The 72,089-nt window shown below is 35.0% G+C and overlaps 1 long non-coding RNA gene across 1 annotated transcript; it reads right to left on the reverse strand.

Moving 5' to 3' along the window:
* Positions 1-16,304: 16,304 nt before the first annotated feature.
* On the reverse strand, positions 16,305-47,190 carry LOC113926357. The gene is made up of 4 exons (XR_003521291.2): positions 47,137-47,190; positions 32,244-32,305; positions 29,441-29,562; positions 16,305-16,426 (listed from the first exon to the last, which is right to left on the reverse strand). It is a non-coding gene; the product is annotated as an uncharacterized LOC113926357 (long non-coding RNA).
* Between the last annotated feature and the right edge of the window lie 24,899 nt (positions 47,191-72,089).

A 72,089-nucleotide genomic window follows, 5' to 3' on the forward strand; every position in this document is an offset into this window, starting at 1 on the left:
TCTGTTTCCTCGAAGGAGCACCTTTTAATTAATTGTGTTTTCTTAACACAAAGAAACTAGAGCCAAATTCAAGCCACAGTTTGACTGAAAATAAACAGGCTCTAGGAAAATCCTTCTAAGCCCCAGTTCCCCCCGTCACAATGTCATGAACCCAATGGGAAGCACATCTTTCAGAATCTTGGAGTTCCTTAGGTTTTGCTGTGGACAAAATTGACCTTTTTTTTTTTAAGAAATAAATACTCCCTTTTTCAGATAAAATATTACAAAGGATATCTTATGATATTGCTTCATTTTCTATTTGGATCTCCAAATATGTTTGGGAATTCAGGTCAATTCCACGCCTCTCCTACATTTGGGACATAGCCAGTCGCTGGAGTCTATGAGACTCCTGGACAAAGTCAGGGACTAACACTACTCACAAAGAATGCTTCCTTTTTTTCCAAATGTAACTGAAGTTTTACAATCTTATTGGAAAAACTAATATTACTTTTGTTAGCATTTCATGTCAGAGTGCACATCCTCAGGTGAGTGGCTTTGCCTTGGAGGATACTTTAGGAAGTGTCCTTTCTAGATAGTTCAGGACTCTAAAAGCAAAAAGCAGCCAAGCACCATGCGATCTTGGCTAAGAATTTGAGGTTTCTTGTTCATATAGCTTTATTCACATGACTAGCATCTCTAAATTGAATAATCCTTGGCTTTCCACGTGATGACAGTTTCGTTATTGAAATGTTTTTTGGTTTTACTTCAGCTCCTCAGATGTTCGAAATCTTCCATAGGCCCAAACAAATTTTAGTTCCTCAGTGAGAAAGCCTGGATAAGCTCAATATAAAAAGACATAAGAAAGGAAATCTTTCTCAGTTTGGGAGAATTTAAAGAGATGACTTAAGAAGAGTTTGCAAGAAGCATTTTGGCAGCCAACTGGAGATAATTGGACATGGAATGAGGATAGTACAGAATTGGGGGAAAAGAAAAAGTTAAAAGCAAATCCACATTGGGGGGGTATGGTGAGCATTGGGAATTGTGCAAGAATGTTGAATCACAGATCTGTACCTCTGAAACAAATAATGCAATATATGTTAAGAAAAAAAAAGAAGAAGATAGCAGGAGGGGAAGAATGAAGGGGGGGAAATTGGAGGGGGAGATGAACCATGAGAGACTTTGGACTCTGAAAAACAAACTGAGGGTTCTAGAGGGGAAGGGGGTGGGGGGATGGGTTAGCCTGGTGATGGGTATTAAGGAGGGCACGTTCTACATGGAGCACTGGGTGTTATACACAAACAACGAATCATGGAACACTACATCAAAAACTAATGATGTGATGTATGGTGATTAACATAACAATAAAAAATTAAAAATAAAAGCAAATCCAAAGGGTTTAGTGTGGGGACACTTTAATTCAAGGGAGAGAGAAGATAGAGAGTTCTAAAAGGAAGTTTTAAAAACTACCGTAGAACCATATGAAAGAGAGAATGTATTTGAATATTGACAAAATACAATTTGAATATGACATCTATTCCTGCCAGCTGGTGCATTTATATATGAAACCCCATAAAACAGTAATCTTAATTTATGTAACATCAAATTAAAAGAATTCCTTGACCGATTTGTGTGAAAATTACCAGGGCATCTTCTTCATTTGTAACAAATTTTAACAATAAAAGTAGTTAAAACGTTCTGGAATCACTAATTGATATAAAAACCTACATTTGTCACAAGTTAAAAGCGGGTGATATGGAATATAGTTCAATCACGTTGGTTTATATAACTGCAACTCTCATCTGTGATTTTGAATCCCCCCCAAAAAAGTAAGTGAAAATTATTGTTTTTTCTTTTTTTTTTCCTCAGATAATTTGGCAGAAAATCTGGCTTCATTCATTTGGTACCAAAAGTTGAACCTAAATTATCCTAAAGCTACTTTTTAGAATCTATTGCATTTAGTGTAAATATTCATACATTTGGCCACAGAAATATTAATGTGTTTGATTATGTAGCATTCTTTTTGGTCATGTCAGGGTTATTACATAATGAATAGTATATGTGCCATATTGCCTTTTTAAAATACAAAAAAATGTTTTTTGAATTCTAAAATATATCTGGCTACAGAAGTAGATAAAAGATTGCATAAATGTGACACTTCTTCCTGCATATATTTTTTTGTCTTTACTTATTTTAACTTAATCATTACTAAGCCGAGTTTTTATTACATGCTATTTTAATGTATTTTCATTTTTAGTAAAACACATGTTCGTAAATGAGTAAGATCAAACAGTACTATAGGACTTATAAACAAAACAAGTAGCAATTCTCTACATTCCCCAGTTCTGACATCTGCTCTTTAGATGCAACCATTTTTATTATATTTTTCTCTTTTTAAAAAACATTTTTGAGCTATAATTCACATACCATTCAATAAGCCCATTTAAAACACATAATTCAATAGTTTATTATATTCACAGTTATGTGCAACCATCATCACCATCAATTCTAGAACATTTTTGTGACATCAGACAACAAACCTTATCACCCTCAGGTCATAACCAAATGGAATCTACTGTTTCCCACAGCAGCTGTACTATTTTGCATTCCCACCAACAGTCCTCAAGGGTTTCAATTTCCCCACATTCCACCAAGACTTGTTTTTTTTTTTTTTTGTTGTTGTTGTTCTTTTGTTTTATTGATAGTAGCTATGTTAATGGAAATGAAGTCATATCTTAATGTAGTTGTGATTTTCATTTCCCTAATGATTGGTAATTTTGAGCATCTTTTCATGTGTTTATTGGCCATTTGTATATCTTCCTTAGAAAATTATTCAGATCCTTGGCTCATATTATATAATTACATAATTACCTTTCCTGTGCTTTTTTTTTTTTCTTTTTTCCCAATGTGGATTCAAATTACCATATGTGGTCATTTGCTTTCAGTCTAAAGGACTTTATTATTATTATTATGGCTCTGCTAGCAACAAATTTCTTCAGTTTTTAATTTAACTGGGAAAGTCTCTCATTTTCATTTTTGAAAGTAGTTTTGCTGGATTTAGGGTTAATGGTTGACAGTTTTTTCTTTTGAATACTTTGAATATATTATTGCACTGCCTCTGGCCTCCATTGTTTCTGATAAAAGTCAGTTTCAGATCCTATAAAGGTTCCCTTGTAAGTGACTAGGTATTTTTCTCTTGATACTTTCAAGGTTTTCTACTTGTCTTCAGCTTCAGACTTTTCCTATGATAATTCTGGGTATTAGTATCTTTTTACTTACCCCACTTCAAGTTTGCTGAGTTTCCTGGATGTGTAAGTTAATTTTTTTAAAATAAATTTTGAGTTTTCAGTTTTATTTCTTCTAAATTTGTTTTGCTTTTTCCCCTTTCCTTTTGGTTCTCCTATTACATGCATGCTGGTGCATTTCATGGTGCCCCACATTTCTCTAAGGATCTCTCTTCATTTTTCTTCATTCATCTGTCCTTGTATTCTGCGGATTGGGTATCTGGTAATCTCTCTTCAAGTTTATTAATTCTTTGTTTTGCCAGTCTCAAATCTACTTTCAAATTCCTCTAGTGAATTTTACATTCAATTGTTGTTCTATTCAACTTCAGCATTTCCATTTGGCACTTTAAAAAATTATTTCTATCTCTTTATTATATTGTCTATTTCATTGAGTATTGTCATTATACCTTCTTTTGCTTTGTTAATCATGGTTGAATTTCATTCTTAGAATATATTTACAATGGATACTTTGAAGTTTTCCTGTTATAGCTGACTTCTGGCCACTCTCAGAGGCAGTTTTCTGTTGCTTTCTTTGTCTCTGGTGTATGGGTCATACTTTCCAGGGCTTGTTCTTTGTTTTTGGTTTGATTTATTTCGTTTTGTTTTGCATGTTTCATAATTTTTTTTTTGGAAACTGGACACTTTAGATAATACCTTGAAGCAAATCTGGGTACTATCTTTCTTAGGGCCTGTTATTTTTATTTGATTGTACATTTCAGACTATTACCCGCTATGTACCCTGACACCTGCAGCATTTAGTTTTTGATGTTGCTCCTTAGTGGCACACAGCCTTGAGAAAGCTCACAGTCACTGTGGGGAGACCATCACTTTGGCAGGCCTCCCTTTGACTGTTTCCTTGACATTAGAGCTGTTAAGTAAGCTCCACTAATTACCACCTGATCAATTTATTGTTTTTACCAATGCATTGGGGCATACATTGCTTTGCAGAATAATCAGTCAAATTGGAGTTCTGAAGCAAAAATGCCTAGGTAGGTGTTTTGAGACTTGTTCTGCCTCCAGGAGGACTTCTTCCAACTGCCTCCCTCCCCAGCTCTCACAGTTGAGCTAATTAGCCTACAGTTTAGCTTATATGACCAGTGAGTCCACCAGTTTTCTCCCAATTGCCTTTCACCAAAATTTCCATTGTTTTTGAGAGCAGCTACAGGCTTAAACTTTTCCACACACTGTTACAAATAAGTCAGTTACCCTGGGAAGAAATTTTTATGCTTCATAGCCTGCTTCTCCCTCAAGGGAAAAACTCCAAGCCAGGGCTCTGGAGTTGAGGATGACAACAATGAGTTTTCCCCGCTGAGCAGGGAGTCTGATGCGGGGCTCAATCTCAGGACCCTGGGATCACGACCCGAGCTGAAGGCAGACTTAACCAACTGAGCCACCCAGGTGCCCTCTGAATAGTATTTCTACCTCAGGAACTGAGCCCTCAGTGCAGGTGGTGAAGGGATGGGGTGTGGTAGCTTCATGTCTTCTCAGCTTGCCTTTCCAGTATAAAATCGTCACCTTCCATGCTGGGACAACAGTGATATGGTCCCAGTATTCTCAACCATGTCATGCTGTAGTTAAAACCTCCACACCACCAAAGATGGCTGGGTAAAAGAAGGAAGCCTCACCTCTTGGCCATACTCACCCAGAACTTTCAGCAACAAATAACTGGGGGCAGAATTAAAAAATGCTGATATCTTGATTTTCCTAAGAAGATAGCCTTCCAACTGGGAGTTGAGGGGGGAACCCTGCATTCTTAGCTGCAACAGTCTGAAGTGGAGTTTCCATCTTGTTGAGTTGGGAGAGGGGAAGGAGGGAATGGGGCCTGATTCAACAGAGACTGCCCCCCCGACTCTTACAGAGCTCTCTTTGTTGAGTAATGTGTGAGTTTGTATGACCTGACCATTTACAAAGAGTTTAAGTGGTTGTCCCTTTATACTTTGTACCAGTTTCAGAAGAGTGGGTCCATAGAGTTCCTCCTGCTGTCATGCCAAAAGTGGAATTTTCTACTTTCATTGCTTTTTTTTTTAAAGTTTCTGACATATAACTCCAAACTTCAAAATAATTAATTAACTTACCAGAGTGTCCCTTGATATATTAGTCTCAAATCTTACTTATTTAATTCCTATTATGAATGACAAGGACTTGGTAAAATTAAACAAATATTTTTTTCCCTATTTACCCCTTCATTCCTCTCAATATTGTTATATCAAAATATTTGGTCAGAGGCTTCTGATTCTGGTTTTAATGAAGTTGCTTGATTTAAATTAACTGATTTGTGGAGAATAACTATAAAAACAGATATTGGCATGAAGAAATAGACAAATGAAATGGAATAGAGACCTCAAAGAAATCACACATGCCTGTTTAACTTATGTATGACTGTATTAATCAGGGCTCTCCAGAGAAACAGAACCAATAGGATATGTATATAGAGAGAAAGATTTATTATTAGGAACTAGTTCATGCAACTATGAAGCCTGACAAGCCCAAATCTGCAATGTGAGCCAACAGACTCAAGATCCTGGAGACGAACCAGGAGAGATGATGGACTCTGAAAAACAAACTGAGGTTTCTGGAGGGGAGGAGGGTGGGGGGATGGGTTAGCCTGGTGATGGGTATTGAGGAGGGCACATTCTGCATGGAGCACTGGGTGTTATGAACAAACAATGAACCATGGAACACTACACCAAAACAAATCATGTAATATATGGTGATTAACATAACAATAAAAAAATTAAAAAAAAAAGAAAAAAAAAGATCCTGGAGAGCCAATGATGCAGACGATGTCTAAAGGCAGTGTACTGGAGAACTCCCTTTTGTTCAGGAAGCTGCTCTTTTTGTTTTATTCAGGCTTTCAACTGATTTGATGAGGCCCACCTACTCATGGAGGACAATCTGCTCACTCAGAGTTTGCTGATTTAAATGTTAATGTCATCCAAAGGCACCCTCCAATTTAACACATGAAATTAACATCACAATGGCAAAGAAGACACCACAGTATAGTCCCCACTACACTGGTCTTTTCAAAAGAATGGTCTTTTCAAAATATGATGCTATGTTGATTGCATATTCAAATGGAAAGTGTTTTCTGATCCTTAATTCACATGATACACACACACACACATTCCAGATCGATTGCAGATCAAAATGTGAAGAAAAAAATTTATAAAGGTTTTAGAAGGACACTTTAGTATCCTTGGAATAGGCAAAGATTTTTTTAAACATACAAAATATGGGGCGCCTGGGTGGCTCAGTTGTTAAGCATCTGCCTTCAGTTCAGGTCATGATCCCAGGGTCCTGGGATTGAGCCTCACATCGGGCTCCCTGCTCCACGGGGAAGCCTGCTTCTCCCTCTCTTACTTCCCCTGCTTGTGTTCCCTCTCTCGCTATGTCTCTCTCTGTCAAATAAATAAATAAAATCTTTAAAAAAAATTTAAAAAAACATACAAAATATTTAACCATAAAAGGAAAATTGAGAAAATGGACCAAATTAAAATCAAGGACTTCTATTTATTAGAAAAACAAAACAAAACACTAAAAGAGTAGAAAGGCAACCCATAGCACAGGGGATGATACTCAAATAGAAATGCCCAATGAAGGACTTGTATGGATATAAAATGATTTATACAAATTGAAAAGGGGAAAGTCAAATAACTTGAAAGGTCATTTCACAAAACAGAATGGCCAAATGGCCCATAAGTATATGAAATGATGCTTAACATCATTACTCATAAGGGAAATGTAAATTAAAAGCACAGCATAATACCATTTTTATACCTACTAGAATGGTTAGGGTTTAGAAGCCTGACAAAACCAAGGGGACAAAATTATGTAGGAAACATAACTTTCATATATTGTTGATCGGGGTATAAGCTGGGGAAAAACCATTTGGGAATATTTGATAAAGCTAAATATATGCTTTTTATAAGGTTCAGAAATACTATTCATAGATATATACCCAAGAGAAAGGAGAGCTTATAACCAACAAAGATATTGTGGAACAATGTTTAACCAATTTTATTCACAGTAGAAAAAAACTGGAAATCCCAAATGCATGTCAGTGGTATAATGAAAAATTGTGGATGAAGAATGATAACAAATTACACATTGACATAACATGTACAAATCTCACATCCATAGTGACATCCAAAAGAAACTAGACATGGGAAAGTACAGAGTATCTGAGTTCATTTCCATGAAGTTCAATAACAAGCAAAACTAATCTGTGGTGGTAGAATTGAGAACACTGATTACCTCTGGGGAGAGCAATATTGACTTGAAAGAGGCATGAAGAAATCTCTATGAATACACTGTATCTTGATCTCAATCCTGTTTACATGAATATGTGTATATTACATATACATTTCTATTTGTACATACATGCACATACAAGTAATCATCAATTCGTACACCTAAGATTTGTGCACTTTAGTGTGTGTTTTATGCCTCAGAAAAAAATTTTGATACTAGCAATATGTTGGCTATTTTAATAGACTCAATAGGAAGGAAAAATTTCTAAAGAAGAGAAAAATACTCACTGAAAGCAAAGTACTTATTGAAATACTCACAAAGAAGTAACAAAAGCATACTTCATAATTGTCAACATAATTGTCAAGTCCTGAAACCTGCAGGTATTTAATGACAAAAATGATGCTATGTTTATGAAACTCCATCATCATGGAAATCACTACATAGCCAACTGCTTCCTAGGCAGCCACTTTGTCTCAACATGACTTTTTCCTTAAATGTCAAGATCTTTTGTCACTTTCTTAAATGTCACAAGATATTTGTACAGAACATTATAGATGGCCTAAGTTTCTTTCCTTTTTCTGGGGGCAGAAGCCAAACCTAAATTACACTTGTGCAGGTGTGGAAAGGAAAAAAAGATGTTGTTTACTGGTGATGTAGAGTTGTGGCAGGCCCAGGCAATAGGACTGAAATGTTTCCCCTATGCCATATTACAGGCTGTATGGGGCACCTAGAGTACTTTTATTGGACCTCCCTAGTTTAACCATTAGCTCCGTTGAATACAATCTTAAGCATGTGAAAGACTCATTTTTGAATACTAGCTTCAAATATAGTGTGACAGAAAGATAAAATATCTTCTTTCTTAATTTTAACTTGATTCTCTGGACTTCCTCTAGTTTACAGCAGGTGTGATTGATAGTGTGTAGGCTTCTTAGGATTGTAGACAAATTGAGATATTTCACATTGAGCTGCCCCATTCAATTTTCAGATCTTTAGTTTAATCTTGTTCTGGGGAATAGACACACATTTTTATCACCATCATATCATTTCCTGGTCCTATACTTTGGTTGGCTTTCCCCTGTAAACTTTAAACTGCTTCAATTTAATCCCCTTTAGGCTTTCATAAAGAATCTGTCCTTTTTGAAATGCTAACTTCAGATTCTGACAGCTACTTCCCATAGTGATTTTTTTTTCTACCCAGGGAATGTTATTGGAGTGGAGGTAGAGCCTTCTTCTTATACTAATTATAGTTCTTATGGTGTTATAAGTAACTGAAAGTTTAATGCAAAATATATTGATTTCCGTTAACATATCCTTGTCGAGGACTATGGGAAAGTGAGCTCTCACAGGACAAATGTCATCGTGAATGAAGGTGCCCTGGGAATGGGATAAAGGAGCATGACTGCTGTTTGTCCCATTACTAATATGCAGGGTTTTGTGGAGTTGTATGAAATATGAGCCAAGTAGAAGATTGCACATTTAACTACAACTAGTAGTCTTGGTGAGCTTTATTCAAGTGTCAGAAGTTAAATCAGTACTCTTGTAAAACAATAACAAAAACAAACAAACAAAAAATCCTACCTCTCTTAAACTTCTCATTTTCTCTCTCTATTATATTGGTCATCTTTTTTATTTGCTGTTACTCTAAAGCTACTTAAATTTCTCATCCCCGTGACTGCCCACTTCTTGCTGTTTTTCTACTTGTGCATTTTGTCCTTCTGTAATCTCATCTGTCCTCAAAGTTTTATGTAGTGTCTATATTCTAATAACTCAAATATATATATTCACTTCTCCTACATTTTTAATAGGAATATCCTGATTTCTTCTGACACTTGGGGTTTTTCACTGAAACCACAAAAAAATATGGTTGTAATTTATTTATCTCTGTGATAAGCACATGCTTTATTTATATATTTACAATTATTCTGTGAGCTGTTATTGTCTTTTTTTTTAGAAGAGAAAACAGAAGCAGAAAAGGGAACTAAATTGTCTCAGTCATGAAGCTAGTAAGTGGCATATCTGGTCTGTATAACTTCACAAATAATTCAGTCTGTACCATATTATTATGTGGGCTTCCTAAAAAATGTCCCAAAAAACACATCATTGTCCATTCAAGGTCTGTTCCTGATTTTGTACACATTACCTCATTAACAGAGTTGCTGTCCTCTCAGATACCAAAACAAAAACAAAAACAAAAACAAAAAAAACAACTGATAGTTATTTTAGACTGTTTTCTCTCCCTTATTCCTTATATTTAATCAAACAACATGTCTTACTGTAATGGCTAGCCATGTATAATGTTTTAAATTTGCCTCATCTCTCCATTTCCATTTCCCTAAGTCAGGCCCTTATCATCTCTAAAATAGTTTTTGTAATGACCTTGAGACCACTCTTGATTTCCTCAAATCTCTCTCCAAGCAGAAACCAGAAGGATTTATATGAAGTGTAAATCAGACCATGCACTCCCTTTTTAAAAATATTTTAGCCGACCTTCCATTACCTGTAAGGTAAAAACCACACTCTAGAGCATGGCATCTCTCATATACCATGACACAGCCTTTTCCTACTTTTCTTTACCTCCATTTCTGTTCCCATTATATTTGTTCACACAATATTTAGTTCCTGTACTACTCATTATATAAACATTGCAGAAATTTCTTCATATTTTACTCCTTTTATTCAATAAATATTTACTGTGCATCTACCAAATGCTAGGCATATCTCAGTGCTTGAAATATATCAGCAGATATTACTAACTAAGATTCTTGCCTTCATGGACCTTATAGTGTAGAAGAGAGATGTAGACAAGAAACCTCTAAGACATATCTTAATGTTTTACAATCCTAGGACAAACCATGTCCTGTGTGATTAATACTGTTCCTTGGGAACCATTCCTGGAGTCTTAGATCTTTCTGATATTTGTTTGTGTTTTCTTTTTCTACCTTTTTTTAAGATTTATTTCTTTATTTGAGAGAAGGTGGAAGGGTCAGAGGGAAAGGGAAAGAGAGTCTGAAGCAGACTCCATGCTGAGCATGGAGTCCAATGCCAGGCTCAGTCTCACAACCCTGAGATCACTACCTGAGGCAAAATCAAGACAGAAACTCAACTGACTGCACCACCCAGGCACCCCTGTCTGTGTTTTCTTTTTCTGTGACTCTTTTCAATTATATGGCCCTGCAGAGTTCCTGCATGGAGTACAAAAGAGACAGGAGTCAAGCACCGCTACAGGATTTTGATCTGAGCAATTGGAAGATGGAGTTGCCATAAACCTAGCAGAGAAGGTTCCGTAAAGATTTGATGGTAAGGGGTCAGTTCAGGAGCTTCATTTTGGGCATGTTGAATTTGAGACATTTATTAGACATCAAAGTAGATATACTGAGTATATCCATAGTAAGATAAACATATCTGAAGTTTGCAAAAAGGATCTGGACTGGAAATATAAATCTGGAATTTTATCAGAATACAGAGGGCAGGTATTTAAATCCATGTTGCTTATATTTTTATGGAAAATTCTTTTTTTCTCATTTTCATCTGGCAACCCTTATGTTACATAAAGACCCAGGTCAGGAACAAACTTCCCTGGAAATTTTTCCTGAAATTTCCCAGGTTGGGCTAAGTGCCCTTTTTTTTATGTTCCTATGTAATACACTGTATATAAGTATTATTGAATTTAGCATTAGGAGAAAATTCTTATCTATATATTCATCTCCCCAACTAGAGGCAAAACTTTATTTTAGGGCAGAACTGTGCATTGTTCATCTTCATATTTCCAGTCCTTAAAAGAGTGCTTTGAACTGAAAACTATGCCTGATAACAGTTCTGCAGCTCAGGCCTCAGTGCTTCCTTGTGGACTTCAGAATTATGAAGACTGGGGGCAGGGAGATAATCTCTTGGAAAAGTAGAAATGGTAAGACTGTCATCACCAAAGCCTAGTTTGTGACCCCATTTGTTCACCTACTCAGAAGATAAGCAACCATGTATACCTAAGCTCTGGGAACTGAGGTCTTGAGATTTGATCACTAGCCTAAATCAGGTTAGCATCTGACTTCTCTGGTTAGGAGGCCACATGAGGTTGGTGTATCTTCTAATTGTATCTGGGCTAGATGGGATGTCCTTAAAATCCAGCCAACCTCCTGAAGCATGGAAAAAGGAAGCAGTTCTTATTCAAATGAAAGAGTTTCTTGACCTAGAACTGTGTTCCATGGGGCTTATCCCAGTGACACTAGAGACATGGAGCAGTCTCAAACTAGACCTAGGTACCTAGAATCCTGGGCCATCTACTGGGGAAAAGTCTTTTGAAACCTCCTATCTATTTTATGCTCCTCTTTCTCTTCCCAACTGCCATATTAATGCATTGTCATATTTATTCCACAAAGGAATACATGTAAGAAAATTACCACTTATGCTGGTTCTAGGCTTGGGTACCACCTGTCCCTTGTATGAAAATCAAAGACCATGAAGAGCCATCTGACTTGTGAAGAGCTTTTAATTTATTTGACACATTTTTGAAAAACAATAGAGGGGAGTTAAGAAATGTTAAATAATTAAAACATTAGGGAAAAAAGTGTAATGAACTCCCATGTCCTTGTGACCCAGGTTCAGCAATTGGCAGACTCATGACATCTACAACTCAGTGCATTTCCTCTCCTTCCACTATACAATTTTGAAGTCAGTCTTTGATTCCATATCATTTTATCCTTAAATATTTCAGTATTTACTGTCTATCAATAAAAGGATTATTTTTTTCAAATCTAAACACAAAAGTCGTCTTTAAACCTTGAGATATAAAATAATTTGTAATAGTGTTAATACAAGCAATTATCAAGATGAAATCAGAATTCCCTCAGTTACCTCATAATTGTACTTTTAAAGTTGATTTGTTTGAACAATATTGCTTGGAGAATATCCAAACTAGGGTCATTTTATTTGGAGTTTTATTGATATGTTTCAAAACTCTTCCTTTACCATATATATTTTTTTTCTTCTTCTCCTTCTAGTTACTTAAGAAACCTGGTTGTCCCACAGCCTGGATTTTCCTGCTTGCATCTGTAGGGTCTTGTTTAAATCTGTTTCTCTCTCATCTTGTATTTTTTTTTTACAAAAAATAGATCTAGGGGGTTAGATCTAGAGGCTGGATTTGGTTCAGGCTTGACTTTTTGGCTAAAAAAAATATATCATAATTTGCTCCGTGTACTTTTTTTTTAAATATGATCTTATTTTTTTTAAAGATTTTATTTATTTATTTGAGAGAGAGAATGAGGGTGAGAGAGAGCATGAGAGGGGTAGGGTCAGAGGGAGAAGCAGACTCCCCGCCGAGCAGGGAGCCCGATGTGGGACACGATCCCAGGACTCCAGGATCATGACCTGAGCTGAAGGCAGTCTCTTAACCAACTGAGCCACCCAGGTGCCCTCCGTGTACTTTTATCAAGCAAAATAAAATGTGTCTTCTTTTTGTTCGTGTGTGTGTGTGTGTGTGTGTGTGTGTGATAACTGCTGTCTTACAATGTTAGCTATTGCCTAGATCCATTCTACTGGGGATATACAATGTGTCAATATTTTAATTCTACCACTCTTTCTCCATTTATTAGCTGAAATGATTCTATGAAAAGAAACACAAAAATTTGTTTATCCTAAGGTATTGTTAGTATGGGAAAAGCAAAATAGATGAATTATTATTTCTCTTCATTTAATAATTTCAAAAATTATGTGTTCATTGCTTAGCAGTTTTTGAAGGTGTTTCTTTTTCCTCTTGCAGATTATTAGGGAGACCTAGATATTAATATCTTGAATGTGTTTTGATTCATTATAATTATTAGTCATGTTAATGCTCAAATTGTCTTATTTTGTTAGTGGCAACCATTTCAATTTGGTCCCTGATTCCTTTTTACATTACTTCATACTTTTAATTGTTTGTTCATTTTTGCTTTCTGGCTTGATAATATAGTCTAGGTTCATTGTACTACCTCCTGCAGATCAGGAATCAGTCACATTTCCAAGTTATTTTGATTCTCTTTATGGAAAATGATGTCTAGAGGCTATATTCTGGGCTCCATGATTATTTGTTGCTACTGAGTCAGTCATTGTTTTCAGGTGTTTACATTTACAGAGCTGGGAAATAGGCTTATTTTTAAGAGGAAAGGCCAATATGTTAGAAGTATAAAGTTTTGCTCAACTTTTTAAATTTTCTATTTGTATCTTTGTTCTCTAGCACTGACAATCTTGGATCTTAATTCCATTACAGTCTGCTGTAAACAGACACTACCATATGGGTATGTCTGTGTAAGTGTATATAAAATATATAATTAATAGAATATGATTACCATAAGGAGATAACTGGGACTTGTTTTATCCTTCCTCTTCAAACAATTTTTAAAAATAAGGTAATATATTTGAAACAATTTTTAAATATCAGATAAGATATGTAACTATCCGATGGTGCAGGGCAGTAATCCTTGGGAGAAGGAACACACAAAAACGAAATGAGCCAAAATGATTTTCCTAGTTTACCGCATGGACTGCAGAACAGAGAGAGTGAACCCAAAGAGCCCGGCAGTGTTGCTGAGAAGAGGAAGTAGCATGCAGAATTTGATGAACAAAGATGGCTAGAAATACAGGATACCAGAGAGAAGAGTAATACCAAAGAACTGAAGAGGGTTCTTCTCAAGTCTAGTATTGATCCACATATGTGTTTAAGGAATCTATCAAAGCCAAAGAAAAAAATGACCAGTAAGCAAAAGGCTCTCATTAGGCCAGAGTGCAAAGAACTCCTAGTACATGAGTAGAGTAAAGGGGGAATTTATTCTACAGTAAAGGCCGTTTTTGATTTGGTAAAATAGCTTAAAAGCAAGAATTAGGAAGATATTTTTTTCCAAATAACTTTATTGCTTCTCAGAAATAAGCCAAAAAGAAAAGAAAATAATAGTAACAATAATAGTAAGTAGTGGATCTAATGATCTAAAGTTCACAATGTATGGAATCCAATAAAAAATTACCAGGATATAGGAATGTATGATCCAGAACAAAGAGAAAAAAAATTGATCAATTTGTGCCAGGGATGGCACAAAATAATCAAATTACTAGAAAAGGATACTTATAACAGCTATTATAAATATACTTTGTTTTAGAAAGTAGAGGAAAGTAGGGTCATGATAAAGAGAGTTGAAATATATAAAAAACACTCAGGTGGAACTTCCAGAGACAAAACCTAAAATGTCTGAGGGTAAAAATACTCCATCTAGGATTAACAGCAGAATAGACAATGCATAAGAAAAGATTAGTAAACTAAGTCCATACAATAGAAGTGATCCAAAATAAAACAAGAAAAAGACTGAAAAAAAAAAAAAAGAACAGAGCATCAGTGAATTTTGAAACTATACCAAGTAGTCTAACATATGCATAATTGTAGTCTTCAGAGGTAATAGAGTTGGGGGGACAACTTTTGAAGGTATATGCGTGCCCCATTTCCAATTTGATTAAATTGGAAATAATTTTCTTGTGTGATATTTGCTGCTAACTGTATACCAAGTTTGATTTGCTTTTGATTTTAAAAACTTTATTTTAAATTTGATATAATTCTATTTTAAGATTTTGTATAAAAGTTTCATAATTCCAATGTTAAATCTTAGAAGCAAGGTGTATTCTGAGAAATCTATCCTCTATCCCTGTTTCTTCCAACGAGGTCCCTCAATTCCTAACAACAACTTTAAAAAATTTTATAATTTATGGTTTCAGTTGTTACAAGTAAATACATGTGGGTGTGTGTATGTGGGTGTGTGTATCTTTGGAGAGGCATATAGATATATAGATTTATTTGTATTAATTCTTTATAAATAATACTATACACTTTTTCCATCTTGCTTTTTCACTTAACAATTTATCCTGGAGAACATTCTATTTTAATTTATGGACAGAGTCTTTATCCCTTTTTATAGCTGCTCAACTGCATGGTATCCTGTTGTTTATCCTTAAACCAGTCATCTGTGGACAGGAATGTGGGTGATTTCTGTCTTTAGTTATTATAACAGTGCTGCTACAATGAATAGCTTGTACATATATCTTTTTATATTTTTCTGATCACTCTTATTACTTGTTTCCTTCATTTTACTATGTCTTAAAATGGCAAGAGTTAGTTAAATCAAGTAGCTATATAGGGGACCTACTATACATCCCTGTGTGATATGCTTATAACTGATGAAATTTGTACTATAAATGAAGAGTATATGAGCATCTATCCTCATACACCTGTCAAAATTTTTTGTTATTGATTTTGGATACTTGCTGATTCATTTGTAATCATTTTAGGTAGTAGATGATTTATTTGTTGGGAAAAACTCAAGGACTCAATGATTATGTTGATTCTATATTTTCACTTTGGTGAGCTACTGTTGCTTCCCACATGAGAAAGTTAACTAACGGGAGAGAGGACAAAAATAAAAAGTATTTCTCTGTACTATAAATCAAATAATGTGTGTAAAGTGCTTTATAATATCCAAAATACTTCCACATTTATTATTAATTTATTTGATTTATATAAAAATGTTTTTTCTATTTTAATTCCACTATAGTTAACATAACAGTGATTTCATTTCATTACATCCCACTTTGGGGAATTAATATTGGAAAAAATACTAGCAGAAATAAAAATTAAAATTCATGGTAATATTTCTTACTTACTTCTGTGCTTATGATGATAAAAGCAACACAAATGGAAAAAAGCCTAAATGCCATTCCAGATAGTTTATTGTTACATACCAACATGATGTAATATGCACAGGTAATGATAACTACCTGGTTTTTTACACAGCCTGCTCCGCGCCCTCGCTGGGAGAGTCTTCAAAGAACAGTGTCATGTTTGATACAAATATTCCAGACTTCTCCTCTTCTTTTTAGGAGTGATGATGATGGGCAGAAGGGGAAAACTGTGAAATAAAATGACATGTGTTACTGCCTACACTGATTTTTCCAGAATGAGAAGGAAACACAAGTCAGAAGGACCCAGAGATGCCCTGGTGATTGTCAGCGCTCAAGTGAATCCCTTTATATATTCCTAAAATTTTGCCCTTCTAGATATTCTATCTTGTGTGAAACAACTGCCCCCCTCCCCTCAGATTACTTTCCAGTCCTTTTCTATTAAACTCCTCCTCTATTACTTCATTTAAATGTGTCTCTTTCTCATCATCATAAAAATAACCATAACTAGAAGGTGGCATTCTTTTTACCAAGACAATTCAGGATGAAGTGGGCCTGGTTTTGCCTTGATTCTGATTTTCTAATCTGTTGGGTCTGAGTGTTCTTGGCTTCCTTCACTTTTGAAGTTAAAAGCATGACAACCATTTCACACTTCTGTGTGTATTCTCGTCTTGTTCTCTTTCTTTCTAAGTTTGTTTGACTGATCTGGAAGAGTTTGTTCTGAATTCACTGTAATTCCATTTATATGTACTATCTAAACTTAATCCATGGTCTTTCTTCTGAGCAATTGAGTCCCTTGTTTAAATTCTTCCTCCAATTAATAAAGTCTATTCAAAATTTAAAATAATGAAGAAAACTTTACATTTTGAAAATAATATATTAATTGAAATAGAAGTTAACCAAGTGAATGGAACCCATAATTTCAATTCCATAAACTACTTCTACTTATGAAAAAAGGCTAGAAGACATCTGTAAAGTTAAAATTGTTTTTGTATGTGGAATATGGGATTTTGTGTGTGTTTTAAAATATATACATCAATATTATTTATAATTATTGTTTCAATTTTTAGAAACCCTTAAATCTACAGCTAAAATAAAAATGAAAGGCACAGATAATGATAACTACCTTTTTTTTGCACTCCCAATGAAATGGGAGTGTGACACAAATTTATTCTAAAAAAATATAAATATGTGATGGATTTAAAAAAAGCATAGATTTTTGAAATTAGTAAATAGTATTTGAATAGAGTATATGCCTTTTAAAAGGCAATTTTTAAAAAGACAATCTAATTGTTCTACAGTCTGGCAATCCATAAACCTGATTTTTAAAACAGAACAGCAATTAAAACAGATAACAAGAATTTTTAAGTTGAAGATAACCACAGGGAAGAAGATGGATTTCACATTCTCTCATCTCTTCATGTTTTTTCCTTGGACCCCACATAGAAACTCCCTACAACATGTCTGGAAATTTCTCATTGGAGTGCTGGGAAAGGAACATACGCCCACCTTTTCACTTCCAAATCCTTCTTCCTTTTCCTTGCATGGAGAGCAAGGTACTTTTCTGTAAGTTGGGAATAGTGCTAGTCTGACATGTACTAAAATGTTCTTTCCTTTTAAAGACATTTATTAAAATTTCTTTCCTGTTTTGTGCTGTATGTTAAGCCTATCCTTCCTACTGTGTTTTTTCTTGCCTTTCAGCAAGTCTTGTAATGTTTGTTGAAAGTGAAAAAGCAAATATTGGGAAATAGAACTGAGGAAAATAGGCCTTTAATGTGACAATTTATGTTGTTGAACTGGGCTGTATTTTAATGTTTTTTGTAGCTGTAGGTAGAGACTTAAAATTCTTCTAGTGTTCTTATTTTTTTTCTGCCATCTTGCCTTTAGGGCTTCTTTCCCCTGGCACTGCTGCTTAGAGAAGGCCTGCCCCTTACAGCTTTCACAGTCTTGCAGCTGTAGTCCATGATTGTTATACCGGGGCTTCCTTAGTGTACTGGTGGATGGAAGAGGCATTCTGTGATCTTGCATTTAAGTCTGTAAAATGGCCTGTGTTTTGGAGCTGCGGTCTTTACATGTCTCTCAGACTCTCTGTCTTTGGTATAACATTTTTCTCCCTGCTTCCTACACTGGTTTCAGCCTTCCCAATCAATTTCCTCCAAGCCCTGTCCCCTGTTGACTATTTCTCCCTTCTTAAGTGAGAAAGGAAGCTTGGAGGAGCTGGAGGGAAGGAATTCTTTTCTCCCTGCTGGATAAGGTTTCTGAATAGCGCTCTGGCAAAGAGGTCTTTTGTTAAGGAGAAAACTATAGGGCTGGTTCACAAAGCGTCCAAGAAAAGTCATTATGTTTTAATTTGTCTAGCTGTTTTTTATTGTAGGGATGGGAGTGATGATTTCCAAGGTCTTCACATGTAAGAAATTTAAGCCCCCACATACTATATATTTTTAAATATTTTTATTTATTTGACAGAGAGACACAACGAGAGAGGGAACACAAACAGGGGGAGTGGAAGAGAGAGAAGCAGGCTTCCTGTGGAGCAGGGAGCCCCACGCGGGGCTCGATCCCAGGAGCTGGGATCATGACCTGAGCCAAAGGCAGACTGAGCCACCCAGGTGCCCCCCACATACTATTTTTAACCAAGATCATTAATATTAATTTACTTAAATTTAACAGTGTAAAAATAAAAGTTGAATTAAGAAATCCATTAGTTTTATAAAGGTAGGAAAAATATTGTGAAATACATTTTAATGTAAGCATGATTATTTTATACCACAGAGACCCACTTCATCTCGTATTATCAAATACTTATTTGAGAAACTTAGGAAGTTAATACATTTATATTTCATCTCACTTGTCAACTGGGCCCCAATATTTTTTGTTTCTTTTAATGTGCTTTTCATTTTGACAGTGGTCTTAATATTTTTTCTCTATTTTTTTCCTAATTTCTGCCATTGTGCTCTTCATCTCCTATAACTTATAACTTCTTCTTTGGATCTGGTTCTGGAAATATTATATTGTTGCCAACTTCTTTGATTCTATGACAAAATACCTATTTTCTTCCATAGTACTCTTAGATAATTCCTCTTGTGATGTATGTACTTCATGTACCTTTATTCATCTGTCTCATCTTTTTTTGGGGGAAAAAAGCCAACTGCTATGCATAGCTTCTCTCTTGATTTCTTTCAGATTATCTTTCATCTTTGGTGCTAGGTATATGTTTGAGATAAGTGGGGAAGAGAGGGAAGTAAAGATCTAGTAATCCACACTGTTGACTTCGGCTCAATGCATCTTGCCTAATCTATCATTTCTTCACCCAGGGAGAGAGTGTCTTCCAAAGCTTATGGCATTCAGGGTGTCAGCATGGCTCACGGCAAAAATGCTTTAGTTCATATCTTCTCTTCATCATGTTCACTACCTCCCTGGCCTTCTTCCATGACATTTATTCCTGGTAACTTCCTTTGGCTGAGGGGTTAGATTATAGAAAAATAAATGGCTTGACAGCACAGTGTAATTTTTCAACTTCAATCCCATTGCTGTTCTGAATTATCACAGAGGATCACTAGAGGGAAAACTCCCACTTTTGCCCCAGCCCACCCAACTTTTGCTCTTCATTTTAATCAAAGCATCAACAGAGATTTTTTTTTCCTAAATACCAATCTTAATATCAGAGAAAAGCTGCTTCCAGCTGGGGTGAGATAGGGTTGTCGATCACCTTGCAGCTTCCTTTGGGCAATATTCCCAGCATCTGGCAAAATATTATTCATAGATTCTGATTGGAGTTATGTCATTTTTTTTTCTGGATGCTATTTTGAAATGTCATTTTCTGATCTCAGAAATAATTTTAATTTACCAGTGAAATAATACTGCCAGGGAAATTAACAAAAGGATAATGACTACCACTCCTTTCTTTTCTTCATTATGCTTTTGAGTTTTCTGAACAGCTATCAGTAGATTTTTGGCTCTGAATTGGGCTATGAAATATTTTGGGCAAGTTTTGAGATTAATTTAATGTGTTTGTGTCAGATTGGAAATTAGCAGCAAGAACCTTTTGGTGGTCGACTTTCATCTCTGGAACTTATTCTGTGTAGACCTTTATGAAATTCTAGGATATTAGATCTCAACACAGTAGCAGATTTGTTACCTGAGCAACTTGAAGGGCCTGAAAACTTGAATATAAATAAGCTCTCAGAGTTTCAGGATTTTTCTTTCCGTCTACAATATTATCTTGAGAGCTATTGGAATTCCTTTTGCATTACTATTTCTATTTTTATATATCCTCCCAGAAGAGTACATTTTAGCATGAACTCCAGAATAGAATAAAAAGAAAAGTTTCTTTCTGAGATAAATATATGTATAGAAGCTAATATATAAGAAGGATCATATTTTTATTAATTTCCTTTACCTTATTATAAATTTTAAACAGTTAATGAAAGACACAACCAGCTTTTTTTTGGTTCCAGAGTATAAATATAAAAATAGAATTACTGTTAAAAGTGCAAATAACATCATTCCCTGTAAGTGTTTCCTTTAGAGGCACAAGTTTATTCAATTCTTTTGAGATCTAGTGTGTATTGCATTTAGGTTGTCTACTCCCTGAGTACACCTGTGCAAATGTAATGAATATTAATAATTCTTCTATATCTACACTAAGGAAAAGCCAGCCAGTTTTTTTATGTAATTAGAATCTCACAATATGTTTACTGCTCTTTGTTATTACTTTGCTTATCTGAAAAAGTGCCGAAGGCCATTTTTTACTGTTAACTGAAATTGTGTAATCTCATAGCAATTTCCTATAAAATTTCAAGTGACAAAGTCAGACTGCTAAAACAGTGAATCAGAATACAGAAAATAAATTTAAATTCCATTAACTCTTGAAAACTCTGGAGCTCCAGCTTTCTGCATTAAGAAAAATAATTGAGAAATTTTTATTTGTAGGTAAAACTCTGTAAAGTATCACGTGAGGTGCTTTTGATTTAGTAAATATCACATGTACCTTAAGTTAAATACATATGTAGAGATTTGAATACATTGCTTCTATTGTGTTAGAATGTACCTTAGACTCTAGTAAAAAACTGTAGTAAAAGTGGATTTCCAACTATTAAGTAGAGTAAAACTACGGAGGAACCACATAGATAATGGACAATTACCTTAAAGCATCATTTTTAAAAAATCAAAAATATATGAGTTTCCAGTTGTATATAGATTTAGTTAAACTTTGGCACTGGAAGTCAGGGTATCTTTTCATATAGCATTGGCACTCATTAGGAAAGTGTGTTTTGTCAAAAGTATCAAACTACAGGCATGTAACAACTTTGTCAACTAGGCAATTCAATACTCTACAGCATGCTTCTTCCTTGAAATGAAAGGAGAAGAAGAAGAAGAAGAAGAAGAAGAAGAAGAAGAAGAAGCAGCAGCAGCAGCTAGCATTCCTTGCTTCTGGTTCAAAACTAAACAGAAGACAAACTTGAAAAAAACCACTCCTGATATATAGTAACAATTTTAAAGAATATCAATTGTATAAGGGAAGGACTAAAAAATGTGTTTATAGAGATCCAGATATAACAACAGTACCAAAATTACACTATCACTTGTAATTACTGGTAGCAAATAAAGCTGAAGAATTAGTTGTCTAATACTTTAGGAAACAATACAAATATCCTAAGGATAATAATATAGGATTCTTATCATCTATAGTAGGGAAGCGTTCTTCCAATTTGTACTAATAATCTCAGGTGTGTGGTGCTCCTTGAACTGGAAAAATAGTGTGACAGGGAAAGCTGTGAGGACAGCAGTGCACCATGACCTCTCCCCCTCATAAAAGCAGGTGCAATTTTACTTTCATTCCTGCCGCAAATTTATTAATTTTGAACGCTTTGTACATACATTTCCTCAAGATTTCTTATAATTTCCACACTCTTCTAGAATAGAATACACATTCTTTCCTTTTTCTTTTCCAGGAAGATAAGATAGCAGGTTTTTCATGGTAACAAATTTACAGTCCTCAGAAAATCATGGTTTTAAATTTCAGGAAACATCATTTTAACTCCAACCCTATTCTAAAGCTTATTCATTTTCATTGGGGGGTCCTATGAGATGGCTGAGGTATTTTGGTGTTTCTTCCAGAACCACCCATCAGAATGGTGAGCTAAATGAAAGGTTGGTTTTTTAAGTCACTAATTTGTTGGTTACTTTGTTACTTTGTAATAGATAACAGATAACACCATTCTAGGCTCTCTGTTAATTATGGCCTTTGCATATACCATTTAACTGCTCACCATAACCCTGTTGTATTAGATGAGATTGCATTGCTTACCTAAGATCACAGAGTTGGTAAATGATAGCATTGAAACCTTGACTAAGTTCACAATCCTACTAAGTTACCACAATGACACATACAAACTTCTCATATTCATGTGATAGTATAAAGAAGGATAAAAAAGACATCAGCATTAGCATGGGGAAATCTTGGGTATCTATGGATAAAATAACTATAAGAAATAATTATTGAGTGTGTAATGTATGGAGATTAACATAACATAATAATAAAAAAAGAAATAATCAACTTTTTTAAAAACAGCTTTATTGAGATATAATTCACATATTTAAAGTGTATAATTCAGTGTTTTTTAGTATATTCAAAGATATGTGCAATCATAACAATAGTCAATTTTAGATAATGTTCATGACCAAAAAAGAAAAGAAAGAAACCCCATATTCTTAAGCTACCCTCCCTCTTATTCTCCCTAGTCCTAAAAAAAGCACTCATCTGCTTTCTATCTCTATAAATTTAATTCTTCTGGACATTTCATACGAATGGAATTATACAATATATATGACCTTTTGTCTCTGGATTATTTCAATAGCATAATGTTTTTAAGGTTCATCTATATTATAGCAGGAATCAGTACTTCATTCCCTTGAATGGCTTAATAATATTCCACTATATGTATATACCATATTTTGTTTATCCATTCATCTGTTGATGGACCTTTTGACTACTGTTATTATTACTGTTATGAAGATTCTGGTACAAATTTTGTTTGAATATCTATTTCCAATTATTTTAGTCACATATCTAAGAATGGAATTCTGGGTCATTGTTAATTCTGTGTTTAATTTTTCAAGGAATCACCAAACTGTTTTTCGTAGCTGCTACATCATTTCACATTCTCACAAGCAACATACAATGATTCTAATTTCTTCACATCCTTGAAAATTAATATATATAATATACATACATATATATATTATCCTACCCATTCCAGTAAATGTGAGGGGTTATCTTGTTGTGGCTTTGGTTTGCAATTCTCTAATGACTAATGACGTTGAACATCTTTTCATGTGGTTGTTGGCAACTTTTTTGGAAAAATGTTTATTAAAATGTCTTACCCATTTTTAAGTCAGTTCTGTGTTCTTTGTTTGAATTATAAGAATACTTTATATATTCTGGATACTAGACCCTTGTCAGATATGTATGATTTGTAAATATTTTCTCCTACTCTGTGGGTTGTCTTTTCACTTTCTTGATTGTATCCTTTGAGAGACAAAAGCTTTTAATTATTATAATTTTTATAGTTTAAGCACTTACATTTAAGTCTTTGATTCATTTTGAGTTAATTTTTATACATGGTGTAAAAATTCATCTTCATTCTTTTTGCGCAATGCTACCCGGTTGGTGAGTGATTAGCTTTCACACTATGTTTTTCACATTAGTCTTTGCAAGCAAGTTGGGGGGACTACAGAGGATTCTATATTATTTTATATCTGCATTCTTAGTGTCTATCATGTTGCCTAGCAGATGAGAAGTATTTCATTCAAATAAGTGAAATTATTAAATAAAATATTATTCGATATTAAGGAAGAATAATTTTTGGTACATATCATACCCTATGTCATGTGGAAAAAATTAATTATATAGATACTTTAAAAATATAATGGTGATACTTTTACTTGACTTACCAGATTTCATGAATTATTTTAATAAAAGAAAAATAATAATACTACAGATTCTTAGCCATAAAAACTTATATTTACATTTTCTGCTGATTTTTGGTTTCATAGATAATTAAAAATAGGTATTATATCTCTTTTATATATTAGTAAACTAATGGGAAAATTTGCCCAAGGTCTATAGCAACAATATAATATAGTAAAAAAAAAATCAATTTTATCTCTCGTCTCAAATCCATATTCCCTTCATGCCATCTTAAGTGATTCTCCCTTAAATGAGATCTGTATTTGTTAAATAATAACACTTAAAATAAAAGTGTTCAAAATCAATCTTTCCTACAGATTTGGTGAAATTCTCAGGTCAAATCAAATCAAAAGTCTTCTTGTAATATAGCTGTGTCAAATCTAAGTTCTTTTCCCCTCTTCTGCCTAGATTTCTCTCTGGTAGTCCACTACAATATGCTCATCACAGAACCATATTAACTGCTATTTAGTATCCTAGAAGTTAATATATTTCAGAAGGCAGAGATGAGTACTTGTTATAGGTGATTGATTGCTAGGAGAAGCAGATGGAGATGTTTTAAATCTTTAAAAGTAGGAGACAAGTATTTCAAAGAACTTAGTAATACTTAATGCTTATTTTCCTTTTTCAATAATTATCTTTAAACAGAAGTCAAGAGAGTGCAGAATGGGGAATCACACACCATAAGAAGAGAAATTTGATTATTAAGGTAATTATTTTCCATGTGCTTAAGGCATTAGAAAAAGGTTCACAAGCACTCAAGGGCTCAGAATGTACACCGTCCACAAAAACTTTCTCGCACCCCCCAATTACTTGAGAATGTGATTTAACCAATTGGGAAATGAATAAAAAGAAGGAACCTAATAATGGGAGAAAAGTGGCATAAACTATTAGTATTATGTTCACTGAATTCTTTTAAATATGATTAACTCCATGTAATTTTGCATATATGATTATAAAACAATTCAAATGTCATAATAAACCATGAAAGAAAATATGCCTAATATCAAAACTAATTAAAAAATAATAAACTTGTTTAGAAATTATGATTCAACAATAGAAATTAGAAATGAGAGAGGAAGATGATGGGGGGAAAGGTTTTTGTGTTATTTTTCTCATTTTACCTGAGGGCACTCAATAGATCCACCCTAAAGTTTTGCCATTGTTATTTATAGAGTATATCTTCAAGTATACATTTAAAAGAACTCTCAAATATATCCAATAGTAGGATTTAAAGCATGATATATATCTACCAAAAGAGCAGGAAACAAAATGTTTTGATGTTACATGTTTTCATGTAACAAAACGTAGAAGGAGCTTATTACAAATGAGAGACAGGAAAAGACAAAGAACATATAACTGAGTTAGCAAGCTACTTCCTATGGGCCAAATCTGGCCCACTGCTTGCTGTTTGTAAAAAAAACTGCTGTTGGAATACACTCGCTCCATCCATTTACATATTACCTATAACTGTTTTCATGCTTTAGTGGCAGAGTTGAGTAGTGACAAAAACTGTAAGGCCCACAAAGCCTAAACTATTAATAATCTGGCAATATTTGTGAATATTACAAGTTTTGCCAACCCTTGATCTGTAGTAACAAACATATATACATGATTCTTTCTTTCAAATAGCCCATAAACTAACAGGGTAAGAGAAAAAAACTGGTAATATGAAAAATGTTGTTAAAAGGAAATTCACAAAATGTGACAAGAATAACTGGAAAGAGCACCCTAATCCTCAAATTCCTTCCTTTTCAAGCAGGCAGGAATGAGAGCTTCACAGGGGTTATGTTATTTCTGTTGGCTCTTGAAACCGAATTATGGGTTTTCCAAGCAGAGGACAGAAAAGGGTCCTGAGCCCGAGAAAATATCCTGTGAAGAAGTCATGAGGGTGGAAAAGAGATGGATATTTGGGAGGCAGTGAGAAGCAATAAAACAGAAGAAGTAGACCTCGGCAGGTCTTTTCACTCATTATTCCTTCCCCCCTGGATCTTTCTGAAGCATTCATCAATTTCCAAATCAGTCTTACATGCTCATTAATACAGTTGCCATCACCCTTCAGAAGGTAAACTCCGTAAGTATTTGTTGAATGAGTGAGTGAATGAACAAATGACCAAATTAACACAGGGCCTTGTCCATTAAGCACAAAGAAAGGACTTCCAGGGAAGTCCCAGAAATCAAACAGCATCATCACCTACTCACACGGACCCTGGTTTAGTGACTCATGTACAATCGCCACACCTAGTAAATTTCCTCTGAGCCACGATTGCTCTACTCCTTGTCTGCAAATTATCATTTTCCTTAATAAAGATGGTACAAGCAAAAGAGTAATTGAATATTCAGCTTCCTCTCAAATAGTTGTAAGCACTATAATGTCATTTTTGGCCAACGCATTTCTTCTTCTATCTACAAATATAGTTAAAAAGTCACTGTCCACAGTTTTGTCTGGAGTTCTTATAGCATATTGGTCAAACCTACCGCAACTGCTTGCCCTGCTGCTTAGATGTGTGCGGTCTATTACTTCAGTCTTAGCCTGTGGCTGACAAGAGCAAAGTAAGAGATCCAAAATGTCTGTGGTCTAGTTAACTTAATTCTGTTCCACATCACAAACTCAAGGTCTATGACAGTCCTGAGAAATGCTGGCTACTCAATGTGAGGGACCAGATGAGAGTCAGTGGACAAACTTTTGTCAATTTATCCTTAATCTGGAGACAGCAACTTTAGGCACAGGCCCAATTATTGATCAGGTATTTTCACTTTGATACATACATATAATTAGCTTAAAAAGCTAATGCCTTATTTTCTTTCAAAAACAGCATAGCTAGAAACTTTATATAATGGATAATTAAGTCATAGTAAATGCTTTTTATGACTTTTTAAGGATGAAATAATCAGAGTAAGAATAATAGTATACACAGAGTATATTTCTAACTTTAGATGAAGTGTTAAATGCATATTCACCCCTTATTTAATAGGATTATCACTTCAAAATGAATAACAACTGCATTTTATTTATATCAAGGGAGAAATTTCCAAAATCCCTTTGCCTGCTAGTATTAGTTAACAAAACTAGTTCCTATTTTCATCACAGTAAGCAAGTGACATTCTTCCATGGAGCAACAACCTTTTCTCATGTTTCCTAGGCTTGCTGGGAAAAAAAAAAGTGACAATTTTATGTTATGGTGAAACAGTCACACAAATGGGCTGTGGTTTTCATTTTCAAACAAGATTGTTCCTTCTAAAACTGGAGGAATCAAATTCCATTTCAAATTACATGGCTGGCTATATTAGGGCATGGTTGGTTACTCACCTAGGCAGACCTGCAAATCTTTGTGCCAGATGAAACAATCCCGGATGTAGGATTTTCAGGATTTACAGAGGAAACCCAATTATTTTGGAGGTGTTTTTCTTTGAGATTATTCAAAGCTTTAGAGGAGGAAGAAATATGATCACAGGATTTAGAATTTAAAATCCAGGATAACAATAACTCAAAACAAATCATGATGCTTTGTTGAGTTGTTTGGTATCCTTACACTTCTGAGAAAATGAGAGAATTGTAGATATTGTGATATAAAGATGAGGCAGAAAGTAAAAGACAAAAAAATCTGGGTGAGTATAACTCAATAAAAATTCGTATGCCCACAGATGTCTTATCTTCATGTTTTTCTCTATCTTTTCTATTCTAAAATCTCTGTTCAGATTCAAATTTTTAAATAAACTGTTACTGATAATATTTGCAGGTTACACAACTGTGCTCTAGAAATCATCTTACTCATTTTCAGTAGTCTGACCAGTAGTGGTCAGTGGAGGGAGATATGATTGCAAATGAACGAGCAGTGAATTTGTTGTGTGTCTTATATAGTAAAAACAGGCTTATCAAAATGTTTACATTAGTTACATGAAATACTTTTGAGGCTCACAGACATGTTGCTAATACCTTTTTTCTTGTTTTGAAGTGAATATTCTGAACTGAATTGGAATACAAAGCAAACTAGTTTCAAAGACCATCACTCATTTTAACCAGGGCATTCTGAGTTATGAGCGATAGACCGACATTTTTGAAGCTCTTGTTTCCCAAGATGACTTTCTGTAAGAAAAAAAATTTTGAAAACAAAATAATATTTCTCCCGGGTGCCCGGGTGGCTCAGTTGGTTAAGCGTCGGCCTTCAGCTCAGGTCATGATCCCAGGGTCCTGAGATCGAGTCCCGTGTCCAGCTCTCTGCTCTGTGGGGAGCCCGCTTCTCTCTCTCCCTCTGCCTGCCGCTCGCTCCCCTTGCTTGTGCTCTCTCTTTCTTTCCCACTTTGTCAAATAAATAAATAAAATCTTTAAAAAAATAGTATTTCTCCCACTGAAAGTCCAAATTTTTCCCTATACACCTTATTGTAGAATACATATGTTACACATCTTTTGCACATTTTATACTGAAAAATACAATGTTTGGTACAGAAAAATCATTCAGTATTTGCCCGTGACCATTGGGATTCTTTGGCTTCACATTCATTTTTCTTTTTCTTTTTAGAACGGTCACTGTAATTGAGCAAACTTGGCAGAGTATATCACAGATAAAAGTATCTTAAACGAAATACTGTTTTTGGCTAAAACATTCACAGCTGATCAACAATCCATTAATAACTTATTTGGGAACAAGCCAAGGATTTCTCTGGAGGATACACCCTGGTAAGGTGGTTTCAGAGATAGAGCTTTTGGGACAAATTAATATATTTTTTTTTAATAAGACACTGTCATTCTTGGACCTACCGCATGATCTTAATTGGCCTAGTTGCCTTTAGCACCTAATTGTTAGGGATCTTCATTCTGAAATGTAATATCCTCATGATTACTTTGGTTTGTTTGTTTAAATGTGCATAATTAGGCAAACTTCATCCTGGAAATGTGTTTGCTTAATACCGGGCAGAATAATTTCTAAGTACATTAAGAAATTTAGGTAAAAGGCACTTTATCAATTCAAACTGTTTTCATATACTGAAAGAAAATGAGAGCTACTTAGTGAATGAAGACTCTTCAGTCATTTTCTCACATAGGTACAGGACCCTGTTTACACCTACAAAGCTTTTCAATGGATGGTCTCATTTCTCTATTCTGTATAAAGTAATTATGCTGCAGTTTCATTCCTATGAGAAATTTCCAGATGCCATCAAGATGCGAGAGCTGAAGTCACATCTCTGTAGGCAGCAGACAAAGGCAAACAGTTAATCAAACTGTGACCGTGATTAGCTGGATAAAAAGTGACAGTTTCTAGCCGTTTTGCAGCACCTGCATTTCTTCAGACTGTAGCTCCGAAGCAAGTATGGTCGAGTCAGCAGATTCCAATATCACAATTAAGAAATAATGTGGAGCGTTCCAGGGAGAAGATTATCCAAGGCACGAAATGCAGGCTGCAAGAAAAACAGTGTTTAAAAAAATTGTGTAAACTTATAGTTTTGTATGTAAAATGGAGAAACGTCTGTAATAAGCTCAGGAAATCATCCTGAAACTGGGAGCAAGACAGGAATTTGAAAACCATGGTAATGGTACAATCTGGCAAAATGAACTACCTGTTCAGGAAAGGAAGAGGGGAGGGAATACCTAGAGTGCATCTGAAGAATATTAAATCTGGATTAAGGTTATATTAACATGAGGAAATAATCACTCAGGCTTGAAAAATGAATATTGCCCTTTCACTGTTTCTAATAATTATGTCATCTAGCTGTAGGCAGTTGCTTGTTTGCATTTTACATATCCAATACTGCAATGCTTGTTATCTTTATGTCCAAAATGGGAAAACTAGAATATACGGGCATTCACTGCAAGTTTTGCACAGAGGACTTTGAAAGTCTCTGCAGAACTCTTAAGAAATTCAAATGATCAAGGCTTTGATAAAGAATTGAAGTCACAATATCTACATATTTGAACAAATCAACAAGGGGCGAATATCATTAAAATGTAAATCCAAGTCTATGGTATAAAATTCTCGACTACAAGACCACCTATGTTTTAACTTTACTTCACTCATCCATAAATGAACATCCTGAATTTTAACATATGTTCAAATTTCAAGTACTGAGTTGGCCTAACAGAGGGATTTAGATATATTCCACTGCCCTGATCTGTCAACCATAGGAGTTTAGCAGAGCTTGAGGCCCTCGAGGAGTTTCACAAAAGAGCAAGTATTTTGCACAAAGCAGCACCTATATGGTCAACAAAGCCCCAGGGGTCCACAAAGCTAACAGTATTAGGCCTAAAGTCCAGCAATTCTAGAAAAAAAAGTGTTTCTTGTGGATAGGAGAGAGGTTTCGTCCAGATGACCTCTGAGAATGGAGGTTAGACAAGTTTGGATCCAGACTCATGGAGACAGGAGTCTTTGCCAGTGAAACCAAAGTTTATGCAGCCCACCCACCTGAGTCGCTGGGCTTTTCAGACCAAACTTGCTTAGAATAAATTCAATTGAGTTTATTAATCATGTTGATTTACAAGAAGAAACTCACCAAACCACACTCTAGCTACTTTCTGGAAAAAGAAAACACTCAAAAAACAGTAAAGATGAAGCAATAAAGATGTGAAAAACAAGGCCAGGGAAAATTAAGCACACTTAAGCCCCCTATGATTATTTAATAATAACAACGTTTTCCTCAATCATGTCCATGCAGAAAATGGAGTAGATGTGGACCTTATTTATGGGAAATTCCAACATCAAGGATAACAAAGAAAACTGAAATGAGCTGGTGTCACTGAAGTTGGAGTGTGATAAAGGCAAGAATTCATTACTCTGTTCCATCAAAAAATAAAATTTATATATTTAGAATGATCTATCAAAATTACCAGGCAAGGAGGTTACATGGCCTGTCCAAACCAATGCAAGGCTGATGGATATTCAAAAAAATGACTTCTCCAGTGAGGAGGAATTCCCCAAGCTTAAGAATAATAACCATCATCTCAATGATTTGCATCAGAAATACTATATTTTATCAGCTTCTTTAGAAAGACAGCAGTTTTTCATTCACTTGAATACACATATTTATTTTAAGACTCAAATAAGCTTAAGAAGCCTTAAAAATTATGTGTGTGTGTGTATGTGTGTATTGAGGTGGGAATACCATGTGCAACAATTAACAGCAGACTTCACTATATTGTGTGGCATATGAATTTTTTATTTGTATTTGATTCAGAGCACTAATAAAGGCTGTAGAATAATGTTTTGGTCTTTTACTTTTTTACTGACACAAAAATATCTCCATTATCTTTCAAGGTTAAATAATCATTTAAATTTCAAAAATATTATAGTTTTTGCCATCAGTATAGATATAGTGCTTTTCCTAACTTTATGGTTTGACACATACTATTTCAGGAATGAAATTCTATTTCTATTCTATTCATTCTCAGAAATGAAATTTTGAGTGCTACTTTTAGAATTTTCTTCTTCTTCTTCTTCTTTAATTCTCAGTTTTATGAAAACATGCCCAGTGTTAGGCTTGACAACTTGAGAGGAAGAAAAGGAACGTATGATGCACGTTTCCTAACTACAAGCACATGATAAAAGATATGCTGTTTTTGTGAATGAAAACAGTGAATGTTCAAAGAGGGCACTCGATATAAATGGGAAGAGCCAAGTAAGTCTTCCTGGCAGAGCTTGAAGCAAGAGGCATTAACACTGGGCAGGATTGGGCAGCCAGTCGATAATACCTTGAGTTGTCAAGAAATCAAATATTAAATCATGAATCAAGAAAATCAAGCTTACATCAATTTCTGGAGAATGTTATAATTTGCAATACTCATAAGATGAAGCAACTTTTTTATAACAATCTCCTAAGTCAGAGTGGTACTTTTTGCTCTTAGACTTTCACTGGTCAGTTCTAGCAAGCCAACTTTATTTTCCAAAAATACTTAGCTTCTGTCAACAGATCCAGGTGACTTTGAGAAAGATTAAAAAGTCTCAGGAGAAATATGACTCTTACTTTAGAAACATCTACATACATACATGTACACATACAGGTATATGTAGGCATAAGCATATACGCACATAGGCATGACTGAGAACTTACAATTTTCATTCATGCATGCATTTTTTTTTTTTACTTACCTAAACAATGCTGGACATGAAAAGAGAAAGAAATGCAGTTCCAGCTCCCAAAGTATTCAAGTCTGCATAGGAGAGACAAATGTATATGAACAATCACAGTAACATGTTGAATGAGTAGTAGAAATACATATAGAATAAATTGGTAGAACCATTGAAGACATAATTAGCCTTCATTGAGTGTTAGCTCTAGGATTTCACTCAATGAGATAAAATAAGCAGTTGAAACACTATTAACAGCATATGAAAAAATGTAGTAAACTTCAATAGCTCATTCAGGTTAGGCAAGCTAATTTAATACTGGTGCTTAAGATACAGATGGATGGAGAGAGGCATTGATAAATGTGGTGGCTTGGTAGTCAGAGCCAGATTTTGAAGGCTCTTTTACTAATGAGTTTGGATTTTGTACTACGAGTTATGGAGAGTCACTGAACACTTTTAATTGAGAGAGCGTCATGGACAAATTTACATTTCTGAGGTGCTGGCTGTATGGAGTAGAGACAGCAGTACAATTAGGATGCAAATATAATAATCCAAGAGAGGATGATGGCAGTGACTGGTTGGGGCAGTGGCATTATACCTGTTTTTAAAGATTGAATCAAAATGACTTTTGGTGAAAAATTAAATCATGTGGGAAAGAGGCAAGGACTATGAGTTGACTTTCGGGTTGCTACTTTGAGAAAATAGCAGTAAGCTAGTAAATAACAAAGTGAGGTACAAATTTGGTACCGAAGAGTTCAGGTTTTAAATACTCCATTGTTGAGTTGACGATTCTTTTTTGATTTGAGGGAATTCTTTTGTGCGGCAGAAATTTCCAGCACTCAATTGGAAATATGAATCTGTAATTTAGGAGGTATAATGGATTGGATATATACTTTGGAAGTCAACAGATTACAAAATATTGTTAAAAATAGGGCAGTACATGAAATCTCCCAAAGAAATTATTTAGAATAAGATGACAAAAGATCGCTCCCTGCTCAGCAGGAGGCCGGCTTCTCCCTTCCCACTCCCCCCCCACTTGTGTTCCCTCTCTTGCTGTCTCTCTGTCAAATAAATAAATAAAATCTTTAAAAAAAAGAAAAAAAGATGACCAAAGATCTTGAAGTAATATTGGATTAAAATTATTAAGAACCAAAATATCCGATACAGACATTGGACCTTAAAAGAATTTTTTAAAAAAAGAAAGAAGAATGTTCTTTAATCTTAGACTAGAGCCTCATAGCTTAAAATAGAGAAAGGCTGTATCTCAGAGGCAGCAGCCCTGAGGTATGAAAAGTCTTGAGAAAAACAGAAAATCCCAAACCAGAAGATCCAGAAGAATTGTTAGTTTGTCCAATGAATGATGAACAGTTGTCTTCATATATTGAAGTGGATTTGAGTCTATTTCATATTGCATGCTGTGTAGTATCTGACCTTTTCTTTGATAATTTTTGGATAAAAGAAACATTGTTATTTTTTATTCATAGTGGTCCCAGAAGTTAGTATATTTGGCTAACTCACAATAAATGTTCTGTAAATGTTTATTGATGTATAATTTAATACACTCAATAACTGTTACAATTATTATCTTATCTAATACTTAGGCTACTCTGATAAATTTGTTATTACAACTTACAGATGAAGAAATTGAGATTTAGGAAGGTTAATCAAACTGTAGTATGTGGACTATGCAGGACGTGGCCTCAGAAGGGTGTGACTTCAGGCCAATGTTACTTCCAGCATAAAGTGCTACACTCCATGAAAAGAAAATGAGAAGTCTACCACTCTTTTGCACATTTTTGTGGGCACCCGATTTTATTAATTGCCTACCATGTTTCAGGCACTATGTTCAAATATTCGTATGCATCATCTAATTTAGTTTTTCAACAGTCCTACAAAAAAGTAATTAACTTCCATCAAAGTGGATTGATACGCTTATTTCTATTAAGAGTTGTACTAGTCTTCTAGTTACTAATGCTCAAAACTCGAACATGTCTTTCGATTTTTATATCTCCTCAGTCTCCAAGACCTGTGAAGTCTAATTCTCTGAAGTCATCCATATCTATCTCATTTCAGTTAGGAACTCTGTCTCCATAGTCAAGTGTTTTCATTCAACCTTGTAAACCTCCCAGGCAGATACAAAGCTGTTGATCAGGGTTTTGCATTGAATTTAATCATAGGATTAATAGCACCTTCTTACCACCTTCACACAAAACTCCATTTCTGTATTTATCCAATTATCCTCACTTCTCTTCTTAGTCAAGTCCTCTCCCATGACTACCTTACTTCTCTTCCTCAAATGACCTGTATCTCTCACTTGCAAAGGCCACTGCCTTTGCCTAAATCAAAACACCTTCACCTGTGTCCTGTTTATCTCTTTACACTTGGCCTGAGATGATAATTCCTTTATAGCTCTACCCCCAAATCCAGATGGTGCCATTTCTAGGTCAACACTGTTCTTTGACATTTTAATCAGAGTGTACCACACTGCAGTGATTTTTTTTCTATTAATATCCAAACTATGTTCTCCAATACAGTAACCCTAAGCCACACATACCTATATAATTTAAAATATAAAATAAGATAATACAGTATAACATAAATTCTTACTTTAATTAATTATGAAATGAAATACAATTCAAACTTCTGTTCCTTAGTAGGCATCAGCCATATTTCAAGGGTTCAAAAACCACATGTGGTTGGCTATGGCCTAGATATTAGGCAGTGCAAACGCAGAACATGGGATGATAACTGTGTCTTACACATATGTTTCTGTCTGACTGTACTACCTGGGACTGAAAGCTAAGACCAAAATGTCTGTTTTCATGTACCTTCAGGCCTCCTACCATGCCCAGAAGATTAAATGCCTAATAAACCTAATTGAAAATTGACTGAAAGAATGAATAAACAAATAAACAACTTGGGATGATAATTGTTTCTACAATAATCCATTGATGACTCATTTCTTAACCTTTTTCATCACAAAAGCAAAATTTAAGGCCTTCTGTATGCTACTTTTGCTGCTATGTGTTGATACAAAAATGTTTAAATGTTTCTGTTTTCTACCTTCAAAGAGGTTACTGTATTACAGAAAAAAATAGATCTACAAAAAAATAATTATAATAAGACTCAATGTAGACTTGAGGTCCCGGGAGCAAGCCTTGCTGCTTTTCCCCCTTTTCCAAACACTGTACAGCATAGAACAGTCTGTGGATGACCAGATCATTGGGGGTAAGAGCTAAAGCCACCAGGTCAAAGAGTAGAGCAGCATCAACTATCCAGAGACTCTAAACTGTGTCAAATAGTATATAATAGAGATCAGAAAACCTAGCTTGCCTGGTGTGATATTGTGATTTATAAGAAGAAATATATTTCTGGTCTTTGTCCCCTTTCCTGGCACAGAGCTCCTGAAACCATTGGGATTTGCTAAGTGATGAGCACCATAAGGGAGACTTTTATGTTTATGAGGTGACTTTGGGAACCAGATGGGGTTAGTGGAGCAATCATGTGATTAGAGGGTTAGAACTTTCAGTCTCACAACCACCTCTGTGGAATAGAAAGGCTGGAGGTTGAATCAATCTCCAATGGCCAATGATTTATTCAGTCATGCCTATGTAATGAGATCGCCATAAAAACCTAAAAGGCTGGAGTTCAAAGAGTTTCCAGGTTGATGCTCACATGGAGGTGCTGGGAGAGTTGTGCACCTGAACGGCTTGGAAGCTCCAAGCTCTTTCCCCATACCTGCCCCTTGTATTTCTTCACCTGGCTGTAGATTTGTATTCTTTAACATCTTCTGTAATCAATTGGTAATCTACCAAGTAAATACATTTCCTGAGTTCTGTGAGCCATTCTGGCAAATTAATCAAACCAGTGGAGGGGGTCATGGAACCTCTGATTTATAGCCAGTTGGTCAGAAGCACAGGTAACAATCTGGGCTTGAAAATTGGCATCTGCAGTGGAGTGCAGTCTTGCAGGACTAAACCCTTAACCTGTGGAATCTGATGCTATCTCCTGGTTGTTAGTGTCAGAATTGAGTTGAATTGTAGTACACCCATCTGGTGTCCAAGAGTTGCTAGTTGGTGTGGAGAAGCCTTTATACAGACATTAGGAGTCTTAACTGGCCTAGTTGCCTTTAGCACCTAGAATTAGGTGCTAATTAGAATTAGGACCAGGGAATCCAACAGATTTGGTTTTACTTTGACTCCAAAGAATTCTCTCCAAATGAGATTTGAACTTCAGGAATATACTTTGAAGTCACACCACAGAAAAGGAGACAAAATTTTTCCAATGGGACTGACTCAAAATAAAACACTACTTCCTTCTGATGAACCAGTGTCAAAATTCAGAAGAGCTTGTAGAAGTAGATACAATAGGCAGTCAATGCATTTGTTTTCAAAAAAGCTTGGACCCTATCCTTCTGTTAAAGAGAGAGTTCAAAGGTCATTTTCAAAATCAGTCACGTACAGTATAAATCAAATTATAATTTGACCCTGATCTCCACTGGAAATTTTATTGAGTTCCTGTGGTCATTTGAAACCAAAAACGTGACCATTGCCATCACTGCTTTACCTAGGCAGTAAATCTAGTTGGTATGAAGTACTTTTTTGATTTACCTAATGATATAAGATATTCACAGTGTTTGGGGATTTTTTTTACAGTTCAAGTTATGCAATTGTTCCAAAGAGCTATCCAGCTCCTCCGTCGGGTACCTCAAGTTAAGTCTTTACTAGTTACTGAGAAAATTCTTAATTTCTAACAACAGGTGAATGACACCAGAACCCTTAGGGCCAGAGAGGTAGAAATTCTTTACATTAACTGAAACTTGGCAAGGAGATCCAACTCCAGTACCCTCTATCAGAAATAATGTGGAAATAGCTAAGTTACTTCTAGATTTCTGAGAAGTATCCTTTTAGCAATTTAGTAGAAGAGTCTGGCGCTAAAGATTCTGATTAAGTCTTGGCTCCACCATTATGTAAGTTGTACAAATGATTTCCTCTCTGTGCCTCAGTTTTTCCATTTTTAAATGAAAAGGTACTGGATTTCAGGACTTTCAGAGAATTGCCAACTCTAGCTTCAGAGATTCTGATAAGTAGCATAGTTTTGCACTAATAATTCTCTGTTGTTGACATATAAGACGGTGGCCAAAAAACATTTTGGTTTAAAAAAATTACAATACAGTGTAATTTGAGTAATAATAGAAATGTATACAGCACAAAATAAGGGATAGCTAATTCTTTTTTTGAGAATGGGGTTAGGATTAGGGTGAGAGGGACATTCACTGAGCATGTAGTACTCTGTAAATTTCATAGTGTGATCTACAACAGAGTATTTTCAGGCTACCAATTCATAAAAGATGATCATTGAATTTAACTTGTACATAATTTGGTGCAATACTCTGTACAAGTGTTTAATTAGCTCTTTTAATAGTCAATGAAAAGGAGGTTAATCTGAATGTAAAATATATGTTGAGACCATTGTTTACTGTAATGATTAATAAGAAATAATGTTTCCCTTTTTTCAGTCTATTTAATGACTAAAAGTAATAATTCTAAGAAGCATTAGAAAATAATCATGTCAACATGTGAAATTCTTGGAATCCTTCACAGTGACAAACATTATGCTTTGTATTTAGCATTATTTTCAGCAATTATTTGAAGATGATATTAAATTTCTACCATAAAATGATTTTCTAAAAATATGAGAATAAAAATCTGAGTACTTTTTATTCATCAGTGATGAGTATTTTGAGTTATGCCATAAATATAAATCAGTATTTACCAAGATGCTATATTTGAATGGAAAACATTCTTCCTATTAAATAAATTTTAAAAACTCAGGCAAACAAGTGTTATGCATCTATAGGCACATCATAATGTCACATGATATTAGATATTGGTTGATTAGAACTTCCTGCCCTTATGGATGCATTTCTTTGCTTTGGGGTTTTATGTTTCAGCTCAACATATTTAAGTATACTCTGTGAAATGTGAATATAAGACAGTTAAAAATGTGAATATAAAATAGTTAAAGGAAACATTATTTATACTAAAGGTTCTTTCTTAGGATTAGTTCTAGCCAAGAATGTATGCCTAATCTGAAAAATTCGCAGTTGCTATAGTACTATCCATTTAATTTTGTCATCTGCCTGGGTGGCTCAGTTGGTTGAGCAACTGCCTTTGGCTCAGGCCATGATCCTGGAGTCCCGGGATCGAGTCCCGCATTGGGCTCCCTGCTCGGTGGGGAGTCTGCTTCTCCCTCTGACCTTCTTCCCTCTCATGCTCTCTCTCTACCATTCTCTCTCTCTCAACAAATAAATCAATAAAAATCTTTAAAAAAATACAGAGAAGAATTAAATTTTTTAAATACTATGGTTTAAGTAATTTTAACTGGAAATTAAAATAAAAATACATTAAAACAGAGACTCCTTGAGATGTAAAAAATTGGATAGTTTTCATTTAAGTCAGTCAACTTTACATTGAAAATGATTGTATCTTAGAAAATTTACCTCCGAGAGACTGGAGAGATATAGAGCACTAGTTTTTCTGGGAACAGTTTTGTCCCTGGGAGACATTTTTTGACTGCCAGTACTCGGGGAGGGGACATTACTGGCATCTAGTGAGTGGAAACTAAACAAGGAATTGTCTGGCCCAAAATGTCAGTAGTACAGCTGTTAAGAAATCCTGATTGAAATAAAATGGGTGCATCTTATCATTTCCTTTTTTCACAGCTGGCTATTTTTGGCTCTCGCTAGATTCTCAGCATCTGACTCTGTCTCAATCTTCTCTTTCTGTCTCTGTCGTTCTTTCTCTCTCATTTTTTCTTTTTCTTTCTCTAATAAACCTCTCTGATGAAGATCCATTAATGTTTTAATGGAAAAAGACATTTTTCTCATAACTAGAAGCAGAGACCAGAAGTTCTCAGAAATAAAAGCCTAAATCAAGAAAGAGTATAGTAGAGGTTGCATCAGCAAGGTTAAAAAAAGAATCTGTTTCTGTAATACTACTTTTAAAGATACTTCAAATTGTCTTAAAGATGAATTAAGGATTCGAAGATGGAATATTTCAAAACTTCATGAAAGTCAGCCTCAGAGACTGTAAACCAGGATATCTACCAGCGTCGGTGACAAACAAGGACTTTATACTTGTAAACTTTGCACTGTAAAATTGTTTCCTGCCATGTCCTCAATTAACCTTTGTGAGGAAACCCCTGGACTTCAATCACTTGCAGTTCTTTGTCTTTGCTTCTATTATTTTAACTAAAAAATAAGACCAGACTTTCCTTATTTGTGATTCCATAAAATCCTTCAGCTGGGTTCAACATATTATTTATTCTTTCCTATTTCATTTTTCTTGTTTGCCACCTTAACCATTTTTAAATGTACAGTTCAGTAGTACTGAGTGAGTACGTTCACATTGTTGTAAAACCATCCCCACCATCCATTTCCAGAACTCTTTTCATCTTACAAAGCTGAAACTGTGCCCATTAAATGAGGATAAGTAAATAATATCCACCCAAAATTGTGAAAGAAATTACAAAATACAATATGATAATTTTGGTTATCATTTTTTTTATGAATTTAATTTACTTATTTAAATTCTAGCCAAAATCTTTTCCTTTGGACCTAATTGTTCTCTATAAGAAATTTCTCTTAAATTTGTCTTCTCATTCATTTACTGAATTAATTAATTGAAGACAAGGGAATAAGAAAATGAGAAAGAGTCTCATTACTGAATTAATTGAACAGGGAAGTTGAGATGTGAAATAATGAAAGGAGAGTGAAATGTATTTCCACAATCAATCGATCATTTTATACAACTCTTCTCCTTACATTATCTCATTCTTCTTATTAACTATTTTATTTACTTGTGCCATGCATCCTTCTACTATGTCTTATTTAACCCAAGGACACAGGTTGATATTTTTCTGTTGTCTACTTCCCAGTATTTTCACAGGCATAGGCAAAGCTACATTTAATCCCTTATTTCCTGGGCTTTAGGACTTTTCATACTTCTAATTTACGTTTTGGTAAAATATGGTCCTACATATGGATAAAGCCATAAATTTCACATATTGATAAAAGATGGGATTTACAGGAAGTGCTTGTTATTCACAACCTGCATTCTGAACAGAGCATTTTAGAATCAAATGCCTACAAGTGCCAACAAAGTAAATAAAGTAGCAGGTGTAAGGAGACACACAGGTAAGAGGAAAGGACTGTGGAGAGTAAAGGCAAGCCTCAGGGAAAAGGGGCTAGTTGCTACTCAATTCTCAGTGTCACCAGACCTTATGATTTTTCTAATGAAGCCAGAAAGTTTGTTTTCATATAAAATTTCCCAATTTTTAAATGTTTATATATTTTTATTTATTTTTTATTTTTTTAGATTTTATTTATTTATTTGAGACAGAGAGAATGAGAGAGAGAGAGCACACGAGGAGGGGGAGGGTCAGAGGGAGAAGCGGACCCCCTGCTGAGCAGGGAGCCCGATGCGGGACTGTATCCAGGGACTCCAGGATCATGACCTGAGCCGAAGGCAGTCGCTTAACCAACTGAGCCACCCAAGGCGCCCTAAATGTTTATATATTTTTAAATCCCTGTAGGCCAAGCAAAAGTAATCTGCATGCCAAATGTTTTTTATAAACCTCCAGGTTCCAACCATTGATCTAAGCAGACACATACATTTTTCATGTTAGACTATAAATAGAGTAGAGGTTGTCAAAGTTCTGTTGACAGTACTTGTGGACCCTTGGGAGAGAGAGTTTACATACTCCTGCATCTTCTACTTATAATGTACTTTAACTTAATTTAACATTAACTGAAAAATTGTTTAAGAATACCCATATTTAAATTGGAATAAGAGAAAGTTTTTCTGTCTTGCTAGCTACCACATCCTTCTTTTTCCTTTCATAATTATTCTTTTCTTTTTTGTAAAAAAGATTTTTTATTTGTTTGACAGAGAGAACACAAGCAGAGGGAGAGAGAGGGAGAAGCAGGTTCCCTTGTGAGCAAGGAGCCCAACGTGGGACTCGATCCCAGGACCCTGCAATCATGACCCGGGCCGAAGGCAGCCGCTCAACTGACTGAGCCATCCAGGCGTCCCATAATTATTCTTTTCTCACATGAAGGAGTCTCTGGGAATACCATACTTGCTAACTTTTATTCTTTCTCTTTATTATTCAGAGTAAACTTTAGAAATACTAATTTTAAAACAGTATTTCATAGTTCCACACATATATTAAATATAATAAAACTAGTATATTTAAATGAACATATTTTTATCATGGCATTTTTCATTAAGAATTCTTCATAATTTCTCATCAATTATGTTTCTCTTACTAATTTCCATATTGAGAATCTATATGTTGGTTCTAGATCTCCAAGCCTATATATTATTTTATTCAGTGCATGGCATTTCCCCTTCTTTAGTATTTCTGCTTCTCTAGTTACTAAGTTCTTACTGATGTCTTTGAAAAGTCTATTCTATTCCATGAATTTATTTTTTTAAGTTTATATTGAACTGTATCAATATCTTGATTTACAAAATAATTCAGTTCCACAAGAGTTATCCAATTAAAGCTCAATGAAGAAACTTGACATTTAAAGGAATACTATAATAAATAATTTGCAAAACAAATGATCAACCTGTTTAATTTATTCATTGTAAAGGATTTTGTAAATGTTAGATTTGTTCATAGCAAGTGTACATTTTTCTGACATCTCCCTTTGGATTATAATTTGAAAAACACTTAGAAGTTGTCCTATATTACTGTCAATTATTCAAGTTTCTCTGTTTACAATGTATATACTAATATCCAAAACCAGTCCAAAAATCTGATGTCATGTGTGTGAGCACATGTCCATACACACACACACACACACACACACACAATTTTCCTACTCAATTTCAGGACAGTTTTAACAATTTCCATGAGAAGACTTTATCTCTATTTGCTTATTTCAAATAATTATTGTAGCTAAGAATTATTTTCTGGGGTGTGGAGGCAGGGGAATCTATAGATAGGCTGCGTTAACAGGGGACAAATTTGGTGGTTCTCCTTGAATCTATTCCACTGTCAAGACTCAATTTCTTGTCTCAGAGGTGACATTTAATATATGATTGACCTTTATCTCAAATTCTAAAATTGTCAATTTTCTTTATGATAGCCTCCAGTAAGGAAATTAATCAAAAGTTTAGGAAAATAAATTGGTTATTTAACTTTTGTCCCTCAGCACTAAAAATAACATGTGAAATTTCTTGGTGCCGCTCATAAGAAATATGCAATTTATGAATTTTTTCCTTTGAATATTTGATATTCCCTTCACTCTGGCTTAAATATCTTTAGCTTCTCAGGAACACTGACCTCCCTACCAGTAGGTTCCAGTCACTCACACGAGCAGTTACAGTATACATTTCACTATCATTTGAATTTTTTCTTAGGATGATCAACTCTAAAATCCTATGGTCTGATTGTACCTCCTGATGCTTTCTATTTCACATTTCTAAATTTCTACTGAACTAGATTTTTATCCTTACCAAGATGGAGATCTCCAGTTGTCCCTTTTGTAGCATATTCTCCCCCACTTCTAATTCTGGCATCACTTGCCTCTCTCCCAAGTCAAAACCTTATAACCAGCTGTTAAAATCACACTTTTTCAACTGTTCTTTTGCCAGTTTGCTCTAACTTGCCAACTTGTGTTTTTTCTTGGCTCCAGTTATGGAACTTTATTTGACTGTGATCTTCTGCATTTTCTGGAGAAAGTCACTAAACAGTGATGAATCAGTAGATGTACCATCAGGCTATTCTTATGTTCAAACTCAGTTACAATCTTACTTTTGCCTAACAATTCTGTTATTTATATTTTGCCACGGAGTCCTCCGTTAGCCACTGTAACACTTCTGCAATATCAATTGGAAGCTGTCCATTCAAATATCCCCTTTGTCAAAAACGATCTACTTCATCAGTAGTCTCACAACTTCCTCTCTAGCAATATACTCTCTCCTGATTTTTTTTTTGACCAAACTAAATACTACACTATTCCATTATAATTGATCTTTGTTAACCACCTTTTGACACAAACACCAAATCTAGATAAACTCTACAATCTACAGATGCAATGGCTAAAGCAGAAATGTTGACTACTGTTAGGAAAGAATTATATAAATGGGTTTTTTTGTTTCACTTGTATTCATGATGAACAACAAAAAACAAAAAGAAAAAAAACAAAGGGAGATTATTTCTTAGATTATCTCCGTTACTCAGTTCTCCCAGTTTTCCATAGCCTTTTCTCAATACTCACTCCCAGCTGATGACCTCACCCAATTTCTCACTGTCTTAATCTTCTCCTCAACAAATCTGTAATCCTGCCTATACTTACCACACCTTTCTTCACTGCTTTTGTAATAAAGGGAGTGTCTTTCCTTCCCCCAAAGGTCTGTCTTCCCTGTGTGCTCTGAAGCCCCTCCCCTTAACTCTCACACAACTCTGCTTTTTAATTTCTTCTCTCCTTCCTTTCTATGGAAATTATGTCATTATAAGAGCATCTTCTCGTATCTTCAACCATTATGCAAAAGAGAAGCAAAAGAGAAAAAAATGCAAAACATCCAGTTCCTCGCTATCTCCAACTATTTGGCCTTATCCTTGACCTCTTCCAGAGCCAACCTGCCCACAAGACTTGTCTGTACAGCTATCTCCAATTTTATGTGTTCAGTCATACTTTGATCCAACCCAATCTGATCACGTCCCTACTACTGCATTAAAAAATGTATCTGTCAAGGCCACCAATTTTGCTAATGAGATTTCTGCATTTAGCTTACTCAGGATCCTCTCAAATCAGCCACATCCACATTATTGAAAATTTTCTGTCATGGCTTCCAGGACGCTAACATGTCTTTTTTTTTTTTTTTTTTCTTTTTTTTTCTTACTTCAACTGATCCCCTTATGGTCTCCTTTGCCGTATTCTTCTCCTTCACAGTATTACATATTGGAGTGATTTGCAGCTTAAATCTGGACTCTGCTCTCCATATGCATTATTTTCCATGAGGTATTCTAGTCCACTCAGAAGCAGTAACCAACTTGTTCGTATTGTTTTGAAACAAATACATTCCATAATTGAGTGGATTAATATAATTCCCACAAGTGTCTTTTAATTTTTGGTCATGACAAGGCTTAAGGTTAAAAATTAGATTCCAGGAAAAAAACTGAAATTTTTAGTTACCAACTGAATAAATTGGATAGCTTCTTGATCCCATCACTGTCATTCAAGACTGTAATTCAAGTTCTGACTGTGAGAAGAAATAGAGTATATAAACATTTTAACTTAAATAGGAATTTTGCCCACTTGCCTAGTCTTCTATTTGCATTCTTTACACAATATATTTCTGTGGTCTCCAGAATGCATATATTCAGAACTTTTGTAATCTTACTGAAAATGTCTATTTTAACAAAGCATTTGAGCATTAAAAACTAAGTGTTTTATGCTAAATAAAAATGTGGCAAACATTTCTGTAACTAAAGAAAGGAAAGTCTATAAATTCTGATCCCTATAAGCAAAATAGGCTATGAACAATTTCCTGAACACAATGTATGCTTTCTATTCTCTGCATTTTTCATAAAAGGACAATTCCTATCCGTTATTCTTTTGAGTAAATCACCTTTTCCTGATCATCCCTGTTATATATTTCTTAAACCTTTATCAGTTGGGCGCTAATCCTCATTTTTTCTTACAACTTTCTTAACCTCTGTTTTATAACAACACTATTTCCCACATCTTTTATTCTCTGAAACCTATTCTGGAAAATTTCTTCAGCAATATCATCTATTTAATAACTCTGTTTTTACCTGTGACTAAAATTTTGCTGAATGTATCCATTTAATTTTTAATTTGAATTTTTATAGTTATTTCATGGCTAAAATTTATATATCTTTAAAAAATCTGCTGTTTTTCTATGACCTTGTTTACATATTATTTACATATTATAGGCTTTTGGAAAGGTAGTTTTTAAATACATTCAATACCCAAAAAGTTATTTTTCAACATATTCCAAGTTTTATCCTTCAAATTTTTTAAGTCTTTGTGAGGCTAGCTTGGCTAATTTTTATTTTAGCTAATTCCCACATAAGTCTTGGTTTTTATGGGTGTGTGTGTGTGTGTGCGCGCACACACGCGCACGTGCACTTGGGTGTTTGAGTTTTAACCACTAATATTTTTTTTGACATATTATCTCTGGAAATTGTTTGACACTTATAATTTGAGTAATTGCTTGTGTGGAATATTTGCATTTGCCTTTGCCAGTGCCTTATGGGAAATAAACTAGATTCTCAACTTTCGCTTTTTGCACCACTAAGGTACTTGAATTCAGTCATTAAACTTATGTGAGAATTTGTGACTATGAGTTATATAGGAACATCTTTCTTATCCGTATTCAAGTTTAGTGTCAAGAAAGGCAAGTTTTGGGGCACTTGGGTGCCTCAGTCTGTTAAGTGTCCGGCTCTTGATTTCAGCTCAGGTCATGACCTCAGGGTGGTGGGATCAAGCCCAAGCAGTGGAGAGTCTGCTTGGGATTCTTTCTCCCCTCATCTCCCTCTGCCCCTCTGCTTCCGCTGTCTTTCTCTTTCTCAAATAAATAAATCTTTAAAAAAGACAGGCAAGTTTCCTTTTTTATGCGACATTCATTTCTTAGTTGTCCTAATATTGAAGAGGAAAAATATTAGAGAAAATCATTAGATATAAAATATTAGAGAAAATCATTAATAGAGTGTGATTTTGGCACATGACTAAACAAAGAAATACATGAACCACAATGACAATCCTGTGTATGTGGAATATGACATAGTGCACAAGTGCTATTACATTTAGCGGGGAAATGCTTTTCCATTTTCTATTGAATAAGTAGTGCTGAAAAGAACATTATTGATAGGAAAAAAATAATATTACATGACGACATTACTCCATATAGAAATACTAATTTCTAATTGATTAAGTTCTGAATGTGAAAACAGTCCATTTAATATTTGAGAAAAATATATAGGATATTATCTTTAAGACTGATTGAAGAAACTTATTGAATAAGATAAAAAAATGCAAACTAAAAAGTTAAAAATGATAAATTTGACTACATTATCATTTAGGCAATTTGACCAAAATCAAAACAAATAAACAAATAAAAATCTTTTAATCCAAACACATCACAATTAATGTGAAAAAGGAAGTCACAGACTAACTGAAAACATTAACATCCCACATAGCTAATATATATATATATATATTAGGTAATGTATATGTGAGTGCAAAAAGACAACACAATGGGTACATGAGTGCAGGATATGAGCAAGTAAGTGTTTCACAGAAGAGGACACCCACCTGGCCAATGAACATATTAAAAATGTACATATTGCTGGTAATGAAGGAAATGCAAATTAATGTCAGCCAGATTAGCAGAATTTAATTCTTTGGCACTACTACGTTTTTTGTAGGATTTAGAGTAGTAAGAATCTCATTAACCACTGTTTAAAAAGATAGAGAACATTATTATAACAACTCTGAAGAAAATTTTGCCACTGCCTAGATAACTTCACCTACAGTAAGTCTTGATGATTCAACTTTTAGAGAAACCCTAATATACATGCAAAAAAGATGTGCAAAAATATTTATCGAAATGTTGTTTGTTTATTATTGAACAAAAATGAGAATACAATTATCCACCAATAATAAAATGGATAGGAGGCACCTGGCTGGCTCAGTCAGTAGAGCATGCAACTTAGGGTCATGAGTTCAAGCCCTACAATGGGCACAGAGCCTACTTAATTAAAAAAATAATAATAATAAAGTAAAAAATGTTTGGTATCTTCATAGGGTGGGATACTATACTGTTGTTAAGGTAACTGTATTAGGAAATATATACATAGTAGTCCCCCTTACCTGTAGTTGATTTCAGTTACCCACAGTCAACCATGGTCCCAAAGCAGATGATCCTCCTTCTGAAAAATTGTCAGAAGGTCCATTATAGCCTAATGCCATATCACAATGCCTATGTCACTCACCTTGATTCATTATAAGGCATTATGTCATTTCACATCATCACTGGAAGAAGGGTCAGCACAGTACAATATTTTGAGAGAGAGACCACATTCACATAACTTCTATTACACTACATTGTTACAATTGTTCTATTTTATTATTAGTTGTTATTGTTCATCTGTTACTGTCCCTAATTTATAAGGCTTTATCATAGGTATGTATGCATAAGAAAAAAACATAGTATATACAGAGTCTGGTACTATCTGTGATTTCAGGCATCCACTGAAGATCTTAGAACGCATCTCCTGTGGATAAGGGAGAACTACTGTACCTACGACTATTAATCTCAAAAACAATGTACAGTGTAAAAAGATGTTGTAGACATATAGTGTAATTTATCTAGATTTTTAAAATATGCAAACTAAGATTATGGTTTATGAGTACACAAAATGTGATGACAATATCAAATGCCTCTTAAATAAAAATTTTAAGTGATCGATTATCATTAGAAATGAAAGAAAAAGTGATGAAAGATTTCTCAACTGCATTTCTAAGGACTAATTTTTAAAGAAATGATCAGAAGATAAAATGTTAAGATTTGATATAATTGGGTTATAGGTAAGCATATTTATTATATTATTTCTCTCTCTCTCTTCTTTTTGCATTACTGAAATATTTCCAAATTTTTTAAGTGGGTAAAAAAGAAAGCATTGTCCATGAGTCTCTTTATTCTTTTTAAAAATTCTATGCTCTTCAGTGGAATGGAGCTTCTTCTTGGGGGCCATCTGCTGCTGAGCATGTTCTATTTACCCAAATGTCTAATTCTATTCATCAGTAATATACTCTGATGTTATAATATTCTATGTGTTTACAAAGTATATAAAATATAGTTTGTGTTTCCTTCTCCAAATGATGAAATAAGATGCACACTAGTAATTTTTCTGTTATTAATTGTAGTAATGGCAATGCTAGCAAGATTAGGGCTATTAATGAACCAGAAAAGCCAAGAAGATAGAGAAAGATCGATATTTCTGTGTCCTTCCCTTTCAGGACACAGTGTAAACTCCTCTGCACCGTGTTGGGTCTTCATGGTGATTCTTCCAGTGGTTCAGTCATTCCACTTGAATGGTAATATTTATGTTTCTATGGCTTTGATATACATTTGATACACGTGTGAGTATGTTTCTCTTTAATGTTGTGTTCTATTTTTTTCCCACCAAATCAAATCTTTTCTGCAAGTAAGCAGGGCATAAATTCTAAATTAACAGCAACTACTCCTGTGTTAGGCTTCGTGATGCATATCCATGTAGGGATCAAGGCCATATGCCTTACTAGAAGTGATGCACACCCACAGGGCCATATAATTCAGAAAATCATTTGTAACTGCATGAGCTTAACTCATTTACAGCAGGGAAAAATAGATTGAAGTTTAGTGTATGTAAGTTTTATATTTCTCGAATGACTTAAGCTTCCAACTGTTTTTCCCACTTAATAATTAGTACTGTAAGGGCTGCTGTATTCTTTTCCATGCCTGCTTGACTGCTCAAATGCAGAATTTTTAATAGTATAGCACCCGTGACTGAGTATATAACTAATAGCGGTGTTCAGAAACCCCTCGAAGAAGACCTCAATGGTGTTTCTAACCTCTGAACTTATTTTGCAAGTTAGATACAAATGTATATGCTGGTAGAAGCCTTATGAAGTCAACCTCTGTTTGAGACTAATGTCCCAGGACAAATGTATAACACATTCTCAGATTTTACTTGATTTTTTGGACCAAAAGAAGTCTTTAATGGTATTTGTTTATCTCCGTGTTTGTTTCCACCACTTACCAATCCAAATTCTACATTTCCTCAGCTTTCCCCGAAAGATAATTATGCTTTAATAACTGCATACTTTTAAAAAAAATACCATCTTCATTTATCAGTTTTAAGCTTGTTTCTGTATCTTCAAAGGGACAGTTCCAACTGCTACAATAATTCTATGAACATGAGCACCAGCATTCTCAGGAGCTGTGCCAATGTACACCTAAGCTCAAGAATTCTCCCTGAATATCCTACTTCAAGTAACTCAAGCTGGGAACCCCATCAGTGTCTCTTACAACCGTGTAATCAAATTTCAACTCCCATCGATGCTGGTTCTTTTATCTCTGCATCTTTCTACATCTGTGTTTTTCTTTCCATTCCCACAGCTTCTACTCCAGGGCAGATCTTCTTAACTGCAATAACTTGCTGATAGTCTCTCATTTTTAATTTTGAACACACCTCCTGACCCCCATTGCTGATAATAAGATTGACTTCTCCAACACTATCATTCTTTTCCCTTTAAAAAAATCAAGCCTGAACACCTTAGCATAGAATTGAGATTTTCACTAAATCATGAATTATCTGTTTAAATATCCTTTTTATATTATGTCAAATATTAAAGAGCCAATTTAATAGAAATATATGAATCACCTTCTATTTCTTTATTCTAATTTTCAACTTAAATCTTTGATTTATGATCTCAAATATTTACCGAACCCATCTATAGATTTTCTCATTAGGAAAACTGAATATCTATAGCATCTATTAATAGCATTTAAAGTACAAGTTTATGGGGCACCTGGGTGGCTCAGTCATTAAGGGTCTGCCTTCAGCTCAGGTCATGATCCCAGGGTCCTGGGATCAAGCCCCGCATCGGGTTCCCTGCTCGGCGGGAAGCCTGCCTCCCCTTCTTCCACTCCCACTGCTTGTGTTCCCTCTCTCGCTGTGTCTCTCTCTGTCAAATAAATAAATAAAATCTTAAAAAAAAAAGTACAAGTTTATGTCAGAGGAAAACAAGAAATAAAGTGTACTCAATTTAAATAAATAATTCTAAATATCAAAACTGTAATTCACCAAATTGTACACTGGAAAACTAGAATATACCTGCAGAACAAATTTTGTATTTCATTGTTGCCTACCTTCCTTGGACAACATATTATGCAGATAATATTGACTATGAGAAAATTCTTCTTAAGGTAATGAACGGTAAACTTTATTTTCCAATTGCTTTACTAATGGAGGTGACTATGCAGAATTCCGGTAATACTTTCAACATTCTGAGCTTATTCTGTTCTTAATAAGAATAAGAATATTCTAGTATATATTGAAGAATTCCTTTTCTTTCATAAAGATGCAACGTAAACACTACTTTATCTCTCTTTTGCAGTCTCTTTTGGTAAAATAAATATGTTCATTCTCAAAAGAGTGGACATATTTTCATGCCACTGACTAATATGATCAGGAGAGAAGCAACTGAATTTTGTTTTTAGAATTCTACACAATTATTATTATTATTATTTAAAATAGCTTCTTTTGTGGGGGCAACTTGGTGATTGGAAAATTGTCAACTTAAAGTTAGGGATCTTGATGCAATCAGCCTACTTTAGAGAAACATCACTGGTTTTAGTGTGGGAGCTGTATGGATCATGTGGTTTCCTCCTCTGAACATTTAGCCAAAATTATAGTCTTTTCATGCCCCATTCATAAACAGTAAAATTTCTCTCCTGTTGCCAGTGTTTACTTATATGCTAGTGTTAATTTTAGTGGTGGTGCTATTTTACTCTAACGAAGATAGAAGCCACTATGGATTTTTTCAAATTCCATTTAATGTGACTTAGAATGGAGAAAATTCACTGAAAGAATTTTTTTTCTTTCTTTCTTTCTTTCTTTCTTTCTTTCTTTCTTTCTTTCTTTCTTTCTTTCTTTCTTTCTTTCTTTCTTTCTTTCTTTCTTTCTTTCGCAACATTTTTTCTTTCTTTCTTTCTTCTTCTTTCTTTCTTCTTTCTTCCTGTCTCCTTTCTTTCTCTTTCTTTCTTTCTTTCTTTCTTTCTTTCTTTCTTTCTTTCTTTCTTTCTTTCTTCTTCTTTTCTTTCTTTATTTCTTTCTTTCTTTATTTATTTCTTTCTTTCTTTCTTTCTTTCTTTCTTTCTTTCTTCCTTCCTTCCTTCCTTCCTTCCTTCCTTCCTTCCTTCCTTCCTTCCCCCCTCAATATTCCATTAAAACAGTGTTCCTGGAAAGCTGGAATAATTTGTCAAAGTAGTTTTTTTCTGTAGCATTCATAGACATTATCATTATTTCTTTCCACTGAACTAATCATATATGCACAGGTACAAAACAGTGGTGTATATATATGGATACTAAAGAACTTCACACGTATTGAACACAGCTTACTCACAGGCATCAAAGTGACCATGATCGTGGACCACATATTATAATTCTCTTTAACAAGATAAGATAATAGAGGAATTTAAATCTGAATGAACCCTCAACTACTTCATAGATGATTAGCACATTGTGTAGTCTCCTTATCAACAATAAGTTAGCAAATTAGAAATAGACCTCCTCATTTCTCTACACCCTCTGTCAGTAGCAGGCAGGGCATATGTTATTAATACATCAATCAGCACATCACTGATTTGGGGGAGTGATTTGTGACGGTTGAGAAAGATTCTAAAGGAAGATGAAAGTATCTCCCACTCCTCTCCTGAAAGAAATTAAATGTACTTCAATCATTTACTCTTTGTACACCAGGGTAGTATCTACTTTGTTTGACCTTGTATCACCAAGGCTTATTATAATGATTTTGAGACATTCTAGTTAATAATTATTTTTGAAAGAACTCATACACTGAGGACAAATTTGGAAGCAGCTAATAGATCTTCAATGCAAAGTGCTGTCATCTATGTTCAGGTTTTATATACAATGTATTAAAGAATGATTTGAAGAGATATCCAGAACTTGTTCTCAATGTCAGCAGCAGATAGATGGCTTGCCGGGTAATTTACTGCTTTATTTCCAGCCATAGTCTATGAAAGACCACACCCCTCCCACCCCCTCCAAAATCCTTATACAATCTAAGTAAAAGCAATGTAAATAAAACATTTTGACAAGTGTCCTAGCTCTCCATTCCAATTGGATATCTACCTAAAGACCCTCCTATTATAAAAAGATTGGAGCAACATTACTGTTATACTTTTACTCTGTAGCAAAGAAAAGATTACTGCAAAGTGCTTCATTCCATGTGGGAGAAAATAATTCCATCTTGTTTATAAGTGTGTGAGAAATAGCTTAATTTTCCTTATCTGTGATTTACTAGGATGAAGAGAAAACGCATCACAAATAATAAATGTAGCAAATTATGCAATGCAATTTGTCAGAGTCTGTTTCTTGCTTCAGTTCCTTAGTTCATCCTTTCCTTAAAATGATCTATAATATTCTTCCAAGACAGATTTGATTGTGTAATGCTTACTTATGTGTTAAAATTTTGGATGGGCTTTAACTAATGTAGGGGGCCTTCTTGGACACCATGGTTCTACAATAAAAGTCTGCATATCTTTATGTTTGTACTTACTTTAGTGTATTATAAATACAACTGTCTGAGCAGGTTGAGTTTATTGGGGTTATCATCATAAAATTATTTTAATTTTCTAATACTTGCTACTAACAGTGCTCTATTCAACACTTCTTTCTTTCTCTGAGTTGTATACTATTTATGAAATCATGTTTCCATTCCGATTTCATAAAACAATATACTCAAAGATTCAAGCTACCCCTCCCACACACACAGTAATTGAATATATTTCTTTTTTTTTAAGATTTTATTTATTTATTTGAGAGAGAGAAAGAATGTGTGAACAGGGAGGGGAGGGTCAGGGATGGAGAGAGAGAGAGGGAGAAAGAATCTGAAGCAGACTCCACACAGCATGGAGTCTGATGCAGGGCTTGATCCCATGACAGGAGATCATGACCTGAGCCAAAACAAAAAGTCTGACACTTAACCGACGAGGCACTGGCACCCATGAACATATTTCTTAACCAGAAAATGTAGTATTATCTTTGTTTTCTTAATGCTCCTCCCCATCCTCACTTACACTTTATAAGTGATTCCTTGGGGACCTCCTCCCTTTCTTTAGTAAGGGGAGCCAATTGAGCCTCTGCACCTTATTGACAGGGAGGTAAATAAAGACAAGAGCATAACCTTTCTTACAGAATGATATATTTACACAAAAGGGAGCCCAGGCTCCCTCTCCATTCATGATTGCTCTCCAGGTAGAGAGCTCCAAACTAGCCCACCACTCTGCCTCCACCTAAAGACTCTCACGGCCAGCATAAGGCCTCCTATATAATTCAAGGGAAAACTATCTCTACTCAAATTCTCTACACCATTAAAAAAAAAAACAAAAAACAAACACAAAAACAAAAACTTCTGGGGCAGGTAGGCTTCAATCAGTATCTCCTACCACTGTTCACCTACTATAGAATCATGCCCTTCATTGTCATGGTACCCACCGTAGAGTATAAGCCAGTAAGGTTAGGGCCTGTGGCCTTTTCATCTTTATATCTCCAAATAAGTTGTAATATTAATATTATAGATTATAATAAATTCTTCTTGATTAAATAAGTGAGTGAAATTGATTCTCTGTTAAATTAGCAATTTCTTGAGATACGTTACAGTAATAACCTGGAGATGCCAGTGTCTACTATATAAGATAGTATACTAAGTGGTTTACACTTACTATTTTGAGACCTCAAAACACTCTGCAGAGAAGTTATGATTGTCATTAATTTATCATCAAATTGAGGCTCAGAAAAAATAAGTCTCCTAAGGTCTCTCTTAGAGGCAGAGTAAGTATTCACTTTTGAGCACATTTGATTCCCCAGTTTACACCACGTCAACTATAACATAAAGGCCTTCAGTGAAGTGCCCAGATAGCATTTGTTTTTAGTAAACTATACATTTACATGTTGTGTGCATATGCACATGTAACACACAATTTTATTATACATATATTATGCTCATTATATACATACGTACATATATAATATACATGTTGTAAACATTGTGTAATTATGATACATTATACCTAAACAGATATAAATTACATATGTTTCTGTTTTATTTTATTATATAAGGATGTTGAAGCAATGAATAAAATTTTCTGAAAATGACCCTAGGGGCTCAATCCGGGTTGCCAAGATGTTGAGCTACCTGGGACGCTCTCCTTCTCTCAACGAGAGATGATGTACTCAGGCTCAGCTTCTCAAGAAACTGAAATTTTTTCCTTCTGTCCGGGTTGACAACAATATTCTTCAGACCCAAATGTCTGCAAGAGCTGGGCAACTGACATTCCCAATAGTCTCCTGTAAATAACTAACAGCAAACATCCAAGTTTCCTGTCAGCCTATTTATTCTTCCAATGACAAACCTAATGTCTTATACTTTTTTCCTATAAGATGGGGAACTCATGGAAAGCACGGTGTCTTCACTGGAATGCCTTACTTAACAGATGCCCTGATATGATGAGAAGCTGGGGGCATGCATATTTCTATCCTGCTTCCCCTGGCTTTGAGAGAATTCCTTTTCCAAGATAATACCTATAACTTAACTGATGTTGTCGACATTATCATGAACCCTGGTGTGTGACCTGGTGAGAATAGGGAAATGAGTTCAATGAAGAAACAATTTCAAACAATGGAGAAACAATTGTGAAGTCAGATTTAACCAAAATTTTAATGTGATAGACCCCGAAACAGTGTCTTCTCTTCCTTTTTTATTTTAATTAATCTTGCCTTTCAAAGAAAGGCTAAAATCCTGGTTTACCTTCCTATAGGTTTCCCGTCATCCTTAAAAGGCTGAAATCATAAGAAGGAAGAGGAAAAGGGGGAGGGGAAAAAAAAAAAGAGAAAAATAACTGAAACAACTACTGGAGTTCCAATAAATGTGGCTCACTACTGTTGTCATTGAGAGTCCAGTGGCCTTTAATGTCAGTATTCCAAAAGAAAAATTACTCCCACTTTATCTATCAAGTCAATATCTACACAGACGAGGGAAAGCATCATAGATTGTAATCAGCAAGAAGCTCAATAAAATGTCTGAGATTCCTAAGCCACATTAATCAGATCCTTGTTTTAACTGATAATAATGCAATATATTCACAAATTGTATTGCATGCCTTTGTTATTTCAGAGATATCTTGGAAGTTTCCTCCATCACCAAATTATGGTAATTAGATGGAGATGGGGGACAGGGGTAGGAGACAATATATACATGACTTCTAAGTCATATTTTAAAGTTTATATAAAATTTCATAATGCATCAATTAAATAAGTATATTAATGCTGAGGGGGAAAGTGATTTCATAATACCTTCATGAAAATGATGTAATATGGTTGTGTCATATGAGATACATCATTTTTTTTTCCTTTCTGATTCTAGTTCTGCTATTGACTATCAGTATATGTTTCCTGCATCTCAGTCATCGAATGCCTTTAAAATATTTACATGAGAAATATCCTTTATTCACCTATTTTTTGTTTATAAGTTACTGTTTTTCCAGAATACTTTGGTGGAAACTTCACTGGTTGTGAAACCATCATTAACTGAACCATCTTGGCATCCTGCTTGATGAGGTGGAGTAATCTGAAGTCACTCCCTTCCATATACCCTCAAGTGCAAAGTCTGAATTTCCCCGAAGTGAAATGTCTCTGCTCACATAATGCCTTTCTTGAGTGCATTTTCTTCTCAGCTAGACACTTCTTTGCTAGGGGCAGTTATATTCCTGCTGAGTATGGGTATATATATATAAGAAGAACAAATAAGGAATGCTCTGCCTTCTGGAAATACTTTGTTAATACTGAACAAGGAGATAAGATACAAACATTAAAATGTGATATAGGATGTCACAAGACACTAGGGCTTTGCATGGAGAAACTGGTTTTGCAGACAGGGTTATAATATAACTATTTTAGAACTACGTGTGTCATCATTTTGAACAATTTCTTTGATGTTCTAGGATGAAAAAAATCTCTCTCCAAAGATTCTGTGAGCTGGACTTTCCTTGATTCTTCTAAGTTGCCCCAGAGCACTAGATGTCCTGCCACTAACAAAGAAGCAGCAGATGGTAATAACAAACTGAGGGTGGGCACTAGGCCAGGCGAAAGTGTGAGTAAGATAGATGTCTTCTTCCTCATGCAGTTTAGTGTTATAGGGAAAACAGGCAACTAAACTAACATGAAAATAAAATGATAATAAACTATAAGTAATTAAGGTCTCATCTATCCCAGTTTCCAAAAAAAAGAAGTTTTTTATTTGCTGGGCAAAGTGATTGGGAAAGTGGTAACTGGTATCAGATTTTGGCTGTTACAATTTATTTTTCTGTTATTGTTTGTGATGTTACACTATGGTGAGATTGGCCTCTAGGTTGCAACATGAGGGTCCAACAAAACGCCCTAACATTTGATTACATAGAACACTGTGAGGAAGTAAGGAAGGGGGGAAAAATGTAACAAAAAGATGCAGTGGCACATCTCTCATTCCATGGTGACCAGAGAAGATGTATTGAGAAAATGAAGTTTAATGTTACCTCTTATGTAAGTTGGAATTAGCCAAGCAAAGTAAGGTAGCAGGCATGGATTTTTCACTCAGAATAAGTATGAATGTCCAGGAATGATATCAATGAAAGCTTTAGATGAATGTAGTGTAATATCCAATATCTGGGTATTTTCCAGATACATTTTTCTTATTAATTTCTAGTTTGATTCATCATGGTCTGAAATACAGTTTGTATAATTTTATTCCTTTTAAATTTGTTAGGGCTTGCCTTATAATTTATGATATCCACCTTGGTGAATATTCCATGTACATTCAAAATGAATGTGTATTCTGCTATTGTTGGCTATAACTGCTACAGGTCAATTGGATAAATTATGTTGATGATGTTATTTGGCTCTTCTAAAATCTTGTTTCTTTTTTATATCGAACTATTGGTCATGAAGAGAGGAATGTGGAAGTCTCCATGTGTAACTGTGGATATATTTACTTTTTATTTCAGCTTCCTCAATTTGTATTTCATGTCTTTTGAACTTTTGTGTAAGCGTTTAGAATTATGTTTTCTAGGTGCATTTTATAATGACCAAAGTGGTCACTATTTATTCCTAATGAGTCTTCTTGTTTTGAAATTTACTTTTTCTGCAACTAACATAGCTATTAATCTTCCTTTGATTAATGTTTACATGCTTTCCCCATGCTGTTGCCTTTAATTTACCTATAGTACTATAATTTAATTTTTAAAGGCTGTATATCATTGGATATTGTTATTTTGAGTGGCCTGATAATCTTTGTCTTTTATTTATATTTATTTATTTATTTTTTAGATTTTATTTATTTATTGGACAGGGAGAGACAAAGCGAGAGAAGGAACACAAGCAGGGGGAGTGGGAGAGGAAGAAGCAGGCTTCCCACGGAGCAGGGAGCCCGATGTGGGGCTTGATCCCAGGACCCTGGGATCATGACCTGAGCCGAAGGCAGATGCTTAATGACTGAGCCACCCAGGCGCCCCATCTTTGTCTTTTCATTAGTGTGTTTAGACTATTTGCTTTTACTGTAGTTATTGACATGGTTGGATTTTGGTTCACTATTTTACTTTTTGTTTTTTATTGTCCTCCCTCTTGATTTTTGTTCTTTTTTTCCCAACTTCCCCTCTTTTGTTGGATTATTTTAGCTTTTAATTTTAATTTATCTATTTGTGTTTTATCTTTTTCTCTTTCTATTGTTTTTAATATTTTCTCTGAGAAATAAAATATATATATCAACATTTTATAAAAGCCTCTTCAGAGTTAATATTTTACCACTTTGGTTAAAATGTAGAAATCCTACAACTAGACAGTTCCTTCACAGCATATGTATTAGATCTACATACATGGAAATATCACCAAAAATATTATATATATATATATATATATATACACACACATATTTTTTTGCTTTGATATGTCATTTATATTTTTAAAAGCTTAAGAAGGGAAAAATAATTTATTCTAAGATATATACCATCTCTGTGGCTTTGCCTTCATTCCATTCCAAGTTTCCCTCTGTTAAGTTTCCCCTTAGTTTGAAAAACTTTCAAGTTTTTGAGCATTTCTTTTAGATCAGTTTGTTGGTAACAAGTTCTTGGTTTTCCTTCAGCTGAAATGTCTACTTTGCTTTTTCCTAGAAGATATTTTCCATGAATACAGAACTCTGTATTGACATTTCTTTTGTTTCAGTCCTTTGAGGATAGTGTTCTTCTGTCTTCTGCCCTCCATTTGTTCTAGTAAAAATTATACTTCCCTTATATGTAAATGGATCATTTTTTTCTGCCTCATTTCAAGATTTATTCTTTACATTTTTTTAAAGATCTTATTTATTTATTTGACAGAGAGAAAGAGCACAAGCAGGGGGAGCAGGAGAGGGAGAAGCAGGCTCCCACTGAGCAGGGAGCCCGATGCAGGGCTCGATCCCAGGACACTGAGATCATGACCTGAGCAGAAGGCAGACACTTAACCAACTGAGCCACCCAGGTGTCCCTATTCTTTACATTTTGGGGAGGTTTTATTTTGATGATTCTGAGCGTGATTTTCCCTATATTTATCCTTTTGAGGACTAGCTAAGCTTTTGAATCTGTACATGTATGTCTTTTACCAAATTTTCAGCCATTATTTCTCCAAATATTTTTTCTGCACCTACCCCTCTACCTTCCTCAAATGTTAAAACTTTTGATGATGTTCCACAATTCTCTGAGTTTCTGTTCATTTTTTTCAATCTTTTATTAGGTGTCTCTGCTCTTCAGAGTAGCTAGTTCCTATCAGTCCATCTTGGTATTTGTTGGTTATTTTCTCTGCTACCTCTGCTCCACTATTGAACCATTCAGTGAATTTGTATTTAAATGTTATTCTTTTTAGTTATTTAATTCTCATTTGGTTTCCATTTATAGCTTCTCTTTGTCTCTTGTTGAAATATGTATTTCCACACATTTCTAGAAGCTTCATTTTTACCTCATAAAATATGGTTATAATAATCGCTTTTATAGTCTTTGATATTTTCTGCTTTTGCCATCTGCTTATATTCTTTTCTCTTCAAATTGATGAAATTTCCTTCTTTTGGATTACATCTTGAATAAAAATCATCTGGAGAATGTTGATCTGTGTGTGTTTGCTATCAATAAACATGGTTAGATTTAGAATACAAGCCTAGTCCCACCTTCTGTGTGCAGTGGTTCCAATGTCAAAGTTCAGTTTTCAAATCCATTGCTATGCTTTTTAGTTCTGCACTATACATGTACCGCTCTGAGGTTAATGTAGTGGTTGGTCAGTGGTTTATATCATAGTTCAGGTCTCAAAGCCTATGCTGTGTTTCTTTGGGTCAGTTGCATGCATGTGCTGCTCAAGATTTGGTGCACTTGTGAGTCCAAGTCTTGGGCTGGTATGCACACAGAGTTAGTGAGTGAACTTCTTTAGCTCTCTCCTGTTTTTGATTTCCTGTATACTCTTGGTCTCCCAGAGGCCCATTTTCCCAGGTTATCTAGCCAGAGAATTTGGTTTATTTCAAGATTTTAACCCCTGTACTCTTATATAGCTGTGTGCAACTGGGGCTGCCCTTGAGGCAACAGAGCAAGAAAAAAGAGTGAAAAATGAGTTTCCTGAAACATACTATTTTGTCCTCAAGGAACCCTTTTCTTGATTCTTCTGGCCAGAGAAGTTGATTTTCTTTCCAGATTTTGGTACCCACACTATTGTTTTCCTGAAGGTATTGCAGTTTAGCAAAGGAACTAACGTGTCAAAGTTGAAAATTAAAGGCGGAAAAAGTAACCAAAAAACTTACCACTGATTTTGTTGCTTTTCAAGTTTTGGTTTCACTCCCCAACCTTCCTATTATTGCTGCTTATTTTTCATGTCCTTATTAGTTCTTTTTCACATCTGTCCAGAGTTTGCAGTTGTAATTAAGGGAGGAGATAGCCTGTAGTGGGCTTACCCCATCTCGACGGGCACTGGAAGTAAACAAAATGATTTTGAAGAACCTGTGAGAGATCCCAACCTCTGGTTAGGCATATGAATCTGAATCTCAAGGACTCTCACTGCGTTCAATTTGGGATTCATATATAAGTAGATGGTAATTTAATCCATAGAAGTGGCTGAGAGTACCCAATTGGTGAGTGCAGAGTGAAGAAAGAAGAGAACAGAATCTTGGCATTTGCAACATGTACGTGACATTTGAAGAAATGGAAGCATGCAACACAAACTGAAGGGGGTGAGAGAGATATATGTGTAACAAGGAAATTACAGAGTATGAAGTCTCAACACCTATAATGTTGAATGCCACAGAAGGTAAGAAAAATGAAGTTTTGAAAAGAAAACAAAATGTTACATTTTGAAAATCTACCCAGAGATCAAGAAAGGTAACATCTGAAAAGCATCCATTTGACTTCAAGACAAAGATCACTGGGGGGCAAGAACATAGAGCCTTTAAGGCCAAATGATAGTGATTTGACTGGTGAGTGGGAGATGAGGTAGATACTTCAAGTTTGGACAATGCTAAAATGAATTTGGCTGTGAAAGGAAGGAGGTAGGCCAGTAGCTAGAGGAAGAAGTTTTTGATGGACCGAGAGATTTCTCTCTCTCTTTTTTTAAAGATTTTATTTATTTACTTGAGAGAGAGCAATAGTCAGAGCCAGAGAGAACAGAGGGAGAAGGAGAAGCAGACTCCCCACTGAGCAGGGAGCATGAGGTGGGGGTCTATCTCAGGACCCAAAGATCATGACCTGAGCCAAAGGCAGACACTCAACCCACTAAGCCACCCAGGTACCCTGAGAGATTGCTTATTAAGTTTTATTTTAGTAGATGTTTTTTGTTTTTACATTAGAAGTGGCCTTAGTTGGGACGCCTGGGTGGCTCAGTGGGTTAAGCATCTGCCTTCGGCTCAGGTCATGATCCCAGGGTCCTGGGATTGAGTCCCGCATCGGGCTCCCTGCTCAGTTGGGAGACTGATTTCCCTCTGCCCCCTGCTTCCCCTGCTGTGCTCTCACTCTCTCTGACAAATAAATAAATAGAATCTTAAAAAAAAAAAAAGAGGTGGCCTTAGTACTTGAAAGAAAATATTAACACCAAGGAACCAGTAAATTAAAAAAAAAGTTAAAAGGAGAGAAAGGAATAAAATCCTTGAAATGGTGGTAGGAAAGGGGATTCTAAACACAGGTGAAGGTATTAGTTAAGAATGAACAAAAGGAAACTTCTCAGAATAACAGAGTAAGTTTTCCTCTAGAGCTCCCAGTGGAATTCTTGTCCTGATTTCCTTTCCTACCTCCTTACTGGCTTCTCCCAGAAGCAGTTGTCTAATGAATTACTGGTATATAATTTTTTATTCCAGAGTCTGCTTCTGGGGAACACAAACTAAGACAATTATAAATGCATTTGTCTATCCCTAATTTTAAATTATTCACAGAATTCCAAATGCATCTATCCTACTGCCTGTTTTGTATCTCCACTTGTTTTGTATAATAAATATCTCAAGCTTAATATGTTCAAAGCAGAGGTCATGACTTTTTTCCTACCGCTGTTCTTCTTTCAGTCTTCTTTTTAGTAATTGAGAGTATGTCCCCACTCAAGACAAATAATCATCTTTCATTTTTCCCTTCCCCTTAACACAGATCCAAACGATCAAGTAGAGTTAACTTTGAGAGTTCTAGAATTTGTTAACTCTGTCTGTGTAATTTCATCTGTATTGCTACCACTCTTGCTAAGCCCCTTATAATCTTCTTCTTGTACCACCACAATCATCACCTGATTTCTGTAATTCAAGCACCTAGTTAATCTAATTCATCTAATGTTAGCCATGGAGAGATCTTTGTCAATGCCCTTCAAATCAAGTCTATGCTTCTTAGGTCATGTCAATGCCCTTCTCATGTCTATGCTTCCTTATTTTGAACTTAGAGAGAAAATTTGCTTATTAGCATGTCTATATGCAGGGTATGTGAAGTAAATATATAACAACTGGTGGGGAAGGAACATTCACCATATATACTGGCCACAATGTGTAATGCCAAAGCAGTCCCTAATGGGGGAATATCAGTCTTACCTATGAGATGCTACAAATCCATTCTCTCCCTCATTCATTCTTTCCAATCATGCTGTCCTTCTTCCAAAGATTCCCATTGTCTAGAATCTTCCCATGGCTGCCTATTTCTTGTCATTTATGTACTGTCTCAGATAATTTCATTCTCTGTGAGGCACATTCTTTTACCAAGTTATAACAAGTCCTTACCTTGCCCTGCACAGTCACTGTCACACCTGTTTATTGCATTTCCTTCATGGAACTTAAAACTATATGAATTTTTTTTTTTTTGCATTTACTTACTTCTTCTGTTTCCCTTCACTAGAATTTAAGTTTATCAAGAATAGGGATCTTGTCTTGTATTTTCACCACTGTATCCCCAGAACCAAGGTCTATACCTGGTACATGGCACACATTTAATATTCACTCATTAAATGATTGAATGAATGAATAAATATAAGAATAGATTCTTCGGAAAAGTCATTATAAAAACTGTGAAATGAAATAAATTATCAACTTAAATATCTGTATCTTCTATTTCTAGCCTACCCATGAGTTTCAGGCCTATACATCCAAATTTCTGTTGGAACACTCACCAGCAGCTACATCTCAGTATGAATTCATCTCTTTACCTCGACGTACTCTTTTATTCCCTGTCATGATATACATAAGGCACACTCATTCTGTCGTGATTTGCAAAACAGCTTAAAATATGGGCTTTGAGCTTGAATTGAATAGATCCAAAACCCATTTCTGCCACTGATTACCTATGGGAAAGTTGCTTAACTTCTTTGTGGCTCAATATTCTCTTCTACAGAATGATGATAATGAAAATACCTGTTTTATAAATTTCTTGGGACAATTGTATGAATTAATTAATTCATGTAATCTCTTGAGAACGGCAGAGGATAAGCACTCTTTAAATCATCGGCATCAGTATTTATCAAGCAAGAAATATGGAAATAACCTTAGTTCACTCCAGCTCTCTTACCTTCCCTATCTGGTTGGAACACAAAATCTGCAAATTGTGTCATCTGACATGTCCCCATCTACTTCTTTAATAAACTCTAATTGCCATTTGTATTTGCTACATATCTTGCCTACTGCAAGAACAGCTCAACTACTCCCCCTTTGCTCTATCTCTGCTTTCTTGTCTATTGTTTTTATCACACTGATCTTCCTAAAATAAAAACTGATATATGACTTCCTTGCTTATAATCTCTCAATAACTTTGTATTGCCTTCAGGAGAAAACCTAAACTTAGCATGACAAGGTTCAATTTCAACTTCTGTTTTTAACAGTTTGGGCACATCAACCTCCAAGCCACAGGCATCACAGGGCTAGTGGAATAAGAACTCCCTGGTGATAGAAGAATGCAGTGCTCTTAGCAACTGCTCATCAATAAACCATAATGAGACCTGTTAAGGACCACAGTGTGATGCACAACTTGTAAAGTGTCAAATGCTGCTGGGCTGCTAAAGATGAAGAAATTCAGACTTGTAGACCAGAAACGTTTCTTCTTGGTGAAGAGTCCTCCCAAGGTTAATTACATAGACCTTGAAAGAAGAATTCAGTTTCCAATTCATCATGAAGATAGATGAGATCTTGAAGGTATGGCACCAAAAGATCTGTTATCTTAATACTATTGTCCATTACAAAGGAACCGCCAAACAATCCTTAAAAATTAGTCAACATTTGATAACAATATCTTCATATCTCAAAAATAATGCTTTTCTTGACAGGATTGTTTCCAACAAGGCCATGAAATAGGTGGTGTAAGAATTCACAGATTGCACATCATCCAAAATGGGGGATTCAAGATTATTTTCTTGGAGCCTGGGGGATTTTGCTAAAGTAGCTCAAGGACTGCTCTGGTTGGAGGAGTGCTGGGGTGAAGCTGAGTGAACAGGACTGCAGCCTGAGCTAATGCATCCAAGCAGAGAGGCTCTTCTCTTACCTGATTATATAAGGGATGTCTACATAAGCTTTGAACAATGGAATACAGGAAATATTGAGGATGGAATAAGGGCTGAGGTATTTCAAAAATCTTGTACTTCAACTCCTTACAACTTGTATATTTGTAACTTTTATACATTTATTTTTAAAAATAGAAATGGATTCTCAGGCTATTGCATTTTTTAAATCCACTACTCTCAGGTAAGCCTATTTACCCTAAAGTATTTTAGAAGCCCCTTAAAACAATTTAAAGGTGTCTATTGATTTTGGCATTTTCTATTGTATTACAAAGAGTGTATTTTCAGTGAACATATTGCAATCAAAATATACAACCTAAAATAATATAAAGATGTTTAGGGTGATTTGGGAGTAGTCATAACTATCTCCTAAGCCATCCATATAATAGAAAGCTGCACACAGATACCGATGCTCTGTAATTACTTAACAAACATTTCTTTTATTACTTTAAGGATTATATAATGCATAATCCTTAAAGTAACTTGAGGGGCTTCTGGTGTGTTATAATTGTTTTTTGCTGTAAATACCACATAAATAATTTGAAAGAACTTGATGTAATGCCAAATCCTCTCTCCTATATATCTGATAGCTATTTTAAAATACATGTCTTTTTGCTAACTTGGAGTGTATCATTATCAAGTATTACTAGAGAATTTTTGAGAATGATTGTCTTGAGCCTTTGGAAATTATGAACTGGTACTGGAGATTTAAACATATACCTCTATATCCAGACTAGCATAAGATTTAGGGTAAAGAACATCATGTTTGAAATTTATGAAAAGTTGTCATTATCAATGAATTATTTGTGTATATAAGATGTGCATCTACAAAATACTAAGTGTTATGGAAATTTGAAAGTAAGGAACAGTATGATATGGCTTCTGCACTCAAGAAACTTAAATTTTGTTAGAGGCAAAAGTTATTAAGCATGTCATAATGAGATGGTAATGATGTATTCAACTAATCACTCCATTTCTAATCTGTCGCTGCTGTGCGTTGATGGGCAATCATTGATGGAGTCTACCACAAATTCATGCTACCTGGAATGAATAAGCTTTCAATTATCCTTGCCAAATATTTTATGCATCTCTTTCCTATCACATTCCCTGAAGATTATTCCCAGTAGCCCCTGATTTTTAATAGCTTTGAGTCTTAACCCCAAACGCTTCCATTTGGAGAACAGATCACCTGTGGTGCATGACAGAAAAAGATCAAGGCCATTCAACAAATGTTTCAATTTACTCCTTAAAGCTGAAACAAACAAAATACTCCTTTTCTTCATGTTTATCTGCTTCTTTCCTGGTGGAAGGATAGGCCAAATTTTTGTTCAGGTGAATATTTTCACATGCACCTGATATATACTACTCCTTCTCTCTAAGATTTGATTGATCATTTTTTCCCTGTCAGATCCTTCAGCCCTTTCTTATCATTTGGGTCCTTCCTTATTATCGGAAAACATGCTTGGGTTGTAGCTGTACTAAATCTGCCCAAACAGAAGTAACCCCAAAGTCATAAATAAACAATACTTTTCCTTCTAAAACAATGGCCATTTTCCTTTTATAACCACATTTCTTGAAAAATGATCTACCTGTCAGCCCCACTTTATCGCCATTCACTCTTCACTCTGCACTTCAGTTTCTTCCTTAGCCATTATACCGAAAATCTTCTCTTGAAGTTTACTAAGGTCTTACTAATAATTCTACGAGAATTGTGTTAAAGATCATAGGTGAAAGCTAAAAGCCACGATGATATTTATTTTGTGAATATCTGCTTTTAACCTATGTAATCTTGTAATAAAAATGAGCAGAGTATAACACATTAGCCTTTAATAAATAGGTGCTGAAATGAATGAAATAAAATTCTTTATCTATGAAATCCAAGAAAACCTCAAAAAATCAAATCAATGATCCTAGCTGAATTTTCTGTCACTTTAACTTTAGTGTAGCATTTGGCACTGTTGAACCATAACCTTCTCCTCGGAATTTTTTTTCTATTGACTTTCATGAAATTACTCACATTCTATTGGCCAAAACAGGATTTGGCAGAATGCACTTACTTAGTAAGAATTGATGGGCCAAACTGAGATGGCCAGTGAAGCAAGTGCAGCCTTTGTGGATAGACCTGGTAATCAGAAGGACTTGTGTACAGTAAAGACAAAGTTAAGCAGGTGGTGAGAGTTGTCAGGTGGACATTATGGAGGTGGTCCGTCAACAGAGGACTATCCCAGCATGTACACTCAGCATGGCAAATGACGCTCAAGAAACAGGCAGATGGTTGAAAATCAGAGATGATGCCCACACTCAGCATCAGAAAGTAAAACATCAGGGAATCTCATCTCCAGGCACACACTTCATTCTAGAGAAAGTGAGATAACGTTCTTGGGATCTTGGAATATATTATCAAGAGAAGGACTCATGTTCAGGTCTCAGTTTTTCAACTGGGAATAGACCAAAGAGCATAATTAACAGACATTTGACTTAAAGACATGAGCTCTAGGATGAGGCTAACCAGGCACTTGTCGTGGGGAGAAAAATTAAGAGAAAATCAAAATATTAATTAAATAATAGTTTAATGCAATGTTTTTAATCAAATTAATGCAAAGATTTATGATGAAAAATTATTAAAGTTTTAAATTGCTACTCTCACTCAATTTAGCTAACATAGCAGATACTAGAAAGCCTAGGCACCTAACTGCCAAATAATTGTTAAAAATAATAAATACTCTAAGTGATAAGAAGAAAAGGCATTTCTGGATTTGTGAAGGCTGGAAATAGTTTGGAAGTAGGAACTGACCTGGATTTGGAAGGAGAGGCAGAATTGGCCGGTACTGAAAGCAGTAAATACAGTCATGTTTCATAATTATGACAAACAACCTGTAAAAAAAGATGGAATCAGTTTTATTCACCTGATTTTCTCTTGAAGACAGCATCGTATGTGTTTGGAAGAATTATTTTTTGAAGAATTACTTTGATTAGTATCATAGGGTGAGGATTAGAGTTTAAAGACATATTTTGAGTAACAAGATATGATTAATCAAGGGACTTACATAAAGTATTTAACAGATAGTCTTTTATTTTAATACTGGCAAAAAAATAAACCCACATATAAAAATCATCCTCCCAAGTGCACAGTACAATACTGCTAGGCACATGCCCATTGTGCAACCAACCCCCAGGATATCCCTACCCTGTGTGAAACTATATCCTCACTGAACAGGCAAGAGTTCTCCTTTCCCTCCATTGCTCCAGCCCTTAACTGAAAGTCTTTGTTTTGAAGATTAAAGATGGGCTGAAGTAACATATGACATTTGGAGATAGGAGCTGGATAGATCTAAATCTCTCTGCAGTAGAGGAAAGTGGAATCAGAGAGCAAGATAACTAAAAGCAGTAAACCTGGGGGCTGTATTGTCTAAGGGCAGAAAGAGGAATCCTGGTTTGGGGATTGCCCAGGGAGGGGCAATTGAATGAAGGAAAGCTAATTTTTTGTTATTTGATCTAAACTGTAATATGCCTCTTACATGTCCCTTAAAATATCATCAGCAATCGCCAGTAATGCAAGGGGGAAATTTATTTTATTTTATTTTATTATGTTATGTTAATCACCATACATTACATCATTAGTTTTTGATGTACTGTTCCATGATTCATTGTTTGCGTATAACACCCAGTGCTCCATTCAATATGTGCCCTCTTTAAAACCCATCACCAGGCTAACCCATACCCCCACCCCCCTCCCCTCTAGAACCTTCAGTTTGTTTCTCAGAGTCCATAGTCTCTCATGGTTCATCTCCCCCTCTGATTTCCCCTCTTCATTATTCCCTTCCTGCTATCTCCTTCTTTTTTTTTTTTTTAGACATTTATTTGTTTCAGAGGTACAGGTCTGCAATTCAACAGTCTTACACAATTCTCAGTGTTCACCATAGCACATACCCTCCCCAATGTCTATCACCCAGCCACCCCAACTCTCCCACACCCCATCTCTCCAGCAACCCTTAGTTTGTTTCCTGAGATTAAGAATTCCTTATATCAATGAGGTCATATGATACATGTCTTTCTCTGATTGACTTATTTTGTTCAGCATAACACCCTCTAGTTCCAGCCACTCTGTTGCAAATGGCAAGATTTCATTCCTTTTGATGGCTGCATAATATTCCATTGTATATATATATATATATATATATATACCACATCTTTTTTATCCATTCATCTGTCAATGGACATCTTGGCTCTTTCCATTGTTCGGCTATTGTGGACATTGCTGCTATAAACATCGGGGTGCATGTACCCCTTTGGATCCCTACATTTGTATCTTTGGGGTAAATACCCAGTAGTGCAATTACTGGATCATATGGTAGCTCTATTTTCAACTTTTTGAGGGGCCTCCATAGTGTTTTCCAGAGTGGCTGCACAAGCCTGCGTTACCACCAACAGTGTAGGAGGGTTCCCCTTTCTCCACATCCCTGCCAACATCTGTCATTTCCTGACTTGTTAATTTTAGCCATTCTGACTGGTGTGAGGTGGTATCTCATTGAGGTTTTGATTTAGATTTCCCTGATGCTGAGCGATGTTGAGCACTTTTTCATGTGTCTGTTGGCCATTTGAATGCCTTCTTTGGAAAAATGTCTGTTCATGTCTTCTGCCCATTTCTTGACTGGATCACTTGTTCTTTGGGTGTTGAGTTTGATAAGTTCTTTATAGATTTTGGATACTAGCCCTTTATTGATATGTCATTTGCAAATATCTTCTCCCATTCTGTCGGTTGTCTTTTGGTTTTGTTGACTGTTTCCTTTGCTGTGCAAAACTTTTCATCTTGATGAAGAACCATATGATCCTCTCAATAGATGCAGAAAAAGCATTTGACAAAGTACAGCATCCTTTCTTGATCAAAACTCTTCAGAGTATAGGGATAGAGGGTACATACCTCAACATCATAAAAGCCATCTATGAAAAACCCACAGCAAATATCATTCTCTATGGAGAAAAATTGAGAGCTTTACCCCAAGGTCAGGAATGTGGCAGGGATGTCCACTGTCATCACTGCTATTCAATATAGTATTAGAAGTCCTAGCCACAGCAATCAGACAACAAAAAGAAATAAAAGGCATCCAAATTGGCAAAGAAGTCAAACTCTCACTCTTTGCAGGTGATATGATACTTTATGTGGAAAACCCAAAAGACTCCACCCCAAAACTGCTAGAACTCATACAGGAATTCAGTAAAGTGGCAGGATATAAAATCAATGCACGGAAACCAGTGGCATTCCTATACACCAACAACAAGACAGAAGAGAGACAAATTAAGGAGTCGATCCCATTTACAACTGCACCCAAAACCATAAGATACTTAGGAATAAATTTAACCAAAGAAGCAAAGAATCTGTACTCAGAAAACTATAAAATACTCATGCAAAAATTGAGGAAGACACAAAGAAATGGAAAAACGTTCCATGCTCACGGATTGGAAGAACAAATATTGTGAAGATATCAATGCTACCTGGAGCAATCTATACATTTAATGCAATCCTTATCAAAATACCATCCACTTTTTTCAGAGAAATGGAACAAATAATCCTAAAATTTGTATGGAACCAGGAAAGACCCCAAATAGCCAGAGGAATGTTGAAAAAGCAAAGCAAAGCTGGTGGCATCACAATTCCGGACTTCCAACTCTATTACAAAGCTGTCATCATCAAGACAGTATGGTACTGGCACAAAAACAGACACATAGATCAATGGAACAGAAGAGAGAGCTCAGAAATGGACCCTCAACTCTATGGTCAACTCATCTTTGACAAAGCAGGAAAGAATGTCCAATGGAAAAAAGACAGTCTCTTCAACAAATGGTGTTGGAAAAATTGGACAGCCACATGCAGAAAAATGAAACTGGACCATTTCCTTACACCACGCACAAAAATAGACTCAAAATGATCGAAAGACCTAAATGTGAGACAGGAGTCCTTTAAAATCCGAAAGGAGAACACAGGCAGTAACCTCTTCGACCTCAGCCGCAGCAACTTCTTCCTAGAAACATCGCCAAAGGCAAGGGAAGCAAGGGCAAAAATGAAGTATTGGGACTTCAGCAAGAGGAAATTTTAAAGAATATGGCGAGGAAAGAGTAAATATATAAATTGCACATGAAAAGAAAGTATCTGTCATCAATTGTTTTGTTGGGTGTTTTTTTTCAATCTATAAAAACGGTGTAGGAAGTCTTTTTGAGCTAATGTAGCTATAGACTAAACAATTCTGATACCCCTCCTTCCATTTTTTCCCATGAAATTGCTGAAAAACTGACATTTGCACTGAGAACTAAAGAGAGACATGGGCCAGTATTTGGGACACTTATTTTACTTACATTGTGGATGGTGTATACTGTGAAACACTTCCCTAGACTATGGCCTTGGGCTCCACTCTTTGAAGCAGAAGGAGACAGGTATTTATAATGGAAATGGACAAAGACATTAACACTTTCCTACCCTTTGTCACTACCTCGGGACACATTAATACACTGACTGGAAAATTATATACTTGCCTTTTGCTATGTTGAAACATTTTATGAACCAGAAAAAAAATCTGCTACCTCTTCTTCCAGGATTTGACCTACCTGGGTATAACACAGATGAAAGAGAAGAAAATGAGAAAAGACACACTGACACCAACATGTTTAGTTTAAGGGAAAATTGAAAACAAGAAAAGAGGCATGAAAAAATATGGGAACAATGCAGTTGAGGGTGTAGATTTTCATGCCCTGAAGTTGACTCCACCGTCAGTACCCTTAACTTAGGATATCTGACTGATCATATGAGTCAGGAAAGATTTTTCCTTTATCCAGCAGCCTCAAAGCAGATTATTGATGCTGAGATATTGCAAGTGGACTGTACTCATTAACCTAAACTATTTTGTAATGCAACATGTGAAAATATTGAGTAAAAGATATTGATAAGGAATAAATCATTCCACCTCTCCAATCTGTAACAAACTGATGAAATCTGGAAAACCTCTTTTCGATTTAAGGCTAAAAACAAAACGAGATGCATAATAACAGAGGAGCCTTGAAAGATATTAAATCATGAAAGAAAGAAAGAAAGAAAGAAAGAAAGAAAGAAAGAAAGAAAGAAAGAAAGAAAGAAAGAAAGAAAGAAAGAAAGAGAAAGAAAGAGAAAGAAAGAAACGGAGTAAGGAAGAAAGAAAGGTAGAAGGAAGAAGGAAAGGGAAGGAAGAAAGAAAAGAAAAAGAAAGAGTTTGATGAAAAAAGGAACACATTCCTGAAAATAATTTTAAGACTACAAGCCAAATAAATGTACTTTAAAAAATGTCTTTGTCCAAAAAGAGTTCACAGGTTTTTAATGGTAAATATCTCATACAACATTAAGTGCTAGGACACAATGGAGCAACATCTATTGAGAGAAAAATATTGTGACCCAAGAATTTTGTATTGAACCAAAATGTCAGATGTGTATAAAAGGACAGAAGACATGACTCAGAATATAAAAAACTTCTGTGCATATTTTTAAAAAGTCTACGCAAAGATCAAACATAATTTTAAAGTAATTGAAGTCAGGAACTCATGAATGAAAGCTTATTATTCCATTGTATAGGTATAGAATAGGTAATTAATCTCATGTTGCTGAGGCTAAAAAAATTAAATTAAATTCAACCTTTCTGAGAAGCATGTGTTTTACCATAGTTAAGGCCTGGATTCTGACACTAGGCTTCCTGGGTTCAAATTGGGCATGAACTATTACTAGCTTTACAACTCTGACAAATCTGACAAACAGAAATATAGTAGTTTTCAAATCTGATAAACAGAAATATAATAGTACCTGCCTCAATGAGTTGCCTTGAAAGTTATGTATATAAAATTATATGTCTGGCACATAGTAAGTCCTTGATAAATGATAGATACTGTTATTGTTAGCTCTTTAGATATTCTATTTTTTTCATTATTATAAATAATATTTGATTCACTTGGTATGTCTCTTTATATGGATGCCAT

This window comes from Zalophus californianus, chromosome 7 (genome assembly GCF_009762305.2).
Source record: "Zalophus californianus isolate mZalCal1 chromosome 7, mZalCal1.pri.v2, whole genome shotgun sequence".
NCBI lineage: Eukaryota > Metazoa > Chordata > Mammalia > Carnivora > Otariidae > Zalophus > Zalophus californianus.